General features: G+C 46.3%; 2 protein-coding genes across 4 annotated transcripts in view; one reads left to right on the forward strand and one right to left on the reverse strand.

Annotated features, from left to right (window-relative positions):
- Positions 1-13,133: 13,133 nt before the first annotated feature.
- On the forward strand, positions 13,134-58,220 carry NPTN (neuroplastin; the record flags this gene model as incomplete). 3 transcript variants are annotated; one of them, XM_079541068.1, is made up of 8 exons in its annotated part: positions 13,134-13,221; positions 32,131-32,478; positions 36,274-36,445; positions 40,506-40,600; positions 48,405-48,538; positions 49,612-49,885; positions 57,652-57,673; positions 58,160-58,220. In XM_079541068.1, 8 exons carry the CDS (start codon positions 13,134-13,136, stop codon positions 58,218-58,220), a joined length of 1,194 nt encoding a protein of 397 aa, XP_079397194.1. The 3 variants fall into 3 exon arrangements, with proteins under 3 accessions (XP_079397194.1, XP_079397195.1, XP_079397196.1); XM_079541069.1 differs by lacking the exon at positions 32,131-32,478; XM_079541070.1 differs by lacking the exons at positions 32,131-32,478; positions 57,652-57,673 and having other exon boundaries at positions 49,612-49,889.
- A 1,571-nt stretch (positions 58,221-59,791) lies between these two features.
- The window catches only part of REC114 (REC114 meiotic recombination protein), a gene marked incomplete at both ends in the record, with an annotated part of 16,857 nt that continues 5,983 nt past the window's right edge, over positions 59,792-70,665 (reverse strand). Inside the window, 4 exons of the mRNA XM_079541072.1 lie at positions 59,792-59,953; positions 61,174-61,242; positions 62,340-62,534; positions 66,265-66,348. Coding sequence (XP_079397198.1) covers positions 59,792-59,953; positions 61,174-61,242; positions 62,340-62,534; positions 66,265-66,348 — 510 coding nt within the window. The remainder of the gene's footprint in view (positions 59,954-61,173; positions 61,243-62,339; positions 62,535-66,264; positions 66,349-70,665) is intronic.

Consider the following 70,665-nt stretch of genomic DNA (forward strand, 5'->3'; position numbering starts at 1 on the left):
TCGGGGGCTGCCCCAAAACACGGGGAGGAAATCGCCATCCCGCCCGGCCCCATTCATTCCGCCTTCCCGGAACAAAGCCTGGGAGCCGCACGGGGAGGCACCAGGGCTGCGGGACGAGCCCGCGTCCGGCGAGGGAACCCCGTGCACCGCCACGTCCCCGCAACACCGGGCACCGCCGGGCCCCGCACTTACCGCGGGGAGGGCGCGGCTCGGCTCGGCTCGGCGCCGCTCGGCTCCGCTCGGTTCGATTCGACTCCGATCGGCTCCGCTCGGCTCGGCTCGGGAGCGCGGCCCGGGCTCTGATTGGCTACAGCCGCTTCCTGCCCGGGGTCCCCGCGGCGGAGGTGGGGCAGCGGCTGTGGGGAGTGGGCTGGAGTGGCGGCGTTTGGGGGTGCGCGCATAGGCAGGGCTGCGGTGTACAGAGCTGGGGAGCTGAAGGTCGTGGAGCTGCGAGGCTGGCGTGTGTGGAATTAGGGGCTAAAGTTACGTGGAGCTTTGGGACTGGAGTGCAGGGAGAGTATGGAGGCAGGGAGCTGTTGCGTAGGGATGCGCGTGGTGCCAGGAAATTGGGGCTGCGGGAATGGAGGTGGGGGACCGGGGTGCAGGGAGCACCGGGATTGGAGTGCACATAAATGCGGTGTTGGGGTGCAGAGGGAATTAGTGTGTGGACAGCTGTGGGATTGGGTGCACAGAGATGGGAAAGGGGGGTGCAGGGAGATCTGAGGTGCAAGGAAGGAGGGGAGGGGGGCACGGAGCTTGGGGAATGGGGATTCAGGGAGCCAGGGGACTGGGGTGTACAGAGCTGGGGAATTGAGGCACAGGATTGGGGTGCATGGAATTTGGAGACTGAGGTATATGGAGCTCTGGGACTGGGATGCAGAGAGGCCCAAGATTGGGGTGCACTGAGCCATGGGATTGGGGTGTTTGGAGCAGCTGCAGCATTGAGGTGTATGAAGATGGGGAACTGGGTTGTACAGAGCTTGGGGACTAGGATGCGTGCAGCCACATGTTCACTTGAATGAATACCGCAGTATTGGGATGCAGAGAGAATTTGGGTGCAGGGAATGATAGGGATGGGGTGCAGAGAGCCAGGAAATTGGGGTGCAGGGAGACGTGAGGTGATTCGAGCTAGGTGGTTGGGGGAATGGAAGTGGGAGACTGGGGTGCCTGGAGCCTGAGGGTTGGTGTGTACGGAGCTGGGGAATTGAGGTTTGTGGGGGTGCATGGAATTGAGGGATTGGGGTACATAGAGCTCTAGGACTGGAGTGCAAGGAGATTGTGTATGGAGTGTGAAACTGGTGCACAGAGCTATGGGGTTGGGGTGTATGGAGATGGGGAGTTGGGGTCAGCTACAGGATTGGTATGCAGGGAGAATTGGGGATTGGCATGTCCAGCAGTGGGGTGTGAGGAACTGGGGAGCAAGAATGCACGTGGGCAAGAGGATTGGGGTGCAGAGCTGGGAAGCTGGGATGCATGGAGCCAAGGATTTGGGCTAGCTCAAAGCAGGGTGCGTGGAGCTTTGATCAGTGCACTGTCCCAGCCCAGAGCCAGCAGCAGCCCCAGATGGTCCTCAGTAGAAGAAGCTGCTGAAGAGAAACGCCCAGATATTTGGGAGCCACGGGGGAGGGAGACCCATGGAAGGCAAGGCCTCAGGCAGTGCATCAGCAGCTCTTGCTGTGTTCCCAAGGCCCCTGTATTGTCCCCACAGCCTGGTGGCTTCTGTGCCTGCGTGGGAGGTTTCAGTCTCGTTCCAGGGAGAAAAGGAAGCTCCTCACCCTTTTGATTACAGAGCAAAGCTGGAACAAGCAAACCTGGAGAGCTCAAAGCTAAAAAGCAAATAAAAATAACTGGAAATGTGTTATATTTAAAGCAACTCTTTATTTTTCCCTTTGAGCAAGGAAAGTTGTTGCAGCAGTGGAACTGGCAATGTCTCGACCCAGACACCGTGGGTGATGGCAACAGGAACAATCAGGGATGAAGTAAATACACTTTCAAAGCTTGCAACTGAATCAGGAGGTCGATTTGCAGGATCTCTGTGCATGCTATGGGTCCCCGATCCAGCTTCAGCAATTTGGGGTCCACAGCAGCTCCAGCAGCACCACAAGAAAGCTCAGCAGCCTTAAGAGGCAGGTGGAGCACACGGGTTTTGGCACAGGCTCCCCCCAAAAAGGTGCAGACTCGCAGCGCAGCCTCCAAGCACCAGCAGTTTTTAGTGTTAAACATGAAAAAAGAAAAAGAAAGTAAGATGTCCTTTGAAACAAAAGTAGATTTTTGAACATCAAAACCAGCTTAAAAATTGAAATCTAAGCTGCTTGCAAACCTGTTCATAATTAACAATGAAAGGGCTTCCAGGGAGGAATTTAAATAGTGGATGCTCTCTGTCCCAAATGATTCTTTCGGGCTAATTTTCCTTCCTCACACCCTGAAATACCCAAGGTGTGTGCATGAGAAATGTGCATAATAATGAAGCTGACAAGAACAAAGACGTGGCAAGGCAAAGAAAAGGCTGCAATTTGCAAGTTTAATTTCACGCTCAGCCAGGATTTGATCAAGGAGAGGAGGGATGGGCTGAGGTTTGGGGGTACATCCATATTCATTACATGTATTTGTAATATACTGAGCACAAGGGGAACAGTGGATAATCCCATGTCTCCTATGTGCAGGATTCTATCCCCCAAAAGCTGACAGATTGTCCATTTTGGAGTGATTTTAACCCAAACATCAGCCATACCCACGTGGAGGTAAATTATATCCTGCAGATACAGCACTGCAGGGCCTTTGGACATATGGAAAATAGCTCTGGCTCCCCAAAGCTCCCATCTACGCAAGGAGCATCCTAACAGCAAAAGGCAAATGGTGGAGGACAGGAAGGGGGTTTGGAGGCTTTGAACCACAGCAGAGCACTGAGCTGGTCCAAGGAGACGCATGCCTTGGATACAAGTGATGTCTGACTTTTTACTGCATCAGAGAGAACCTCAGCCCTGCTCGCTTAGGAGGAGCGGAGCAGACAGGCTTTGGATGTGGCCGTCCTGGGGTTGGGGACAGTGAGTCACTCACCGCCGACTGAGCGCAGATGTTTGGGGTCTGAGCACGTGGTAGGAGGCTGCTTTAGACAGCTCAGCAGTTTTTGGGGTTTTTTTTTTGCAAAACACAGCGGTCATTCATAAGTGCAGAGCCCAGTGATGGACTCCAGATGCAGGCACGCACACGAGAAACACCCAGCGGGATGCTTGCAGCATGCAGAAGGAATATTTTCTTACAGGGGAAAGTCACAAGGCTTTTCTTTTCCTCGGCAACACCTCTGCAAAATCACTTTCCGCGTGGCTTTCAGTCAGTTCATGATTTGAAATAGTAATTTTTCTCTCTAAAGCCATTCCTTATTGATTTATTTTTTCTCTTGACTCTGAAAACCACAAACTGAGTTTATGCATGAGAGAGCAAGCAGAATGAAGACCTGCGTAGTGCCAAGGTGCAGTGCAGCACTGCAGGAGGGGGTCACCGTGTCCAGGTGGTGACACTTGGGTCAACCCCAAGTGCAGATCTTCGGAAGATGTCGTAGAATCCTTAGAATTGGAAGGGAACTTTAAAGGGCATCGTGCTGGTGAAGAACAAGAGGGTCTGCCCGGGCCACTAGGTATTGGACCTGCTTGCACACGAGGCACCATGCTGTTAGGATGCGGACGGACACACAGCAGTGGGATTGTGATGATCTGAAGGGAAATAAAGAGCTGGGAGGGAATAACCTCATCCTGTTGCTCACAGAGCAGCTGATTTGGGGAAGCGGAGCTGGTGCACCACATTTCCAGCCTCGCCCACACGTTTGGAACCCATCCTGCACTGCACAGAAGAGCTTTTCCAAGAAAAGCCCTTCCCAAAGCAGCTCCTCCATCTCAGCATCCTCCTCCTCCTCCTCTTCCTCCAAGGCAGCTGCCAGCAAGGAAAGAAGCATGGCAACTGCAGAAATCACCATGAAGCTCGGCTGGGGCTGCTGCTTTAGGCTTCTACATCCCAGCTGTCCCAAGTGCATCATGCACAAGATGCCGCATTCGCACCGCTACCACCTCGCAGTCCTCCCATCACCATCTGCTTGGAGCTGGGCCCCCTGGCAGCTGCCTGGTGGGAAGTCAAGAGGAGCCGTCGGCTTTTAAAGGGCTTTTGCAGAATGGGAGACACCTACTTGCTCCAAATATCCTTTGCCACCTGCTTAGGAACGGTCCTACAAGAAAGCAGGAGATCCCCACTCACAAAACCATAAAACCTGAGGATGAACCCAAATATCAGCCATTCCGCCATGCTTTCCCAGCAGCCTGATGGTCCATGGAGCTCCAGGGGAGGTCTGCAGCATGGAGCCCTTCATCCTCACCTGGGGACATGGGCACAAGCCCTTTCTGCCAAAACTAATCCAACCCAACCTAATTCAACCCTTCACGAGCTGCCCCGCCAAAAAGTGACAGGTAGCCTCAGGGCAGTTATTTGAGCTCATGCAACCACACTCCTCTAGCAGCTTTTTTTTTGATTATTTAACCTTTAGCCCATGGTCTATTTGCCCTGTGCTCAAATCGAGCCCACAGTAGGGCAGATGTCATCAGAAACCCAAGGCAACCATGACCTCTGCACCATCTGCTTTTTTCTGGAGACCGTTCCCATGAGGTTCCTACAAGGCCCCTTCTAACACATCATTTACTGGTTAGGGTTTGCTCTGCCCTGTTTTCTTGGGGTTTTCTTCTTTTTTTCTTTTCCCCAAAAGGAGTTCTGCTTTCTAAAAGCACATGGGAAGGAGGTTTCAGACTTTCCACTGAAACTGGCTTTTTCCTCCTCCCGTGCTTCCCTAAAACTGTAATTCAAACAACTTTAATTGCGCATTATTTTCTTTCTGAATTGCCCCCATGGATAATTTATCCTCTTTTAGTGTAGCTGTGGGGAGTACAATCTTATCTTTTAGCTCCAGCAATGCTGACAATTTCCTATCTTCTGATGCCTTCTGCTTTTCACTATGTTGGGGCTTTGTTATATAGTTGATTAAAGCAAAATTGCTTTTTGCTGCAATTTTACCGCAATCTAACCCAGAAATGCCCAAAGAATCATAGTCATCCTTCACAATGCTCATCTGTTAGCTGCTATAAAAGTCCTCCCTGCTCAGTCTGGAGTGCCTCTAATTCTGTACCAGCCATAATATTTGTCATCAATTAAATCTCCTCTATTGACACTCCTCTGAGCTTCTGTAGTTGAGATACTGAAGATATCCAGCCAAACCCACGGTCACTCGCTGCCATCCCCTATTGTTCATTTTCTCCTTTTAATACAAAAATCCTTCAGCAGAAATTGCTTTTCTTTTTGTATCTGCAACTAAAAGCTTTTGCCGGCTCTCTGCCACAGCTTCCTCAGTGCACCTTTCTGGAAGGCTTTCAGGCTGCTTGGCTATGAATCACAGCCCCATGATCCTATATATCACATGGAGATGTGCTGCCCCGTGCCCCATCTCTCCTTTTCCAGCTCCGAGGGAAAAACATCCAAGCATGGTGTGAAAATGCCCCTTTTCTCTGCCCTGAGGATGCTGTGGAGGTTTACCAGGTAATCCACACGTGCAAGGATGGGGACACTGAGCTCCCACCTATGTGGGAAGGAATCCATGGGAAGCAGCCCCTTGCAGCAGACAGTGGGTCCATTGAAAGGTGTATTTGGGGGATGTTTTAGCCATTAAGGCTAAAAGCCACCACATGTTTATCTGACCTCCTATATCACACAGGATTAGGAAAACAGGTTGAGCTGAGCTAATGCGGAGCTAATTGTGTCATTTACCATAAAGCAAAGGCAGGCTAACAGCTTTAATCTTGATTTAGCTGATAAAGGTTGACCAGCAGAGGATGGAATATAAGCATAATGGTTGATAAATATAATAAATTGCGGGGACATGTGCAGTGTCCATCATACAAGCAGTCTGTGCTGCCACGGGCTGTTGTTTGCAAGTACCATAATGAACTCCTGGCCAGCTCGTTCCCTCCTCTGGCCTTCAAATGATCCGAGGTTTATTGTCTTCATTTCATGTTAATGAGAGGCGTTTAGTCAAACGGATCAGTGTTTCTGCCTGGTTGGTTGGCCGTGTGCCACCGGGACCCCAGGCAGGCAGCACGAGGACTGCAGTCGATGCTGAGCCATGATAGCACGGTGCTCATCGATGTCAGGGTCATTGGGCTGCCTTCTGCTCCACCTCCCCAAAACCCAGCTTGAGCACCCGCGAGTGCTGCTTTAGGAGGCACCACACATTATGGGGAGCTGGTGAGAGCACTACAGCCCCGACGTGAAGGTGCATCGCAGAGACCCTCGATGCTGTGCCTTGGGGATGGGGTGAGAGTTCCCACTTCTTGAGGAACACAAAGCATCAGCATGTCAGCATATCAGCGTGCTGGAGGCACTGATGGTGCTGAACAAACTCCCCTGGGACACACACCTGCCAATGGCCCAAGATCCTAGTTAAGGCCAGCCCAGTGCCCTTGTTCTCTGCTTGAGCTGTAAGAGCTGGTGTTCAGTTTCAGCCCCAGATATGCTCATAACACACATGGGCTGTGTTGACCTGAATCCTGACTCAAATTGATTTTCTGGCTTGCTCTAAGGTCTGCTGTGCTTTTATGGACTTGAGCAGGGGTCACCAGGTGCATCTAACCCTGGTTACCCTCAGCGTGCCTGCTCCTGAACTGTGGGCTGATGTCTCAGCTTGATCACAAGCCAACCTCATTGCTGCAAGCACAGCTGGTGACTCAGACTCTTGGCTGCCTCTTGCTTTCCTTGCTCGGATACCTTAGGTCTGGTCCTTTTCCTGCCAGCCCCATCCCTGTCCCCTTGCTTCCCATCCCTGAGGAAGCAGTGCACTTACTGTTCCATAGTACAGCAGCCTTGCTTTCTGTGTGCATCCTAGGCATTTTGGCCTCGAGCTCTTGCTCCCTACGCCAGCAAAATGTAAAGGGAATAGCCTGAAAGACTGTGCACCCCAGGCCAGCACTGCGTGCACCAATCCTTGCGTGCAACCAAGAGAGCACCCAGAGCAAGCCCTGCGCTAATCCATGGGTGCCACCTGCCGTCTACATCTGACGACACCACCCACGAATTCACCTCTGCATCCTGCTGACCGCTCCAGATGTTCAGCTTTTTCCTTTGTGCCTTCTCGGAGGACTTCCTGCTATAACCCACAGCTTGTGGGGGTGAGCTGGGGACAGCCACACGTGTCCTGCCTGCGGCTGGATGGAGCTGCTCCAGATGAGAGCAGGAGGATAACGTTACCACTTCCCTGAGGATAACGAGGGCAGGGAATAGCTCTCATGTATCTGCAACTGGAAACCTGATCCGTTGGACCCGGTTTCCTAAAAAATCGGGTGGAGAAAGCATTACTGCATGGCTGAGCTGGATGAAATAATTGCAATTGAAATAAATAACTTCAGGGTTGGGTCAGGGAGAGGGGAAAAATCATTTTCATTCCTCTTTATCTTTTTCCTGCAGAAAATTAGAAGGCGGACTTCAGACTTCTGCCATGACACAGATGAAATCAAGTATGCCAGGATTTCTCCTTGGATTTTTTTTTTCTTGCTCACGTTGTGAATTGTTCAGTCTGGAATTACCTTTTCTGTCACAACATTTGTTTTGTTTGGAAGGACATTTCTCCTTACCAAAAAATAAAAAAATAAAAATCAGTTCAAACCCTTTAACCGTTTCTGAGGGGAACATTTGAACATGTAGGAGGATGGGAGGGTGGCTAGAAATAACCGAAGTGCCATTACCCAGTGGAGCTGAGATGTGGAAAGCCACCTTTCTGCAAAGTAACAAAGTGCATCTATATTATTTTCTCACTGCTCGCCTAAAGTCTTCCCTTTTCCCCAGAAAATAATTTTACAAGCTTTTCCTCTGTCTCTCATAGTTCAGAGCATCACTTCTTTAGTTCAATTTTTCTCTTTTTTTTTTTTTTTCCCCACCTCCTTTCCTGCTGCTTCTTGCTTCTCTGTCATTTTCTTACATTTCTTTGCACAAAATCACCTGGATTTCTTCTTTTTCTTTTTCTATTTTTTTTTCCCCCTACAGGCACTTCCTCCATTTGCTTGCCATAATTTTAGATTGGTGGCAGCAGGAGTTGCTGCATCCGGCAGCTCAGTCCTGCATCTCCATGTCCTCACGCCCAGCCAGCAATGATGCTGAGCCTGTGTTCCCAATACAGACACTTGCTCCTACTCCCACTCCAGAGTGTGTGTATGATGTTGCCAGCAATCCCAGACCCTCAGGCAGCAAGGACATCTGTAAGGACTGCCAGAGAACCTTCCTGGTGACTCAAAAAGGATGGGTGTCACCTCTGTCCTGATGGCTCTCCTGAACAGCCCAGGGAGGAGCTAGGGCTCTGTTATCTTATTAGCTTAACGGTATTTCCAACCTGCCTTTAGGGAGATGAGCCATTAGTCATATAGGCATGACCCGAGGGCCAGAGCTACTTTGGCTTCTGCAGGACAGGCAACAGCTCCCGAGGGCCAGCAGCTGAGTTTGGGTCTGGCCAGCCTTATGTACTGCACACACACGTGTTGCATTGTGTTTGCTCATTTATATCTGCACATACAATGCAAACACAGTGTGATCATGCACTTCATGCAGTCTTGCAAGGCGGAGGCATTGTGTGTGTGTGTCTACAAGCCGATTTGAGCCAGCTGAAGCATAGATCTGTGCTTTCACTGGCATGTCAAAGTCTTAACCAATGTTATTCAGCGTTTCTCAGCCCTGAGAACAGCTGCAGTAGCTGAGTTGTGCTGCTAGACGTCATTGAGCATTTCATGCTCTACCCTACATTTTCAACTTTCCAATAATAGATTCAAAGGAAGGTGACTGTGAGTGAGGCTTCCAGAGGCAGAGCTTTCTTCAAGTGCCAAAGTGTATCAATAAATACATCAAAATAACAGGATGTCTTAAACACTCCCAGTTGCAAGACGACAGCTCCAAGATGACACACGCGCACACACACAAAGACAAGGCTTCCTTGCTGTTCTGTAAAGCACAGGAACTGCTGATTTTTCTTCCTCTTTGCTTTGAATCTGATTTTTTCAGTCCTGCTTCTGCTGAAGTCTCAGAATAACCAGAATTGATATATGCTGGGTGAAAAGATGGGTCTTGAGAGAAAGGGGAAGTGCAAGGAGTTTGAGTTACTGTTTGGAAACGTTGATGAGCCTGAGCTCCCCTTGCCACTCACAAGGTCAGGAATCACTATGCCCACACAAGCAAGAAGGAAAAGAAATCAACAAAATCATCATCTATAAGCCCTTGCATTACCGATTCACAAATTGTAGGGGGTGGAAATGACTTCTAGAGATCATCGAGTCCAACCCCCCATTAAAGCAGCTTTCTTTCAGCAGGTTGCACAGGTAGGCATCCAGGCATGCCTTAAATGTCACAAAGAGACTCCACCACCTCTCTGAGCAGGCTGTTCCAGTGCTCTGTCACTCTGACAGTAAGTTCTTCCTTGTGTTAGTATGGAACTTTCTGTGTTTCAGTTTCTGCCCGTTGCCCCTTGTTCTATTGCTGCACGCCACCAAAAACGGTCCATCTCCATCAGCACTTTAGATATTTATGAACAACTGTGAGATCCTCCCTCAGTTTTCTCTTCTCCAGGTTGAACAGTCTCAGGTCTCTCAGCCTTTCCTCATACAGGAGATGCTCCAGATGTGGCCCTCTGCTGGACACTGCAGCAGCTCCCTGTGTTTTTGGAACTGGGGAGCCCAGAACTGGACACAGTACTCCAAATGAGGCCACACCATGGCAGAGCAGAGGAGAGGATCACCTCTCTCGACCTGCTGGCTGATCTTTTCTGGCACCCTTGGACACCACTGGCCTTTTGGCCACAAGGGCACCCTGTTGAATCACGATCAGCCTGTTGTCCACCAGGACACCCAGGTCCTTCTCCTCAAAGCTGCCTTCCAGCAGGTCAGCCCCTAATCCATACTGATGCATGCGGTTATTCCTCCCTGGACTCTATACTTGCTTTGGTTGAACCTCATCAGGTTCCTCCCTGCCCAACTCTCTAGTCTGTCCAGGACTTGTTGAATGGCAGCACTTCCTTCTGGCATGTCAACCACTCCTCTCAGCTTTGTATCATAAGCAAACTCGCTGACAGTGGACTCTATCCTCTTACCCAGGTCACTGATGAAGATGCTGAACAAGAAGGAATCTAGCACCAACCACTGCTACTTATGGGCCCGTTGTAACAACTCAGTCTGGTGGAATACTTCCCTTTGTAATAGAACCCTTACTATCAAGCTAGTTAACCCAGTGCTGGCAAACTCTATTTTTCTATACAACGCCATTATATGTTGTATGTGATTTGGTAAAAGAAGGAATACTTGTGCACAGAGAAAAAACAGTTTTTCATTCCATGCTAGTCATGCTGCATATCTGAGATACTGAGTATATACAGTCCATGTACATCGAGGATCTGCAGCAACCCTGGTTAAGTTTCCTAAGAGACTCCTGAAGGTAAGGGGTTGAACTGGGCAGCACTGTGATCTTGTCACCAGTCATGGCTATCTTCTGCTTTGGTTTCTTGCATTACATGCTCGCAGCACGTCTGTCTCTACCACAAAACCAGATGAGTTATACAATTGTAGGGAGAAGATGGAGGGAAGCAAGAGCGTGCTGAAGCCTCCTGCTAACTTCTGCCCAGGCCTCTGGCAGCATGACTCACTGTGAGCTGCCATGGTTACGAAACAAGTATTACTGTGCAGATACAAACCATGCTCAGAGGCAAGTACATTGCTGACTGATTCCAAACTTGGAAAACACTCGGGTGTAGGTAAGGCCTAATACCAAGTGGGTGTTTGCAAAAATGAGAGTTATAGCAAAATCCTCCGGAGCAGGAAAAACAGCATGCAGAAAGCAGAGGGAAGGAAAGCATCATGTGAAATTTTGCTTTCTGGTTCTTTTTGCTTATTCCTTCTGGTTTTCCAGTGCTACTGTCAGAATTGTTCCACAGGAAAACAAACGAGGGGAGAAAAGAGGATGTTTCTGTACCATGGCAAGAAAACAAATAGTAGTGTCATGGATGATTCAGCTGGCAAGGATAGTGAGTCACGGAAATGCAGCATGGAAGTGCTCAAGTGCAGGATACGCGGCACAGTGGAACATCTGATGTAGATTGAGTTTAGTGTCGTGGCACCTTTAGAGAGCTAGGGCCAGCCAGGACTGCCAACAGCCTCAATGTTTCTCTCCTGTGAGCTCAGCAGAATGTAAGCCCACCTGAAGTGCCGGAGCAGCGCTTTTGTCAGCTTCAACCAAGTTGCAGGGTTTCCATGAAAAAGGTGTGCCTGATCCTCCTTGAGTCACGCCAACAAGGAAAGCACTCTTATTCAATTTCCTGAGAATTAACCAAGCAAAGCACTCAGGGATGCAAAGTCAAGCAGCTGCACCCTTGTGAAACAAGCTGTATTAATAGGGTTTAACAGCAGGAAAGTTTTCCCTGGAAAGGGAAAACAGCTTCTGGTTGCATTAGCATCCTCCCAGAGGCCCTTCTCTGGCTAGAAGAAAAGGCTGGGCAATCTTTGGACAGCTATTCTGGGAGTCCTGAGCCTGCAGAGATCTCTGGAGTGGAAGAAGAGGACTCAGCAAAAAGCAGAAAATAAACTCTTGAGCGATTGCCTTTTTTTTCTCCCAGTGTGTTTCTGTGCCGTATTTTTCCTTTTTTCAGTTCCCTGCAAATCTCCCTACCTTGGATGCATGTTAAACCACTCAGCAGTGCACCCTGACTGTCAGAGCCAGCCCAGGAGGGACAGCAGACCAAAATCTGCTTTTATGTCAGCTAAATCAGGGTTACAGTCAGCTGGGGTCACCATCATGGTGCATAACTAGTGTATCTGACCCCAAATCTGTATTTTATAGATAGGGAAATAAAGAGAAAACCGAGGTGACCTGCTCACAGCTCACCAAACAAGCCTCGAGGTGGGACCATGCCAACTATTTTTAGGAACAGCTGGCAGGTTCAGTGAACCAGGAGTGAATTTTTGAGCTCTCTCTGCAGTTGATTTCACTGCTAACCTGAGGCAAATGCTTTCACTTTTTGTGGCTTCAGCTTCCAGTCTGTGCAATCAGAGGGGCAGGGCACCTAATTTGGAAAAAAAAAAAACAACAAAAACCAACAACAAAATAAGACAAAATAAATCCCCACAGTGTTATTTTACTTTCTCAAATAATTATCAACAAGTGGGCTTCTGTGCTGGTGGGTCCCAACTACATGCAGGCTCTTGCTCCAGACCTCTGCATTATCCACAAGAGGGAATTTCCCAGCGTGTTCACCTGTTTATTACCTACTGCAGCATTTCACACTTTTATAAAATGCACAGTGCTTTTGCTGAGCAAATTCCACACAGAAATCCAATGTTGGGTGAGGGGAAAGGTGGGGGAAGACCTGTTGGTAAGCGATAGTTGTGTTTAAACTTATACCATAAGGGAAAAATTATTCGTTGGGTCTTCCATGGGTTTGGGTATCTATGCATGCCTAGAAGCAGAGTGCTTTGGGATGGACTTTGGGATCCACCAATGCAAGACAGAGCATCAAACTCAGTATTTGATATGATATATATATCTTTGCTAATGAGGTCTGTGGAAAAAGCCAGCTCACGGCAACAGTGAAATGAAAGCAAGCAGAGATGCTGCTCCTGGCCTGCCTTCCTGTGGATCTGCTACTTCAAGATTGTAGAGAATGAAGGATAAAACTGAGGTTTTAGGTTACAGCTGAAAGGCAAAACTGATTTCAAGAGCGTCACCTCAGCCCCAGCCCTGTGCTTGCTGGGACACGCGGAAAGAGACTGAAACTCTGCACGGACGCAGGACCTGAGCATCCTCCTCCCCGCCAGTACAACCAGACCCATCTCGAAGCGAGCGCAAGATGGCGCCTGAGGGGGAAACGCAAATCCCGCGCTGCGCACACCACGTGACCCCTCCCTCTCCGCCCAGACCGGGGCCGCCCCTCCCAACTCTCGCGAGAGCCGCCCGTGGCGTCGCGGGAGCCGGCGCTGCGCTGCGGTAGGAGGTCGGCGGAGAAGGACGGAGCCGGAGCCGCTTCGCCGCCCTCCTTCCTCCCTTCCCTCCCTCCCGCCTCGCTCCCCTCCGCAGCCGGGAGGATGCCGCGCTCCGGCCCTCTCCCCGCCGCTTTCTCCCTGCTGCTGCTGACGGCCGCGCTGCTGCCGGCGCCCTCCGTCGCGCAGAACGGTGAGGGCGGCGTGAGGGGAGCTGAGGGGGGGTGGGGGGGCGCGTTGCCACGGGGCCGCCGGTTGCTATGGGGGCGGCTACGGCGGGGGACGAGGGTCATGTGGGGCGGGGGGGCGCCGAGGCCGTTCGCGAGGGGCGGGGAGGGGCTGCAGTCCCGCTGTGTGGTGGGGGGGGGGGGTGGAAGCCCCGGCCTCCCCCCCCCCGCTGCGCTGCCCGGTGCTGAGGTGCTCCGCGCCCGGCAGCGCGACCGTCTCCTCCCGCCCACTGAACCTGCATCTGCCGGGTTGCTTTCGGTGATTTATAATGCAATAAAGTCGTAGTTCCTTAGCAACTAAGGAGGTGCTGTGATAGGAGCGTAAAAGAGGGAAGGGAAAAAAAAAAAAAAAGGGGGGGGGAAAAAAAACCCACCCTTCTCTGCGCTTTATAGGAGAGTGTGAGCTAAATGTGGCGCGGCGTGCCTCCTCCCCGGGGAGTTCGCAGCCAAGTGCGTGGCGGTCGGGGGCTCGAGGAGCTCCGTGCATCTCCTGGTGAGCCGGGACACCTTGTGGCACTGCGAGATGAGAGGTGGCTCTGAAGGAGGGATGGGGTGTGCGGGGTTCCTTGTGTGGTGTTATGGCAAGGGCAGGAGCTCAGCTGCAAGGCTTGTGTGCGTTTGGGAGGTGTTACCTGCAGAGAAACCACACCTCGCGTGTACACCTATTCACACTGATTTGTGGCCGCTTTGGCCTCTCCTCTCTCCCTATCCTCTCTGCTGTGCACTTATACCATCCTAGCCTTTTTTCTTGAGATAGGTTTTGCATTGCAGCATGAGGTCGCCTTTGACCGTTTGCTGTAGGAAAGAAGCACTGAGGCCTTCAGCCTGTTTAACAACGATAGGAGACGCAGGTGTAAGAAACAACAGCCCAAACATCCCAGGGTGGATTTATTTCCTCACTATGTGTGCGTTTTGCAGTCTGAAACCAAAGTGACTGCTAACCAAGCACCCATGCTGTTGCATGGAGGAAACCTGTGGGCTTTCTGCATTGTGAGGGCCTTTCCTAAGGAGCACCAGAGGCCGGGCAAATCCTGCTGGTCAGTGGCCAGTTGGACTGCTGTGGCTACAAAGTCTGGTTCTTCTGCATTGATGCAGTCTGTGCTATTGCAGCATGGTTTCAGCAGGTTAATCTGCCCACATCATGTTTCCCGTGGTATTTGGGTGAAGTGAGGTGACGTGTGAGTTAAATAGGTCGTGTGCTTGAAGCTGCTCATGTGTTGAGTTAGCAAGCAAGGTGTCAAATGCTGGCAGCTGGTCTAAGGATGCTAACTAGCTGCTTGATAGGCAGTGCAGGCGCTTGCATTTTAACAGTAGTTGTGTGTCTAAGGTCAACAGTTGAATACATTTTGGGGGCAGATGGCAGGCCTTAGCCTTTCTCTGCTTCACTCTTGGCTTCCGCTGCTGACGTGAAGCTAACCTAGCAGTAGCAGTTTTTGGCATGAGATAAGGTTACAGACCCCAGGAGTTTTCTGGGAGCTCATTAATTTTTATGTGGTTAACTAGGGTTATGCCAGCAATAAATGATAGGGGATACTCTGAGCGTGTGTGCTGAGCTAGGAATTTACATGAGAAGTGAAAATCTTATTGGGAAGGACTGGAGCACTCCAAAGGCAGAGATCCTTCTGAAAAAGGTGCATTGCTACAATTGAATTTCTGCTCCCCATTTGAATGCTGTCATAGCAGAGAAGCAAGTTTCAAGCTTGCACGTCAGGCCCAGCCACAGAAGAGCTGATTTTTCTGCAACTACTGGCCAGTGGGATGCTTACTGAATCACTTCCACTTTTGCTGTGGCGTGAAGAATAGGTACAGCTGTTTTCTGGGTTGTATGTACTCCTGGTAAGCTGTTTGGAAAACAGTTTAACTTGAAAAGGCATGTGGAAATCTGTCAATGGCAACTACCTAAACATTGCCGGGGTGTGCTTTGAAGGTGTGGGGAGCAGAAACCCCAGATGTATGCCCAGGAATCCTATTATGTGTTACTGATATGTAGCCACTGCTGTAGTGAAAAGGTGACATGCCAGGGGTCGTTCTGCATACAGCAACACTGAGCTACGTACCTGTTGAAGCTGCAGGTCATGGGCTGCCCAGTGCTTGTTGGAAGCAGCCTTTTTTCTTCTGACAAGAGATTGCTGCTGAATTTTTCTAGAATTAATGTAATCCAGTATAGTTTTAATTAGCACCACGTATAGATTTAAGCTGACTAAAACAGGAAATTGGTTTTTGGCATCTACAAGGATTATATTTCAAGCTCTTACATAAACACCTAGGGATCACAGGGAAAGTTGTGTGTCAAAAATGTAACTTTTCCCAAGGGTTCTTCAGAGGCTCTTGTCAATTTCTTGATGTCTGTGTCCAGCAGGTGAGTTAGGTGAAGTGGCAGAAAGGAGGCTTAGAAGAGAGGCGAGGAAGCCTGAAGAGGAACAGCTGGAAAAAATCAGTCTGTCAGGAAGCTCTGTGTAAACCTGTAGTTTGCAACTGGTGTTGGTTGGAAAGTCACCACTTCAGAGCAGTGTTCTCCTTGTGGAAAGGAGCTTGGCTCTTTGGTGATGAACTCCATGCCTTCCTTGGTGGCTTGTCTTCAACCTTGGCAGCTGCTTCCTTCAAAACCAAGGCTTGAAGATGCTGGTACTTGGTAAGGTTTAAAGGAGCATGGCTGCGTCTCTGCTGACGGCTGAAGTAGATACTTGAGCTGCTCCTGTTAAATTTGCAGTCTTTAGCACAGCACTGCACGATCTGAATCACTTTTTCCAGTTCTTCCCTTTTCAGAGCTCTGGTCTGGCAGCGTGCACTTAAAAGCAGGCTCTCTCGCGTCTTGTCTGAAGGACAGAATTCCTAAAATCTCGCATTTTTAAAAATGGTGAATGCTGTTTCTGGCTGCAGCTCTTCAGCCATTTTGCACTGATTGCCTTCTGGTATTCTGATGTGATTTTAGCGGTCCCCAGATAAAACTAAGGAATGGTTTCGTACAGCATTTATGGAGCGTGAGTGTGGGCTGAGCATCGAGGAAGATGTTCAAAGTTCTGTTCTCCCCACCATTTCTATTCTCCTTCCTCCTACAACTCCCGCATAGGAAACTTAAATACAAGCAAGATGACTAACGTGTATACGCTTGAAAATGGCATTAAACCCTTACAGATATCTGCTAACAGGTAACGAGGCGTCAACTGCTCGTACTGGCGCTTCAAACAACAGCGTTAATTAGGTCAAGAAGCAATCCAAGTGGAAGTGCTGCTAAGTGCTGAAGTACACTGCGAGCATTGAGTGTCCCGGCAGCAGAGTCCTGCAGGAAGGCTGCTTGTTATGCTCGTGAATGAGGTGCGTTCTCTCCTTCACAATGAGCTGTTTCTTTTGCTGCAAGCACTCCTTTAGAGGAGGCGATTGTAAAACTTGCATTGTAAAGGACAATGCTGGCCTGTGATTCATCGTTCGGTTGTAAAACCAGTGTGGAAACTGCTCAGCTTCAAGCCGTGGAGGTGCTGCGGCTCCTATTGAGGAACCTTTTGAGGTGAAAGCTGGGTAAATGGATTCTGCTTATTTTTAACGGGAAAGGTCTCTTAGCTGTGAACCTAACCCAGCTCTCTTGCCTCTTCTGGCGTTTTATTCCTTACATCCATACAGTTTCGAGTGTTTCCTTTCCATCAGCACTTACTTTCTGTGCTTTTCTAGGTCGGTTGTCACGGTCGTTTTGTGTAAGTTGTATTTCCTTACTGTTCCCGGTGCTTTTCAGTCACGTTTTCAGGAATGTGATGAGTAGAACTGGCCGCAGTTCCACTTGGGCCCGGCCCAAAGCTCAGTGGAGTGGAAGGAAGGCTCGGTGCATCTTGCAGATGGCATTCCCATTTGCATCACAGGACAAATGCGTTTTTTACAGTATGTTTTTGACTCATGTCCAGTGGGATCCTTAACAGTGGTCACATCTCACGTGGCAGGACTGCTGCTTTGTGTTCCTTGACTGCCTACACCAAGCAGTTCTTTGGTGTTCCTGCTAAATGGCATCTTCTGATGGCTGCTCCCACTTGTTGTGATCCTGTTGGATCCAATGGAGCACCCACCCCTACCTCAGCTTGCTTTGCTTTTGTCAACTGAAACAATAACGCTCTAGGCAATCAGCTATCTTATTTCATTCTGTTTTTCACCTACTTACTTGCATACATGAAAAAACACCTGGTACACGAAGCTGTGTTAATGAAGTTTTATTTCTTGGTAGGAGTCTCTTGTCTGGGGGCAGTCATAATTGCCCTATTGAAATTAGGAACACGGTGGCTGTTTTCTCCTCTGTTTACAGCTGTGCTTTACTGACTTTGCAGTAGATCAGATTGTCATGGGTAAGTGGCCTCAAACCATGGCAGTAAGGTTTGTTCATCAGATAGGTTTCTCCCATTGTCTTCTTGGGCACTGAACTGGGATTGACTGTCTGCAGTTCCAGTCTGGTGGAGGAGGATTGTCAAAATTCTGTATCAAAAAATAATGTCCAGTTGTTCACATTCAGATAATTGAACCATTTTTTACGTGCCTTTCACAAAATCTTACTACTGAATGCTTTCACTTCCTCTGCCATTGTGTGCTGCATTGTTTCTTTTGTCATTACGGGAGATTCAGTCTAATTAAATCTAAAAATAATTTCAGCCTGGATTGAAGGTCTTGGGAGTATTCATCCACTAGCAAGATAACTACAGTAGACTTTTAAAAATTCATGTTCTCTTGACAAGCTTGAAGCTTTTTTGGGTCATCTGTGTGGTTGAAGTCACCACTTCAGTGTTGACGCAAACTCATTTGAGCAGAAAGACAACTTTGGAAGCTGGGAAGGATTCATCAGGCGGTGTCAGAAGGTGTAGATATCTGCTAGAATTAAGGATTAGAAGATTTTGGAGAGTGGAGCTTTTTTTCACTATTCCTGTTCAGAACGCAGTGGAGAACAGCACTGAGATGTGACATCTCAGATTTTGGCTGCAGCAGGGTGTGTGTGTGTGGGGAGGAAGCGTGAGCAGTGGGCTCTGAGCTGGGTTGAATCACAGAATGGCCTGGGTTGCAAAGGAGCACAGTGCTCATCCAGTTCCAACCCCCTGCTGTGTGCAGGTCACCAGCCAGCAGCCAAGGCTGCCCAGAGCCACATCCAGCCTGGCCTTGAATGCCTGCAGGGATGGGGCATCCACAGCCTCCTTGGGCAGCCTGTTCCAGTGCCTCACCACCCTCTGTGTGCTGGGTAAGTAGGACCCCCAGTTACACTGTTGGAGGCTGTAGGGCAGGACAGCTTTTTATCCCAAGGGGTTTGGATGGAGAGAGGTAAAAAACAAACAAACAATCTCTAAGATCCTAGATTTCTGCTTTGCAGCCATGTTCAAAAGAAGAATGAAGAAGCATCCTATCTATCCTCCCCTCTTTGGAGGAACTTTGGGATTTCAGTATAACGAGTGCAGTGTCAGACCTGTCTCAGGAACGTGTGTTTGTGTAAACTGTTGGTATTCCGTGTCAGATCACAGTGTTTTTATATACAAAAAAAAAAAAAAGTTGGGGGGAGGTGTGAAAGAGGAACAACAGATCTACAAACTTTGCACACGAGGAGGAGCAGAGTCCAAGACGCTAACTGGCTAAATGAATTTGCATTGTGAAACCTTTTTATAGAGGCTAATTAGGTTGTGATGTCCTGTTCTGCTATGAATGAGGAAAAAACAAACCCAAGCCTTGGAATGCTGTAATTCCTATGGGCTTGTTTAATAGTACATGTTGTAAAATGATGCATTAATGAATCTATTAAGCCTTGGTGCAGCTAAGTAGCGTCGTTATTTACTACTTGCCACATTATGTCAATTATGTTAGTTTGGTGTAGATGTGGGGATCACAGAGGCTCTCCCTGGAGCTCGTTTGTTTGCTTGGAAGCCTCAAATAGATGCATTTAGTAAGAAAGGAGGATAGAGCGAGTGCTGTGGATGAGAAAAGGGAAGATGTGAAAAGACGCCATCAGTCCAACAGTTGAAGCAGTTGAAAAAACAAGTGCCATATTGATGGGCTGCTCCTGGATTTTATTTTTGGTCCTTTTGGCCTGGTTTGTGCCAAAAGAGCTTGGTGGGGATGAGCTAAAATAAGCTACTTTAGCAGGTTCGACTTGCAAGTATGCAGGTATTTAGTTCCCTTCGTATTGATTCAGAGCTCCTCCTAAGGAACAGGTCTGCATGCAGTTACCAGTTGCAGTCAAGCTCTACTGTTAATGCTGTTGGAGTCACACGTGTGTTTGCAGTATTAAGAAACTATTGTGTTGCTGTGAGGGGTATTTAATGATTGGCATAAGTGGAGATGATGGAAATGCAGAACATAAGGAAGATCTGAAATGAGTCTTGCAGGCCAGAACCTGAAAGAGCGATGAAGATTGCTTTGGAGGTGGTCGTGTAAATCAGGGCAGCTTGGTTTGGGGGGAAAAGATACCTTGATAAAGGATCTGAAATTGTGACAGATGTTACGAGAATTTGGCGTGGGTGTTTTTTGGTAATGCTTGGGACTGTGCTCCAGTTGAGAGAGGCAGAGTAACTGCTGTGTGGGTTACTTGGGTCTGTAGGTTTCGTTTGCTGTTGGAGCAGGCAGTGATCAGGGTTAGCGATCAGGGTTAGTGGGGGGAAGGCAGGCTGAGAACAGAGGGTAAGGAGCTCGGGAAGGCTGTGTTTGTCAGAGTGCTGCTGATCTGGTCTTCCATATGGCTTTGAGCAAGGACAGCACGCTTCCTGTCCTTGTGCTTTGTTAGTTTCTGCTCCGGGCATTCTAACCTGGGTGTTCAAATAGTTTACCTAAAGCTGCTTTCCACATAATATTATTTCATCTTCTCTCCTTTGCTTTACGCAGCCACAATTGCAAGCAGCCAACTTGCTCTCTGGCATTTTATATCATGTTACTTTATATTTCCGTTCTTGTGCAAATGCGGCAGCATATTAATTCATATTGCAGCATCTGTTTTAAGCCAGAAAGTCACCAAATAAGCAATTTATTCCATGCATGCTCAGTTACCCTGAGTGTCTTGAGTCTGTCGCTGAGCACTGTCAGTGTTGGCTCTGTTAAGCAGCCCCACACCTGTGATAGATGGCCTCAGTGACTCTGGAAACTAGAAATGTCATAACTTGGAGATCACGTCCTGTTCAGCCTCGGCCAATGGTAGAATCAGTTCTGATTCAGTTCCCCTTTGTCCTGTGGCTGCCAGGCTCCATGAACCGTGGGCTCAACTGGTAGCTGCTGCTGGGGCTTTCCAGCTGGCTGGATGAGGGGTGCCCAGGGAAGTGTTCCCTGAGCCCTGCAGCTGCTGGACCTCAGGTCTTGTGCTGCACATTAATGTGTTTTCAGAAGTCTCTGTGGGCAGGTTCCTCTTTGTCCCTTTTTATTGCCTTTTTGCTGTATTTAGGGTTCATTTGATGACTGGTTCCCATCATACAAGGTTTTACAATGCTTTAGATTACCTTCACCTTTGGATTCCCCCTCGATCTAAGTGCTGTCACCTGTGGCTGTTGCACTTGAGCTGTACTCAGTTTGTGCCTGTTCCTTTATGCAGAGGGCTGTGGATGATACTTGAATACCTTGACTGTAACTGTTCTGTACTGAGAGCTTCACTGCTTGTTGTCAAACATGACAGGAGTATAAATGTTCTCTCATTTCCTTCAAGAAGCGTTCTTCATTTCCTTCTGTTGTGTTCAGATTGGTTACAATGCAGCTCAGTTTTTCTGCATCCTTGACAGCGATGACAATGAGAAGCAATGCAGCATTTTCTTCTTGAAGTGAACAGGACAGCTCCCATCTCTTAAGGATGCTGAGCCTGATGTCAGACCGAGACACAGCATTGATTTGCTTCCACACGGAATTCATTTCATTTTCAACTGGCAGTTTTTCAGCACTTTGCTGTAAGTTCTGTAGTGCTCAAGAGCAACTTCTGGTCTCCCTGAGGAGTACAAGATAGGTTTGGGCAAAGCTGTGGGCTTTGGTCTGGGATTCGTGGAGCTCCTATTTTTAGCCATAGCAGGATCTGTGTAGTGACCTCGATCTGGAGCCGTATGGAGTTAAGAAGGGAGGCATTTTGGGATTCTAGAAAGGGAGCTTGTGAGAATGGAGCAGGAAAGTGATGTAGGGGCAGCTTTTAAACTGCTAGAAATAGTGATCAGGGCAGGAACAGTAGAAGGGAGTGAATGAATGAAGCGATGCTTAGATCTTGTATCTTCAGTCTCAGTAGATACAGAAGATTGTGGGGCTTTCCAACATACAGTGAGTAAATATCTGAATTCTAACTGTTTCTCAGTGACCCACATTCAGATTTTTCAGCAAAGCATTGTCTCCTTTTTTCTTTATGCCTTTTCTAGGCAGCAAATCAACTGCAGGAATGATTTATCCTGTTCTTTCTACAGCACCTAACAGGTGCTAACCTGGAGCTGGCTGTGTGGGCACTGAGGTGAGCATGCCTTGCCTGCTGATGCTATTCACTCACTGTCCTCAGTGTGACAAAAAAAAAGTGGATTTATTGTTCCCAGTGGGTTTCCTAAGTGTTACACTGTCGTCCTCCTTTGTGAATTGAGAGCTCTTGCCTTTCAGAGATGGAAAATTACTAAACAAAGCTTTTTTTTTTTTTTCTTTGAGAAATGCAAACTTGCTCTCAAATAGCCATGAAAATATCACCTGGTTTAGGAAGTCCCTGAGCAGAGTAAGTGTCAGGAAATGATTCTTTGCCCTGCTGTGACATTCTTCCCACGTCCATTGCAGGGAAGGGCCTGATCCAGAATAAATGCTTTGGTCTGATCTCCAATAAGGTATTTTAAAAGACACCTTTGTAAAACAACTGCAGAGCCAAATGAGGGTTTTTTGGTTGAAGAACATGTGAAAGGCTCCTTGATGCAGCCATCATGTTAGGTGCAACAGCTCTTCAAGAGCGCCATGATGAAGAATGAAGAGAACTAACTTTTTGCTGGAAGTCAGGCAGATTATTGCAACAGGAACTCAACAAAATGCTTTAGGTCATCGCGTTCTCAAACACTGCACAATCTCTAAAATGAAGCTAAATGTTCTTGGAAGAGACTCTCAGCTGTGAGTTTAGACTCCCTGGTGTATTCACGAGGCTGCATGTGAGTTCTTTGGGCTGCTCAGGCACATGAGGCCTTGACTGCTGTGGGGTACTTTTGTTTTGCAGTGAAATGCTTAATCCTTGCCCTCCCTTCTGGTTTTCACCCCCATCATGTTATCTCTAATATATCCACAATGTGCAGAGTCCAAACAGAAATGTTTTTCTTCCTCATGCTGAGCAAAGGATCACATTTATGTCATTACTTTATGTCAGCTCCCTTTTGTTTTACCTGCTTGGAGAGTCCGGATGCGCTCCTTCTCTAATTGAGTTGCTGTTTCTGCTGCAGAAGAAATAGGAGTCTTTGGGCAAGAGGACTCCAGGCTGCATTTAAAGTTGTAAGGCTGACTCTAGTAAACCCAGAAGCTCCAAAATGGTCCCTCTTATCCATGCTGGATGTTTTTAGGGTATAGTTGTCCTCCTGTGTGTCGCTTATGTGAGTCATGGGAACAGGTTGACCATCAGCTGCACAGTGTGGGTAACGGTCAGTTAAGCTCGCATCAATCTCGTTTTAAGTGAATTTGATTTTCTAAATAGTGGTGTTTGATGCTGTGGAGGAGCTGCCCTCGGAAGTTTATTTCTGTCCGAATAATCTGAGCAGTGTCAGTAGGCCACGCGAGATCAAAGCCCTGGTCCAAAGAAGGATCTGATTTATGACGTGCCCTGATGCGGCTGCATGCGCTGGCACTGAGCAGTGGGGAGAGCAAAGCTGTTTGTACTGGCATGTCCTACATACAGGTTGGTAGGGCTCTCTGTTAGCAAAGACTTGGTGAGTAGAGGCACGTTGGAGTCACAGGTTTGTCAAAACGGGGAGAAGCTGAACTGTACTGGAGAAATTGCACTGGGGGGAGGAAAGATAGCCACAAATGCAACTTGAAGATCAGTAAGTTTAGCAAATTGTGGCATCTTCTTAATGTATCTCCTTCCCTGTAACTGGAAGAGCACTGTGTTCTGGGAAACGGGCTGACAGGTGGGTCGTAACCTGGTGTGTGAGCTGAAGTTAGCAGTTCATAGACAGAAGTTCTCTGCAGCTATAAAAGTGTGAACTGCAGGAGGAAACATCCCTTCTCTGCCTCCCACTCCTGGAGCATTTCGCATACTGCTATCAGGCAAATCTTGCTCTGTGGAAAGTTAAACTCTGCCTTGCATGTTAAAATGCATTGTTCCATCTGCTAATGTGTGGTTTCTGGTTTTTTTTTCCTGTTTATTTCTGTTCTTTCTGAATGAGTTGGTTGCAGCCCCACCTCGGGTTGTGTGACCTGTTACATAATCCAACAGTTCTGCAGAGGTCGGTGTGTTAAAACATCCCACTTTCCTTTATCACAGATGAGACAGAGCAGCTCGTCCCGTAGAAAGAGGCAAAACCAGGTTTGCTATGCAGAGCGTGCTTCCCTTGCACAGGGACAAACGTGATCAGTCTCCTTTCAAACACAGTTGTTGGATCAGGAAAGGTCAAAGCAAAACTGGGAAGTGCTTCTAACCTTTGGCTTGCTAAAGGAGTGATTCGAGGGTTTAAAATAACTCAGCTGAACACGAGATTTATTTTTTTGTGATCTGTACCCAGCATCTTACGGTGATTCCAGCATCTTTGGGATGCAGATTCAGTCCTCTTAAATATTTTTGGGATCTCCAGGAAGCAGGCTTCAGTTGCTGTGTTAGGTGTGAATGCTGGACAGATTTAAACTGCTGTCTTCTCTGAGAAGCAGAGCTGTTGGTAACTTTTGTATGTTGTGAAGCTGAGTTTCTTCCCAATTACTTCTAGAGAATGGGATCCTGGTTGTTAACGCACGTTATTTCTTGGCAGTATGGAGGAATGATGTCTTTGTGTTTTAGAGAAGCTCTTGTACGTTCCTTAGCTACAACGAAAGTATTTGTGTAGTGACCTAAAAAGGAGTTAAAACTATTAAATCTTGGCTTGTTGTTTTTTTTTCCCCCTGCATGGATGATTGTAAGCCTTTTGTCCCTAACTTGAGTCGGGAAGAAGCAGGAATGGAAAGAACTGGAGAATAATGCCTTCCCCTTCAGAGGACAATGCAGGCTTAATCTTTGGAAAAACCTGCAGAAGCTGGGCTGGAAATCCTTTGTGGAAGGAAGTCTGTTGCAGTAAATGCTGCTTGGAGTGTTGAAACCAGCTTCCTGACAACGTGCACCTCTGAACAAACAGGAATCGCTCGGCTGCAGCATGGAAGCTGCCCAGAGTCTCTTGCAGCAATTCTTCAGTTGGAGCCCTGGGGAGCACTTAGCAGCCCGTGTTGTGCTCAGGAGCCCAGTAATGACAAACCTCCTTGGGACTTTAAAGCGCTGTCAGGTTACGAGGGGTTTTCATTCTGAATTGGGGTGTGTGTGTCCTGGAGGCATGGCTTTGTCATCCGCTGCTGTTGAATTGATGCTATATAAGGTGTTGGGCTGAGGGAGCTGCTCAATGAAGATAACCAGAGTTGCTTTTCTTATGCAGCGTTTCAAGCTCGTGCTTAACTAAATGCAGTTCTGTCTAGGATTTGTCCGTTGTCTTTGTGTAACATGAGGTGGATGTGAGCTACTTCAAAGACTTCCAAGAGCAGTCCTTTACCGTTTGCTTTGAAATACAAACAAATGTGCTTTCTGTGGCATGGAACAAATGGATGAACTTGCTGTTCTGGATCTCATTCTGCAGGCAAGTTTGGCTTCATCGTGTCTCTGAGTTGTTTGTTTGAGAGCATTGATTCTAACGTTATAAGGATCTGAGGACTTTCATAAGGCTTTTATATCGTGTCTGCAGTGGTGTTGGCAATAGTAAACTCATCCAACCAGGACATCCAAAGCAGAGAGAATGGCTTTAATAAATGAACTCACAGGACAGAGACACTTGGAGCTTTCTAGATGTTTGTTCAGTTCCTCTAAGCAATGGGGCTTAAAACAAAAAGCAGGCTTTGGTAAGGAAGAGCCCATAAACTGAAAGTGAAGCTTGCACTCAGCAGAAGAGTTATGGTGGGATCTTGAGAATGCTCTATAGGGACATAGATGTGTAGAAATAGCATCTCCTCACTCAGTCACTCCCTCTTTGTCATCTGAATAGGTGGTACGTGCAATGCACTGCATTAGTAGTCAGCATTCCTGAGCCCTTTGCAGGAACATCAGTGTGTGTAACGTGCTGTAATCAAGTCTTCAATTAAAATCCGTTACCAAGGTTTGTTTCCTGTACAAAATGGAGTGTGATTCAGTCTGTGTTGCACTTGGTGCCTCCGACTGTGCTGTTCTGCAGAGGAACTTTGTTCTCCCCAGCTGAAGAAGTAGGAAAAACCGCAGGCAGACCACTACACTTGTAAGTGTGACTGCAGCTAACAGGCTGACACCCATACAGCCAAAATGAGGCAGCAGGTATTGTTTGTTGTTCTGATTACTCTTCCCTTGCTGTGTATTCCAGACTTGGAACCATTTTCTTTTCTCCTGCCTTGTGTTATCAGATGTACAGGCATGGGATTGTTGCATTGTAAACACGGACCACAACTCATACAGTGATGTCTGAACGTGAGAGATGCCTGGAAAGGGTTGAAACTGGGATTGTACTTGAGGTGCAAACAGCTTTCTGAAATCAGAGCTGCGCAGATGTAGTTCCTACTACATGCTGGTGCTGTTTCTGCCTACAGGTTGTTTTTTCATTAAATTGTGAATGCTGGTGAGATCACCTTTTGGAAAAGAAGTGACCGTAAGATGGAAGCTGCTGCTGAAAGTGTGAAGTTAAGCACTGCTCATTAATTCTGAGGGAGGCCTTGAATGGAGGCGTGTACTGTGTGGCTGTGGAAGGGATGAATGGGCAGCTTGCAGTCCTCGCCCTGATCCGAGTGGCTTCTTCTTTTGGAAGAGGCAGTTGGAGCAGAGGACCTTCAGAAATCCTTTCCAGTCTGAGCTCTGATTTATGACCCAGGAGCCGGTCGTTTCTTTGTGCAGAGGAGTTTCTGTTGGCTATGCAGGATGTGTTCCCAGGACGGCCTCGCAGCAGAGGAGGCTCTGAACCATTTACTTAAAGGCTCCCTGAATTTTTACTTCAGCAAACGAATGGAATTAGTTGGGCCATAAATCTTTTTTGCACGTCAGACTCAGCAAGGCTTCCTAATGCACTGGGGAATGTTGGTCTGAATCCAGACAACGTTAATCCTCCTGTCTGTGGACTTGGAGAAAGTAATCCTCAGGTTTCCTGCTCTGTGCAGTGAATCTAATGCTCCATCAAGGGCTCATGCATTTTGCATGATGCTCTCTGGGTAATGTTTTCCCCCATAGCAAGTTGTAGCCTGCATTCACCTGTGTGAAGCTGCAAGATGAGATTGCAGGAATTCAGGTTCTTGAGCAGTGAGAGCACTGTGAAAATTAAACCCCCTGCTTATCGGTGATATGAAACCAAACCTGCTTCTGGTGGGCAATATGATTAAAGGCTGTGTTCTCTGGTGATAAATGAGTGGGGAAGCCATGAAACCCGCTAGATGGTGAGTGAAATCAGGTGGTATGCTGTACTGCTCTTTGTGGAATGGATAATTCTCACCCTTCTTCTCTATCCAGAGCATGGCTGTCACTCTTATCTACAGATTTAACTTAATTTCCAATACGTTCCTTTTAGTAAAGGTCAGTATTGGGAAGGCACTACATATTAATTAGGCTGGGTTTTTTTCTGCCCACATGAAGTACCAGTGCAGTGCGTTGTCAGAGGGATTGTGGTCTTTTTCTTTTCCACTTGGAAAAATTTATCACATAATTAACACCTTTTCAGTGAAGAAGAAAAACGTGTTAATGAGGCGCAGTCCCTGTTAAATAGCAGAAGGTTGTTGCTTAGGCTTCCAGGTGATGGACGCGGTGGGAAGATGGGAAGAAGAGCTGGAGAACTTCTGATGTAGCTCTTTGATATCCTGATACAAGTCAGAGGTGAGATTTATCGGGTAATAAAGTTGAAAACAGGCTGAAGTGGGGGAAAAGAAAGCGGCCCTAGAGTGTGTGTGATTCAGTGTGGTAATGGAGTCATTTCCTTCTCCCTTCCTGAAAGCAGGAGGAGCTCCAGCTGCACTTGGAATCCTGGAATGGTACAAATGCGGCATTTCGGAAGCGTGTTGAGGCATTCCCATCGGGTTGAATTGTGTTTTTTCCCTCATAAATCCTCATAAATGCACCTTGCTTTTTTTTTATATCACTTCAGGATTGAAGATCCAGTGATTTATCTGCTGTGGTGGTTATAAAGCTTGGCATGGCTTCACCTCTGCAGAGCCCAGGGTATTTGGGAATGCAAGAAAAAGTTGTTTGTGGGGGAAGAGAAACATGTATTGGCATCTGTAATTGCTAATAGCAGTCAGGAAAAGGGTATCACGAGAGCTTTTTAAAAAAAGACCTTATTGGAAGCTTCAACCCTAAGGCCTACTTCTGGTGCTAAAAACCCAGCAATAAACCTCAGCATAAAGATGATGATGGTGTTTGCTGGTGCCATCTGTATCTCATCTGCAGTGTTTTAGGGCAACAACAGCAAAGCTCTTCAGCAAATCTGTTTGGTCTTTTGTTGTCCCGTTTAGGAAAGACATTCTGAAACCATTTGTTTGTGAAAATGAATAGCTGTATATTAATAAGGAACCTTTTATGGGTGTTCAGAGACCAAAGGGAATAGAATAAATGGCTGTATCAGCTCTTTTCATTCTATACAGATGGAATTGCAGGCAAAGTTCTCAAGTAGGACACAGGAACAGGATCTCCAGAGCTGTGCAAGTGGTGGAATAGGGGCATTTGGCAGCCTGCTGGGACAACTGTGAGGCAGCAGGCTGTGTACAGGATGGCTTTGGTTGTACATAATGACCATCTGCAGAGCATTCAGTCCCAAAGCTGCGCTGTGGGTTCACGCTGGAATCAGGTGTGCTTTTTGTGCTTACCCTCCAAATGCTTTTCTCATTTTGGAGCTGGGTTTGAACTGTTTTCTTTCTTCCAGTAACTGGAATTACAAATAACACAAGAATACCTGCATTTCATGTGGTCCTGGCTGCTTCTGTCGTGCTGGGACAGGCCTAGTGTTACCTCTGCTGACATTCATCTGCATCTTCTTAAAGACAGAACCTAGTTTTATTTTTAGCATCGTTTTCTAGGACTAGCTGTTAATTTGGGTTAATATTCTCCCTCTGCTTCTCCCGTGCCACTGGCATCGATTCTTTAGCGACCTGGTGCATCTGGTGTGGGGTTTCAGTACTGAAAGGGTGTTTGCATGGTGGCAGGCATTTTGCAGCTAAGGATGACTGTCAGGTACCACCTTCGTGCTGTTTTTTGACTGTGGGTGTATTCTGTACTGATTGTCAGCCTGCTAAGGATCCTCTTTTTGTATGTGCTCATTTAAACAAGTGAGGGATTTAAGCTCTTTGGTCACAGCCATGGTGGTTCAGAGCTATTCAGAAATTGTCTTTTGGGTGTTTTTGCCTTGGTCTCCTGCCAAGGCAGGGTACAAGCTGCTGCAACAGGCTTCAGAAGCTGGTCAGAATGACAGTTCAGTGTTTTTCCTGCCTCTGCAAGCGCTCCCATCGTGGCTGTATGCAGAATTCAGCTCTGTGGTCACAGCCAACGTCAGCAAGCAGATGAGCTTTATTGCATCTCCCACACGCCTTCTTAGGTGGATGCTGCTGGCTCTTCTCTGGGTTCTGTCACTAAGGGCAGTGTGTTCAGGGCTGCTGCCATTTAAGTTGGAAGGGGTATTGCTGGTATGCAGAGCTGCAAGTCATTTATGTTCCAAAGCTGGGATGTAGCTTGGCTTGGCCTCGCTCACTTCTGTCCAACAGGTGGCTCAGATATTGGCTAGTGAAGAATTAATCTGAACAGGTTTCTTTTGTTGATGGAGCCTCATCAGTGGAAACAGGAATGGTAAAGCTAAGCTTCTGCACTTAAATCGTCAGCCTGCTCATCCACTCTCCCCTCCTGAACTCCAGGCAGTGTTGAACTTTTCCGTCCTTCTGGCTCTGAGAGTCTGCTTTGTGTTTCTGTTGCTGCACATGGAAACTTCTGCCTGCCCTTTGTTCATTCTGTTAGGCAGATAACCATAAATTATTAACAAAAGGTTTTGGTTGGAAACAGAATAGCGTGCTTTGCTCCATCCTCCGGACTGTGATAAGTCATTTTACCTCGGGATATCTGGTAAAAACCTTGTGAAGAGTATTTAACACTGGGTTATTCTTTGTTCTTTTCTGCACAGCAACAATTAGAGTTCAGAAATAGCACAAAACACCTTTTTCTTTGAATGAGGGAAGGTCACAGTAACAGGAAAACTTACAGGTTGCTATAAGGATAAATATGGCTGTCACTGATACTACTGAAAGTTCATAACAATATTTTCTTCTAAGCATTTGAAGGCACTCACACCTACTGCAGTGGTCAGTAAGGATCCACGTAAGACTTGGGCTGTTCTGCTCCTTCTTTGGCATCTTAAGGCGCGATAGATCCATTGCCTCCTTCCCCAGAGCCCTGACCTTGGCAAGCAGCTGGATGTTAACCTCTCTTCTGCTCTGTTCTTCTGTCTGGGGCTGACGTTTGCATGCTGAAGGTAGAAATTCTTCTTGCCGTGGGTGCTTCCCTGCAGTGTACAGGTTTAACTCATACAAACACGGGCAGTTGCTCAGCTGTCAGTGGGTTCTGGTGTGATCTTGACATGCTTGTGTTCTGCAGTCTTCCTTCTGACGCTCCTATTTCTAGAGCTGTGCAGAACGTGACAGTAACAAAGCAGTGAGTGCTGTGCAGAGGAGAAGACCAAGTAAGGAAACTGTTGGGCACGGAAAGCCTCTTATGTAAGCAATGAAATCTGTACAGTGTCATTTTGTGTTTGGTTTTGAACAATTGCAGAAATCGCAGATGCCAAAAAGCAGCAGTCCTTCAGTTTCCAGGCGCCCGTTGTGTCGCAGCAAACATCAGTGTAACGTTTAGCTCTTGTTCAACCCTTTCTCTTAACGTGTCTGCTGGGTACTGGCAGGTCTCAGCACTTTCTGCTGCTTCTGGCTGGGTGTTTCCATCAGAAATGCCCTCTGGCAGGTGTGCAGTAGCTGGAAGCGTTGCCTTGCCTCAATTTACTGATGCTGTTTGATGCACTGCCTTGGCTGTTTCGCAGCTACTGAGCGTGTGTGCGTTAACTGTAGACTCTTACCTGCAAGTTCTTGATGGCACTGCCAGTCCTTTGTAATCTCAGGTTTTTTTAACCTGCACGTGAGGGTTTTTCTGCCACCTTCCTTCCCGTTTCTTCTGCTTGGAATTTTGATTCTAACCTGGAATCTCTTCAGAGCGCACTGTTGTGATGGGATGGGGGAGGTTAGGGAGATGTTTGTACTGACAGCAGCATTTCTGAGCTCCTGGTAGTGTTGCGTTGAAATTCATCATAATCTCAGACATTGATTTTCAAGAGGATTTGGAACTGATGGAAACCCAGGGTTTAGAACTTAAACCCCGAGAATATTTACTGAAGAGTCCTTTGGATGCAGTCATCCTGTTTAATCTTTTTTCTTCTTAGGCTTTTTGCACAAGTTACAATATTTTAACAGTGTAGCTAATGCAGCATCAAACTAAAGGGCAAAGCTTTTAGCAGCTTGTTCTGTCTGCCTTACTGCGGGAGCACTAAGCCCTGGAGAGAAGGTGGGCTGTGGCCTGCTGTCGCTTTCACCCTTTGCATCCAGCAAAGCACGTTCAGACAGCTCTTGCTGCTTGATTTCTGCCTCTTTGGAAATGCCAGGTTTCCTCACTCAGGGGATCCTTGAAATGGGGACAGGTCCAGCAGAGCAGGACCATAACCCAGCCTGCTTTGTTAGCTGAAGCAGAGATGTGAGAGCAGTGTGATCCTCATCAGCCCCGAGGAGCAGCACGGTGTTCTTAGCATGGTTTGTAACTGCTGGTAATTACAGCACCTCTCTTGCGACACCTTTTCCTTTCCCTCCAGCAATGGATTATTTGCAGTGGTATTTCTGGGAGCACGGAGCTCACCTGTCTGTAGTGCTGGAGTGCCAGGCTATGAAAATCCTCGTCAGAAGGGTTTGTAATTGGAATGATTTCTGGTACTAATTGACTTCTTTGCAGCGTTTGTTCTTGTAGCTGCGTGAAGTGCTTCCTAAGGCACGTGCTTCAGGAACGTTACTGCTGAACTAACAGTCCTCATCCTGAAAATAACCCGTGGTGTTGAGGGGAGGGCTGGGTCGGTCTCTATTTGTGTGGCACTCTGCCTGCGGCTGGGAGCCCTGCTGCCCGGGGAGCTCAGCCATCTGATGGGTTGTGCTGCATAATCTGTCTGGCCAGCTGCATTGTAATCTTTTAGTTTTAGGGGGAGGCAGGCGTGTGGGGGAAGAGACTGGCTTTAAGGCAGCCCAGTTTTCGATAGATACCTTTGAAAATAGGATTGAAGGACAGTTTAGTGTGTCTGCGCTCCTGACGTTGCTTGGAAGCTGGTAAGTATTGAAGGATTTCACGCCGTAATAAGGATGTTTTGCCCTGCTTGTGAACGTCAGCACAGCATCCTGTCTCAAAAGGCAAACACTGCATGGTCTCTGGAAGTGAGCAGCACCAAAGGTGCTTCCTAACTAACAGGGCGACCTTTCTGCCCGTGCACATGTACTGAAATCCCTCTCACCTCTGTGAGCGCTGTGCTCTTCATGCGTTAACCTTCAGCTGCCAGTGCTCGGTGTTGTGCTTTTTCTCTAAAAGTCACGTTAACAGCTGTCACTGTAGATTGCCACTGTCTGATCTGACTGTTTTCTGTACCTCGTTGCTTTGTTCTTTATAAGATCTTTTGTTTTCTGCTGCTCTGTCACTGCGTTTCTGCTGCCCCTCCCTCTAGCTGGGTTTGTCAAGTCGCCCATGTCAGAAACTAAGCTCACGGGGGACGCCTTTGAACTGTACTGTGATGTGGTTGGGAATCCCACTCCAGAGATCCAGTGGTGGTATGCTGAAGTCAACCGGGCTGAGTCTTTCAAACAGCTGTGGGATGGCGCTCGGAAGCGCCGTGTCACCATTAACACCGCCTACGGGGCGAACGGGGTGAGCGTGCTGAGAATAACCCGCCTCACCCTGGAAGACTCTGGGACTTACGAGTGCAGGGCCAGCAACGACCCCAGGAGGAATGACTTGAGGCAAAACCCCTCCATAACGTGGATTCGAGCCCAGGCTACTATAAGCGTCCTTCAGAGTGAGTTCGGCACCCCACAGTAGTGGTACTGTAGTATCTAGAGCAGTCTAGTGTCCTCACCTCCCCGGTGTCCCCCGCTGGCCCCCTGCTGCCTTGTCCTGGTGTCTCGAGCCCAGCACTTCTCCTCTGCCTGTAGTGCTGCCACCTGTCTGTCTTCTCCTTAGGATCAAAGGGCGTGGGACGATCTGGGGATGTTTCTCATAGCTTGTGTGTGAAAGCGAGCCTGATGCTGAGTTTGCGCTCCTTCCCTGCCCCCGTTAGTCCTGTAGTAGGTTTCCAGCCACCCTGATGCTAGCTTCTCTGTGAGTGCCTTTATATTTGATTTCTATGTTCTTCCCAGGTCTAACTATTGCATTTTCTTTTTAAATTTCTCCTGTTCTCTTGGAATTTCCTCTGAATGCCTTCCTCACGTGATTTTGGTTGCTTCTGTCGAGATCCTTCCCTTTTTGTTGCGTGTGACTTCTAAATGTTTAGATTTTTCCATGAAGTCGTGGTGTTTCTTTTCCTTCCTAAACAGCAGCATGTTTCCTGATGAGTTCTCTGATGCAGCAGCACTGAACTTATGCAGCTATTCGTAGTGCAGCCTATGAAAGGGGGAAAAAACCCTCCTCCAGTGTAGAAGTAATAACCTTTGCTAAACAGCTGTCATCTGGGAATGTAACCTTTAGCAGAGGAAAGCTTGCAAAAGCAGAGAATGTAGTAGACACAGAATCACTCCAAGTCCTTTCAGCCTTTGGCCAGTGCAAGATTAGAGTGGAAATTTATATCTTGAGAACTGGTATAGAAGAACTGCCTTTGATTTTGTGTAGGGTGATAGGTGATAATTCTTGTTTTCTAACGAGATAAAGCAAATGTATAATGAGTCAAAGGCAGAGCAACTTAAATCTGCATCGCGGGCCTGGATCAGAGACCCTCCTGGGAAGTGGAAACGACATCCATGCACATGGAAAAATGGGCAGCCAACCCAACGGGTGTACTTGGAAAATGGAAGTGGCGTTGGGCTGTCGAGCTGAAACGCACCCAGCTGTCAGTGCCAGTGGTTGCTCCCTCTGTCGTCCTTTTGAGGAGCAGGTCCTGAAGGACTCAGGTCTATGGACTGCTTGATTGCCTCCAGTAGCAAGAGCTGAGTACGTTTAGGAAATGATACTGCCTTAAGACAAAGCTCGAAACAGTTTGTCTTGCAGGAAGTACCATCTCCTGGAATGCCCCCTGCACTGAAACCCTTGGTTCCCTTGCATGTGGCCAGTCCTGCTGCCAGCTCTCCTCTCGCTGTCGTCCAGTCGGCTCTAGCAACTTGCAGAGGGAGCAGATCCTTTTCATGTGACACGTCAGCGATGGTGGCCACGTCACTTGGGAGTGAATTGCTGGGAAGATGTCTCCATGTGGAAAGTGGGTTTTTCCTCTCAGGCCACTGAAACTGACCTGCTCTGGGGACTGAAGGCTAACCTCTCATCTTCCTCCCCAGTTCGTGCCATCTCCTTGCATCTGGTGCTGCTAATTCTGGAGTGTGTATGGTGACTGCATTGCTAAGTGCCTTGTGACTGGGATAATTATTCCAATTCTGTGTTTTATTCACGCTTACGTGTGGGGGAAAAAGTATTGAAGTGAATCTTTTAATGCTTTTGCTCTGTGCCATTTATGTTAAGAGATGTGACCTGTTGTTTGGGAGGCAGAACGCCTTGACATCCAACTCCTGCGTGTCCCTGCTGGAAACAGATAAGGGGAGAAGCTGACTTCCACGCAGATGGGGAACATGGTAACTGACACTGCCCAAAATGCCTCAGCAGCTGCACTCTGTGAACACAGCCTGCTCTGGAACAGGAATTCTGGCTAAACAGTGCTGGCATTTCCAGCTGATGGAGTCTGGTTTGCTGTTGGCCCTGCTTGACATCAGCACCGTAGCAAAAGAATGTCAGCTGGATCAGAGGAGCAGAGAAGTCAAGTGCAGCTTAGTTTTGAAAGTTAGCACTCAAGAGCTAGATCTGGCTTCAATCTCATCACCAGTTTGGATGATGAATTTCACTTGCGGGTTGTTTTACAACCAGGTCTTACGTAAAACAAGCAGCGCAAATGATAGATGTGTGAAAATCTTGCATCTTGTTCTTTCAGTTTGTCATCCTTGTCTGGTTGTCACTGTCCCAGTAATATTCCATGTGCAGTTTGTCTTACAGAACTAAGTGAAGTTAGAACTGCCCGAGTGCTTTCCTTTATTACTTCATTTATTAAACTAAAATAATATCAGTGCAGGTAAAAGATGCAGATGCATTCGATTTGAGTCACCTTTCACGTTGCAGGAAATTGTGAGTTACCTGTGAGAAGTGTCAGGGGGAAAAAAAAACAAACACAGCTACAGTAGCTGCAGATTGCCCACAGATAAATGGGAGTTGTGATTGAAATAGCTGGGGAAAGAAGATCTGTGGCCACCCACTGAACCGAGGAGGAAAGGATGTGCGGGGCTTCAAATGGCTCTGTGGGGTTTTCAGGAGGTGGGCACTTTTTATGCCTGCCTCTAAGGGCAATAATCAAAGCGTTGTGTTGGATCAGTGGATGGTTAATGCAATGAAAAACACTGTTTTTTGACAGCACTGTTATTTTCCCCTCATCGTTCCATTAAATAACTCGTTTTCCAAGGACTTGGCAGATGAGTATCCAGAAGGCTGCATGGCTGTGACTAAATTTGTATCCCAAGTATCTTCTGGCAAGGCAAAGGAAAAAAATAATAATAAAAAAAAGAATTAAAAATCCTTTGCTGACATGCAGAAATCACTGAGATGTTTGTTAGTGACCAGCTTCTTCACCTTGCAGTTTGCTGGCCCAGCTGCAGAGCACGAGGCTCTGCCTCATCACAAGTGAAGGTATTTTCAGGTATTTTCTGAAAATAAAGCTAAAGCTCCGTCATTCTCTGTTGTATTTTTTATTTAAGTGATTGCCTGTAACTGTGAGCCCTGCTCCCTGCTGCAGCCAGCAAAGGATGCCACGTGTGTGGTTCGTTGTGAGATGACACTCACTTTATTCATCATGAATGTTGGTGGTTCAGGTTGCCTTAAAAACCTGACTGCAGTTTTTAACACAGTGTGTATTCCTATATTTTACTCTTAAGCATTGAGGCCTACTTGGAGCTGTTTTTCTTCAGTCGTGTGTCCCATTCAGTGGGTGTGTGCTCCCATCCCACCTACAGGAGAAGCTGCTCTGCATCTCTTCAGCTTGATGAAATTAACTTTGCTCGCTTGCTCTGCGTGGCTCTGTAGTAGCAGGGCAGTGCTCAGGTGTGGCTTGGAAGGACGGCAGGGTGCAGGCAGGGTAGATTCCTTAGGTGGCCATCAGTGTTTCTCATTAGTGAGGTATTAGTCAGAAGATGTGCCCTGGAGGGCTGTTATCTGGAGAAAATGGTCCTGTTTTAAATCTCAGCACAAGCAGAGAGGCCGAGGAATAGCCAGATTGAAGATGCTTCCCAAGGAATGCCTGATTTCTTATCTGTGTGCTGTTGGGATGTATATTCACCTGGTTTATGTTCAGCAGCGTGTAAAAGTGATTGAGTTGCACTGAAATCTGCAGCAATGTTACCAACTAAAACGAATGTCTTTTTCTTTTCCCATATAGGGGAGCTGATCCGTAAGGTGTTGCCTTTGCTCTGGTGGTCGGATGTCTTGTGACTTTCTTGGTGTCTCCCAAATTAGTGCAGTGCCGATCCTTGTGTAGTCTCTTTTCCTTTCCCTTTCCCCCTTTGAATTTTAGACTAGTGTGGCTCATCTCCCCGTGATGATTTCTTGCTACTTAATGCATGGTTTTTTTCAGAGCCGAGGATCAATGCCAGCGAGGACGTAACCATCCAGGTGTACGGTCAGGCTGCCATCACGTTACAGTGCAACCTCACCACCAGCCCCAGCCCCCTCTCTGCCAGCTACTGGGTGAAGAATGGAGAAGAGATTCCTGGCACTAGGAAAACCTCAAACACTACAGAGTACAAGTAAGTCTCCATGGGGAAAATCTCGTGTTATGTTGGAGAATGTCAACATTGGTGGAGCTGCAGCTTTGGAGTTGCTGCTGGGATGCTGGGACTCCTGGGTGCCTGTCTGTGTCCCAGTGGTCTTAAAACCTGTGTTAAGGGCTTGACAAGAAGTCTGTTTGTGAATAGTGTTGGAATAACACAGCTGTCCTGTGTGGGTCACGTCAACATAGCATCAAGAAGCACACAGTAGACTTTATTATTATAGGCTCATTGCACTCTCAACTCCTCTGCTTCTTTTCTGGGTTATCTTTTAACACACGGACATAGGTGCAAACACCAAGTCTAGCTTTCCTTCCCTCCCAGTATGTTGTGCTCTTATCTCTGTCCTCCTTATATCTACATGAAGATAAATTTTCAGCTGTGCACTCCTGCACAGGAATATATCACCGCAGCAGTCAGCTGGTTTAGTCATTTTCTGACCTTGGAATGTGAGGAACTGTTCTGAGTGTTGTCAGAGCTGTACTTTGAGATGATACCAAATCCTGACTAAACTAGCAGAGCTCTATCACATGCTTCATGTCAGTGTATCTGTATTTTCAGCATTAATGTGTTCCACGTGTGTGTGTGCGCTCCAGATTTATCTCTACTTCCCATCTAAGGGTGTGGAGGAGAACAGCATGTATACGGCCTGCTCTTCCATTCCTCTGTAGCAGAAATCCTTCCAGGGTTTCTGCATTCCTGCAGTAGTGCTTCCTGGCCGTGGAGTTGATGAGGGCACACAGAACACATTCAGCCATGCCACCAGAGATCTGTTCTGTTATGTGAATTCCTTGCTTTTTTCCCCTCCCAAGCTTTCATTTCCTTCTCTTGGAGCTAGAATGGGCCTCAAGCACAACCTTCTGTTCAGTGCTAAGCTAAATTGGGAAGCACTTAGGGAACATCTTAACCACCTGTGGTATTTCTCTTTAGAGAAACAAGACCAGTTTTGAGCCTGCTATTTAGCTGTTATAAGCACCAGCAAGAGGAGCAGGGTGAGGCTGTTACAGCGCATCTGCTGTGCCGTGCCCTGTCTGCCTGTGCACCCTCCTGGCTTCTCTTATCTTTGCCACATTTCTCACAGTATGGCACAGAATTAGGAAATATCAAAGGCTCTCAGTGCCTTGGCAAAGAGAAAATTCACCACGAAGTTATGGAAGTTGCACTTGATTTTGAGCAAGCTGTGTTCATGCTGCTCCTTTTTACTTTGCAACCCACCTGCGTTATTTCTTCAGTTCTTGCAGTTCAATACCCTACTTCTGTAAATAGATGCTGTTGGATGCATCACCACGTGCTCAGCGTGACGTTCAGTGCTGCATCTCAGATGGAAAGGCTTTGCTTTATCTAGAGTTTAACGTGATGAGCAGCCTTGTACAAAAGCACCAGCTGGAGTGATGAAAAAGGCACGTTGCATCAGGATTATGGAAACTCACAGGTTGCCAGAAACTACCTGTCAAGGTTAACTTCTCTAAAAGCTGTCCCAAGCTGGGGGTTGTTTGTTTTTTCCTTCTGAATTTCTATGTCAAGTAGAATTATTTGGAGTTTTCGATTCCTGAAGGAGCAGTGAGGTGAGCAGAGTGGAGGAAGCCTCCCTGTTCTCAGTGGGGAGGAGTGTGGTAGAGCAACCAGGGGCAGCTTGAGAATTTGGTCAATTAATGTTCAAAATGTAAGCTTGAATTCCTGCTCTCTTATAGTTTGCTTTACTGCATGCTGTGTTTTGAGGCTTTCTGGAGCATTTCTGAACTGCATCTGATGTGTTCATGAACTTCTAGTTTGCTTTCTTTGTTTTTCAGATCCAGAAATACCAAATTATGTAAGTGGATTAATGGAAACAATGTCAAAATAGTAACAGTTCAGAGATTATTTGGCTTGAGCATTTACTCCATAATTAATTGCTCACATCAGATTTCATTTCCTTTTCAAAACAGGTTTTGGTTCTTGGTGTTTCAGTCACTAATACGTGTTGGTTTGCTGTATAGTTTTATACATATATATATATATTTATAGTTAATACTTGAAGTTCAGTGCTGTTTGTGAAGCAGAAAGTCTCATAATCTGTTGGTTTATCTACCCACCTGAAAAATCCTGCTGCACAGAGCAGCAGAAAGCACATCTTCCCTGATTCTTCATTCAGAATTGATGAAGCTGCTCTTGTTGGCTGGCAGCTGTAGCAGGAAAGCCCGGTTTAAGCGTAGCTTTTAATAAACAATTTTGATGAAAAAAATGAGTCAGAATCAATTGTAGAGCGTCCTTTTAAACAGTGGGAAGCATCTGGACGTGGTTCTGGTCATCCTGTGCTTTAATTCTAGGAAATGCCCTTTATCTGTGTTTGTAGTTAGGAGGAGTGAAGCGGTGACTTCTTTCTTCATCGGTTAATTCAGGGTTGGGTTACAGATTGCAGGGCTAAACTGAATAAAATGTCTGCTTACTGTCTGCTGAAACGTTTGTGGCTGTGAGAAGCTGGGCTCTTCCTGGAGCCGCAGGGCAGGGGAAGCTGTTGGCTAAACGCACTCCTTTCAGGCTCTGGTCTGCCTTGAACAGTTTGCAGCTGTATCAGTTTGCACTTGTAGCAATGCCATAAATCAATAGAGCTGTTCTGGAGGCTGAAGTTTCACTCTTTTGGTGGAGTCTACGTAGAACAACAACAAACTGATGTTTCTCATCACTTCTTAAAAACTGACTAAAAAACGGTGATCAGAGTGCACTTCCTTAAGCGTTAGAGCCTCACAGAACTGAGGCCTTGAGCTTCAGGACAGCTTCATTCTGGAAGTCTGCAGGTAGGTTTGTCCCATGGCAGCTGGCTGAGGACTTGGCCACCCTTAGCCAGCAGTGTCAGCGTGTGCTGCTGTTCAGAGCCAGTGCTTTTCCAGCCCAGCTGCCAGCTAAATTGCAGTGATGGCTTTGATGTTCATTCCTTATCATCGAGGTAATCTTTCTTAACTCTGGAAAGTGGGTGTTACCTTTATCTGAAAGGCATAAAGTTTATAACTAACTTTGCATTTCCACTGATGACTCTGAGTGCTGTAAAAGCAGTGGAGATTGAGTGAAAGCACAGTGTCAGCCTGGGCAGCTTTTTCCATGTGACTAAGCAGTTTCCATGTGTAATTAAACTCTTTTGCTGCAGTGTTCTTCTCCAGGATTTCTGTTCATCTGTGTCCTGTTCACTCAATGTTTTTTTTTTTTTTTAAAGCCTTTTGGATCACTGGGGAGAACCCCAGCAATATTTTGTTTATTCATTATGGAGATGTAGGCTGTGTCACTTCATAGTGTGCTTCCATACTCCAGGATGTCTGCTGTCAATACTTGAACATACACGTAGAGCTTAGCAGTAATTCATTTCCACAAGCTTTTCAAAGGCCAGCAAAAGGTGGTGAACTGGAAGTTAGCATCATTTCAGGAGTAAATTTTACTTCCTCATTTGTTGCAGATACAGTTTTCTTATGGTTGGCCTACATCAGTTTTTACCTCTGCTTGCTGTTATTGCTCAGACCTTTCCTGATTTTCTAAATGGCACTGGGTTGTTCTTTAGCACCTTGCTTCATGAGCTGACCAGCTTTTGCAGATCTTTCCACACCTGCTTTGGCTCAGGGAAAGCTGTTAATGGAGCAGTGTCATATCTGCTATTAAAAAACGATGACATGATGTGAGATGACAGCATGTGCTTTGATTGTGTTCTAGTTTATCAATTTCCAGTTGGATGTGCAACAGTTCTTTTCAGTGCAGGTAGAGAAATGTGACTTATCTGCCTATTTTCCATGCAGGCTGTAGTGAGTAATGATCAGAGTCCTTTGCTTTCAAACTGAATGCAGTTTCTCCAGCTCAGTTGGTGCTGCCTTTCCAGGCTACAGCTCACCCTTTTTCAGGGCAAAAGACAGTGATTTTGAACAGACACATCTCTACAACACACAAAATAAGTTGAATGTAACAGCTGTAATTTGTTAAAAGGTTAAACTGTGTGTGGGGGGGAGCATTCCTGTCCTGTTGGTGTTTGGTTGCTGACATGGTACCTAACACAGCTCATGTGTTCTCTCCCTGTCTGCAGGATTTTGAAGCCCAGAGCAGAAGAGTCAGGGGAATACTTGTGCGTGTTTGTGTTTGCAAACTCTCCTGTAGCCAACGCCACTATAGAAGTGAGAGGTACTTTTTTTGTTGTTGTTGTTTTCTTTTGTCTCCTCTCCTTAAAAGAGAAATGCTTTCACCGCCCCTGGCACTCCGTGTCTGTACAAGAGGACTTGCTTCGTCCTTCCTTGCAAAAACAAGCCTGTATGCAATCTTTGGTTATAATTTCAGAGGAAGTCTTGCAGAAAATCCAGAGGTAAGATCTCAGCAATACAGGAATATGAACGTTGCTCTCGTGGAGGGCACTGAGATACCTTCCAGTTCTTGCTTCTGTGCTCCTTTGGCAGTTCTGGCTATGAGGAAGGAGCGTGCCCGCCCAGCAGCACGAGGAGATGCCTTTCCCCAAGCACAGACAGCTAGCTGTGACTTCCTTCCTGTTCCTAACGGTGAATGAGGCCTCCTGAGTGAATCCAGTGTGCTTTGAATTTATCTCTTCCAGAATGGAGAAAAAGTGAGAACCAGCGTCTCACAGGTGGCAGCTTGGATCTGGTGTATTGCAGGTTTTTGTCTGGAGACTGTTTCAACTGCTGGGGAAGCCTGGGTGCCAGTTTGGAAAAGGTGCCCTGTGCCAGATTGGGGTTTTCATGGTTGTTTTTTTTGTCTTCTATATGCTGGTACTTTTCTGAAATCTTCAGGGCCCTAAAATTGTGGCTAGAACGTAGAGCAAAAGAATCAGATGTGGTCTTTGCACCAACAAAAGAACAATGTCTGAGATGTTAAACAACAAGAAAGGGGATAGAGTGAAGATGATGATGTTCTGTACAGCATTAAATTGCTGTTCAGGTTGTTCATCAAATAACTGGGAATTGCTGGACAGCACTGTGGCTGTGGTCACTGCAGTGCAGTGGCCGTGGTCCTCTGGTGAGATGGAATTGATGTATTAAGGCAGCACTGTTAGCCAAAGACAGATGGGATCAATCAAAAACTTGATTGAAAGTTCTTGCACCCAGGCTGTGTGTGCCTGGGGTTACACTAATGCTTGTTTCATCACTGCTGTAAATTTGTTTGGAGTTTAAATCAGCGTTACTTACCGTCTTCCTTCCGTCTCCAGCTCAGACACAGAGCTTCCTCTGTGCTGTTGGAACAGCTGTGGTGGGAAACCTCTTCCCTGGGAGATTCTGGTGCCTCGTTGAGTAGTGCATGGGCAGGTTCCCCAGTGCAGTGTAAGGAAGCGGGGCTAATTCAGCAGTCTGTGCACAATGACCGTGCACAGTAATGTTATGAATCTCTTGGGAGATGAAGCCCCCTGAACTGCACACACAGTTTCCTCGGGAAGATAAATATTGCTGGATAAATAAGCAATCCAATTGATGTTGCACCAAGAAAAGCTTGCTGACTTCCTACCTTGATTTTAAAATGCTTTTTAATGATCTCGCATATAATAATCTTTCAAGCTATAGCCAGCATGATGCAATAGCTCTGCCAGGAAGAAGAAAATCTAGAATGCACATTCTTGTGAAAGTGCTGCAAGTTTCTGTTGGCCTAAGAAGGGCTGGGCACGTGACAGTTGTTTTTTGCATTCTGCTCTTGCACTGTCACTGCTGAATCTTTCAATATCTTAATTAAGATCTTGGTTCTTTCTGCCTTCCTTAGGCTGCTTTCAAGAGTGACAAACTGCTTCCAGAGTCAGGAAGCACAGCTTTGGTGATGGATTGAATAAGACCCGTTCCAGCTTTGTATAATCTGTCAAAAGACCTTTTGGAAACCTTTGGCTTAAGGCTTCTCTGCTGTCCGGTGGCAGAGAGGTTTATGCAGGGACAGGGGATTGAAGATTCTAGAAAGAAAAGCCAATATATCTGATTGAACTACTGGCAGTAAGGGCAGGAGGAGAATGATAATTAATCCTCCTAACCACTTTTCACAGGTAATTTACGTTTAAATACAACCGAGTAATCATCATTTAATGAGCACCACCCTGGAGGCACCTCACCTGCAGCTTGTTCAGCAGTGAACCTCAGGGCCTTGGCAGTGCTCTTCTGCAGCTCCTCCTTGCAGCACCTGGAGTGTTCCTCCCTGGCAGAAGTGTGGAGGCTGTCTGAGTGGGCAATGCCTTCCCAAGGTTTCTAAGCAAATTGGAAACTGGAACGAGTGTATATTGATAAACTGGAAGTGTCTTTGTTGTCTAACTTGTGTTACATGGAGGCTTGGTGTAGCTGTATGCTGGGATTGCCTTTAAAGCACAGGTTAAAGTGAGCTTTGTAATCTTCCTGCAGTCCTAGCAGTGCAGGTGAATTTATTATGCTTAGAGAGTATGCTTCTAAGTTACTGCACCTGGAAGAGCCATACAGCTAAAGTTACCTGGGATCAGAAATATTCTCTTGGTTACAGAAGTCTGAATAATAGCCATCACAGTTGCAAAGGCTTTTCTCCCATTCTGCAGAGGAGGTGTTCCTTATTCTTGCAGGTGGGTTTAAATATTTTGTGCGTTCTGCTCAAGCAGCTCTAATTCTCAAATCAAACTGATGTTTGTTCTACTTGATGCATGGAGGTGCTAACTGGTTGTTCCCTGAGGCACGTGTGATGTGTCAGTGATGCACAAATCTGGTTGGGCTGTGCAGTTGCTGTAATTTAATGCTCATCTGCGTGTGGCCCTTGGAAGCGTTTGTGGACAAGCAGTTATAGACAAATTTGTTCACTTAATTGCTGCTTGTAATTGTATTGAAGTTCTGATGTGCTGATGCACATAGAAAAGATGGCCCTGAATACAAGAGTGCCTGTGGACCAGAATAGTGACTTTCTGACAACTTGAGAACAACTCTAGCAAATGCCTCGCAGCAGATGTAGCCCAGGGTGCGCCAGTGCCATTTGCCTTTTATGTAATGTTGCCTGTTTTCTTCCTCCATCTTTACAAGTGCTGTGTAGGAAGAGGAGAGCACAGGAACACGAGCACTGCTGTCTGGATGTAGGCTTTTTAGTTGCTCCCTTTCTACGCAGCAGAAGTACCTGCAGTGCTCATGTAGTGGTGTGTCTCCCTCTCCAGGAGGGAGAGGAGGTTCTTTCATTATCTGCATAGCCGGCGTGAGATTAAGAAACAACGGTTCAAACGTTGGTCCGACCAGTTTATTACAAATCTTAATCAGGGAAAGGGGGAAGGGGAGGACGGACGCTATTATGAATGGGGGTAGTGGGGAAGGGAAGGAGGGCGATAGAAAAGATAGAAAAGAAGAAGCAAGGAGTCTTTATAGGAAGCAAGAGGGACACAGTCAGCACCACGGATCCAGCGAGGTTCGCAGTTCAGTCTTTGATCTTCAGTAGTGGTGGGTCTTCAGGCAGAGTCGTTCTATTGACCACGACGACCATGGTGATGATGGCCCCTTTTCAGTGGTTTCAAAGTGGTTGAGTCAGCTGTCTTTGGAGAGTGACAGCTCAAATCCAAAGTGGTTGAGTCAGCTCTCCTTGCGGTGGCAGCTTCTCGCCCTGGGACCTCAGCAGGAAATTCCTTTGTTCTTATCTTTCTGGCCTTGCCAGCAGATAAAAGGAAGCAGGGAGGCACCAACTTACATCTTGCCTTCAGGATACAATGGTATCATCCCCCAGCCTCCCATACCAAGCTGGAGTGGTTTAGTCACAGGCCAGATCTTCCGCCAGTGAACACTCCTGAGCGCTCTCTTCCGCTCTCTACAGAGCAAGCAGCTCTGGGGGAAGGGGCTTTCAAATGTTCCCAAAGTGAAATCGATTGTCACACAGTTAGCACCCATCACTTGCCTCCTTGACAAGTCACTCAGAGTCTTATCACAAGAAAAACCTCAGGAAGCAAGCTTGGAGCCAAAAAAAACGAAGAAGGATTCTCACATGGTGTTGTAATACAGGAGCTCTGCACGCTGCAAGATTGAAAGCAAGCAATGCAACTCTTAGGTGAATTCTCTGCAATCTCACTGTGTTATCAAGAACCTTGGAGAAGGAGGTGGAAACAAGTTTGTCTTGTCTTCTGATGCTCTGCAAGCTGCCATGTCCAGTACAGCAAAGTAGCAGCGAGAACCAGATGGTGAAGAGCTTGCTTCCAGTCCCCTCTGGCTGCCCAGAAGCTGTGCAAGCACCAGAAAAGATGTTGATGCATTCTGACTGGTGGATGGCATCTGCCTTCCCATCCTTTCTTTTTGTGCACCTGGAGAGACAGAGCTCTGTTGCTTTTTTTTCTTTGTAGGCCTTTCTACCATCGTGATGTCGTTCTTCTGGCCTCCTTCCTTCATCCCTTCTCTCTTCTGCACCCTCATCTTCCGTTGTCCCCAGTTAGTCAGGAGCTCAGAGCAGTTGTGAGAACATGAAACGTAGCAGTTTGTCCCAGTGCTTACGGTACCCCTAACTGCAGCTCAGCCGAGGCTCTGGCTTCACACCGACGCCCGCATCCAGAGTGTGAGCTGCCTGCTTGTGCTGTGGCTCCAGCCCAGGCTGCACGTTGGAAAACCGCTGGATGTTTCAGCAGCCTTGGAAGCTCTTGGTTTCCTGACACCTGACTGTCTTAGGAAATCCCTGCAGCCGTTTCGCAACACTACTAGAAGGGAATGAAGAAATGGGGCATTCTGTCAGCACGGCTGCATCTTAAAACAGTCCTTAACAGGAAAAGGAAAGTGTGTGTCACATTCTCCTGTACTGCAGTACTTCTGGTGTCCTTGCTCTCAGCCCAGATTACGACAGTAGATGTAGGTTTGAATTGTAATGCAGAACAAGAAAACTTCCAGACACTTTTTACTGGGTCACCCATAAGATGTAATAGTTTTTATGTGCAAGAATATGTCTAGGTGCTTTTGTCCTTGCTTTGGTTTTGGCTTTTAGTGGAAGACTTTGAAAGGGCTCTGTTATCTGGGACGTGGTTTTGCAGCTGTTAGGCATGTTAGTCCTCCCTTCTGTTTTAGTAATGCTAGCCGTTAATATTTGGAAATCAAGGATTTCTGAAATCTGAAATCCTTGTATATATGAAGAGGTTTGCATTGCATGTCTTGAAGGGGGAAAAAAAAACCAACAAAAAACAAGCAATACTTTCAGGTCTGTACTAAAGTACACCCCTTCTGAAAGTGCTGGTGAGTGCACTTGGGGCCTGTTGTGTAGCTGAAGTTTGCAGGCATGAGAAGTTCTTTGTGTTGATACTAAAACTGTCAAAAAGTGCTTATAAGGAGATTACCTGTGTTTAAAAATGACTGAGTCTGCAAATAAACATAGGGTTAGCCATTTTAAACACCTTTCAGACTTCCTTTAGCTTAACCTAGCCCTCCCTGTTTCTGTGCTCTCATATGCTGTTTCAAACAGCTCCTTAGATTTCCAGTACTGTTTTTTTCCCCAGTCTTGCAATGAAAGAATTCAAATCCTGGTTTTCCTTTTGTAGGACATTGGCTTGGTTCAGTGATGTGGGACCTGACACAGCACGCTGTGCCCACGTGTGCCTTTTGCTGAATGCTGTTGCATAAAAGCTAAAGTGACATCTAAATCTTGTGCTTCATTCTGCACTTTGTGTTGCTGGCATTGGAGCAGGATGGTAAAAACCTCGACTAGAAAAGCTTCGTAAGAAAAGGTTGCTCTGCTGCTAAATCTGTGATTGAGGTCAGCTGCAGCAATATCTTAAATGCAGTTTGTACAGCAGAAGGCAATTAGCCAAACATTTTGATAGAGTAAGTACTGGAAATGTCTCAGCCATAGCTTGAAAGCGACTAGCATCAGATCCCTGAAATATTAATATTCCGTGTAATGCTCCCTTCAGACTGTACAAAAATAGTCCCTGCTGGAGCAGAGCTGGAAATGGCTGCGGTATGACTGTGCCCAGCATGGAAAAGGCACAGTGTGCTCTTGTCACCGATGCTGTCGTTGGGGTGACCTGGCAAAGATGTCCTCCTCTTCAATAGAATTCTCTCCTGGCTACAGGAGGACGCTGGGTCACCCTGCAGCAAAAGTTACCGTGTCCTAGAAAGGTCTCCCTTGCTCTCATAGAAAAAGTGGGCCGGCTGCACCTTGTCCTCTGCACAGCTCTGCTAACGGCCTCTTCAGCTGGGAGGCAGCAGCAAAAACCGGAGTGCTGTCAAGTGGAGGCTGCGTGGGGCTTTCAGCTGGTGACCCCTCTTTCTTTTCCTTGTGCAAGGAATTTGGCAACCCTTCAGTGCTAAGTCAGGGCTGTTGCTTTGTCTCTTATGCTCCACTTCTGCCAGCCTTCCGTTTTCTCCATCACCCTCAGCCAAGCCAAAGCCATAGGGAAGCCACTGAGCTTACCTAAGCAGTGTGTTGGAAGGGCAGTGCAGCTGCTTACTGATGCTGGATGTACTGAAGATGTAATGCAGCACACTTAACCCTAAAGCCGATTGATTTTCTGCCTTGAGATATTTGATGTGAAAACTGGTTAGCATCCCCTTGTAACCAGACAGCATCTGTCTGTCACATGTATTGGAAATTGTTAGCAAAGACCATGTGGATCCTTGCAGGCCTTGATGATGTACTTCTTTTGCTGTTGTATCATCCTGCAGGATGATCCTGTTCATCAGAACAACTTTCTGATGAAGTTATCTGATAAATTCATTCTCAGTTAACTTTCAGGAAGGTCAAACTCCTGTACTTTGTCTTTAAGCACATCAAGTCTGGAAGCCTTTCGTTCAAATGTAGAAACAATGTGTGGTTTGCAGGAAGATGGCACTACTCTTAAGTACTGAGCATGTGGCTTGTCAAACGTTTTCCCAGAGAGCTGTGGTGTTCTTTGGGGAAGGGCGCATCTGGCTGCTGCTGCCCGGATCACAAGAGATGTTGCTCGTTTTTGCTTTGCAGCAGATCAGAACTGAGACGTTTCACTCTTCTGACTCGCAGTTGCAGCTGAGCTGTCAAGAAGCTGTGATCCCTCCCTAGCCCTACCTGCAGGGTTTGCCAGTGGTAAAGGCAACTTTGCCTGAGAGCCCCTTGGGATAAACTCTGGTGCCCGGGGCCTTTTCCTGGGGCTCTGAGCTTGGACTTTGACTAGATTAACAGATCACACAGCAGGCCACGTGTGGCATAATTAGCAAGCTAGAAAGCGAATGGGCTTTAAAGGTGGTCACAGCGGCACCAAAGCCATCTGCTTAAGCAGAGGTTCAGGTCGGGCACTCGATTGATCCAGCATAATCCCTCGTGAGGCATTAGGCTGCAGTGGGCTGCATGGGACCTGCTGCAGGGAGCAGAGGGCTGTTATTTATAGGCCAGGCTGTTCAGAGTTCCCTCTGCTGATGTTAGGGCTGTGGCTTGCTGGTTATAACACTGTAGCCCCCTGTCTACACACACAGCGTATGTACAGTAGAGATTTGCACGTGTGCTGGATCAAAGTGTTCTCTTGGGGAGATTTTGACTCGCTGCATGACGCATACCCAGCTGCAGCATCACTGTGAGGCACAACAAGCACGTTACACGTCATGGCATGTTTGTGGCCCACGTCTCCAGCTGCGAGTGGCCTGATTCAGCTCTCAGAGCTTTGCGTTAAGAAGGAATCGGTGCGGAGGTCTGACACAACGGGCAGGTTGTAACCAGAATCCCCTACAGCTCTGTTTCAAAGCTGATGATCCCCATAGACCCAGGGGAGATGAGGGTGCTCCTCCTGTTCCTGCGCTGGGGAGTGGTGCAGCCGTCTCAGTTTTGTGGAGGTTTGGCACACGGCTGAGTTTTGGCATTGAGACTTCTGCCTGAAGGATGTTCCTGCAAGTGTTCACTCGAGGTGCTGGTTGGGTAGATGGTGGGAATCGGCTTTCCTTCTGTAAGGTGGGCTCGGTGCGGGAAAGGCAGCAGCTCCCAGGGAGCTCTTGCTCTCTGTTCAGAGCAGCTTCAAGTAATTACCCTCTCAGGAAACACCCTGTGAACGCAGAGGTTTTGTTTTCTTCTGTAGCTATCCCTGACATCACCGGCCACAAGCGGAGCGAGAACAAAAACGAGGGGCAGGAGGCACTCATGTACTGCAAGTCCGTGGGCTTCCCGCATCCCGAGTGGGTATGGCGCAAGAAGGTCAACGGAGTGTTTGAGGTAAGAGGCTGGGGGTCTTGGCATGCCTAGGCAGTGTGTTCTGTCCTTCCGAGGCCCCCCGATAAGGAACGAAACAACCACCTTGCATTTGCTACGTTCTTTTTCAGTCTTACTGTTGGGCTAGCAAGACTTCATACAAGGTTTTGGCAGTTAGCCCTGTTCAGTGGTCGTGTTCCTCCAGTGTGGTGGGTGGACTGGTGAGCTAGGATTCTGACCAGCAATTGGAATAAGAGAAGAGAAGCTGGAGTCCTTCAGCCTGCCTGTTTTTGTCAGTTTGTTAGTGCAGTGGGCGCTGCTGGAGAGCTAGTCGATTGCTCAGTAGATTGAAAAAAAAAAATACTAAGCAGGTAGTAACGTGAATTCATTGTTCAGTGTTAAGTGGGAGCTTAATTTTCATGGGGCAGTGCAGTACGGGCGACCTCTGCTGTGAGTCACCAGAGACCTGGGTGCTCTGAAGGCTTCTTCACAGGCATTCTTTCTGATGAAGTTATCTGACAAACTCATTCACAGTTGACTTTCAGGATCAGGAAGGTCACACGTCTGTACTTTGTCTTTAAGCCTATCAAGTCTGGAAGCCTTTTGTTCAAATGTAGAAACAATGTGAGGCCTTGAATTTCCTGTTCTCTGAATGTTCCTGAAGTTTGGTGTTTTTAACTGCCCTGTCCCCAAATCTGTGAGAACTACGTGTGAAAACAACACAAATGCAAGACTTTAAGTCCACCATATCTTAAATAATGAGAAAATCTTATGCAATGTAGAATAATCTTAACCTGTGCTGCATTTGTGATCACCGCTGGCGTTCCCTGGATGCTGCTGTCGAAGCAGGATCAAATACAGCATGTCAGTCAAGCTGATGTGGTTTTGTGTGTGTTTGAAGCATAATTCATTTTAGGGAGAGATACAGAATGGACACTGGTAGCAGGTTCTGCTGAAGTATCAGCTTCTTTGCCAGAATCCATCACGTTTCTTCTGGTTTCCATGATGCAGAAATGCAAAGCCTTGGCATCAGAACTCACTAAAGCTCTCTCTCTCTCTCTCTCTCTCTCCTCTTCCCACCTCTCTTCTTTTATCAGGACATCAACAACTCTTCTGGAAGATTCTTTATTTCAAATAAAGACAACTACACCGAGCTCAGCATCACGAACCTACAGATCAACGAGGATCCCGGCGAGTACCAGTGCAACGCAACCAACCAGATCGGCTCCGCGTCCGTCACAACCATCCTGCGTGTCCGCAGCCACTTGGCTCCTCTCTGGCCCTTCCTGGGGATCCTGGCAGAAATTTTTATCCTCGTTTTCATCATAGTTATTTATGAGAAAAGGAAGCGGCCAGACGAAGTCCCAGACGGTAAGTGTGCTCAAAGCCGCTTGTAAGAGGAGGAAAAAAGCAAAGCAAACTTACGGAAGCAGAAGCAGAACAGAGTGGGTCTTTGTGGCAGGAAGGATCATCAGCACAGTTCTTTCAGCTCTGAGCTCTTTGCCTTCATCTGTTCACTCTCCAAATATTAAACCCAGTAAGTGGAGAGGGTCCCACAGACCTTGGACTGTGGGATGGGAGGGGAATTACAACAGTATTTGTGAAGTGTTTTGTTGCACGAGGTGGCTCTGGTGCCCCTGTCTCTTTCTCGCCGTAGTGGCCATGAAATCCTTCATGTCAGTCCCACAGAGCGTGGGGAAGCGTGGAAATGCTCTGATCCCTGGTGATGCCTGGGTCAGACACTGGGCAGGTTTCGGGAGGAAACGTGACGCTGCAAGGGATTGGGACCACAGATGTTTAAAAAAAAGAGTCATATTTGCAAGGGGGTGGGTGGGGAGGTGGGAGGTAGGGCTCTTATTTTAGTGTGTAACTGAATTAGTAATGTATTTAAGGAATGCTCTGGAAACTAACTAATATCCACTGAGTTGTATTTTCTTAAGATTAGCTTCTTAGGTTCGGTAACAGTGATTAGCTGCAACTTCTTTGTGTACCAAACAGCCTGTTTTATCTTTTGAGCTTCTTCTGCATATCTTCCTTGGGGAAAAAGGGGCGGTTTGAAGCTAAAATGAGTATTTGAAAGAACCTCTTTGACAAAAATGCTTTCAAGTGACACCTAGTTGCTTACTACAGTGTTTATCAAGAAAACTTACCGAGGAATCCTTGCGAGAAACAGCTGGTAATGCCATCTTGCTTGCTGTAGGAGCATGACGTGTCCAAATGAAGGAGCAGGTGCTGCAGTGGGGAACACGCTGAGTCAGTGCGGGGAAGCACTGAGTCATTGGGCTTTTCCTGGGTTGGACAAGCCCTGCAGCACCACAGATAGCTTCCAAAGGCAGCTGTGCTGTAGCTTGTGCAGCAGTGACTCGCTGTTGGGTTGCACAAGGGCTCAGGAGCAGCACAGCAAGACGTTTGCCTTTTGGGATGGAAACATAGCTGCTGAAACATCGATCTGCTTGTCGAGCTTGGGAAAAACGACGGCGCTGTTCCCAAGTTGTGTTTTAGCGAACGGAGGAAGAAATCTTACAAGTAATAAATGGTTATGCTTCGGCTGAGGCTTGGATCACTTCCATAGCTGATAAAAAAAAAAAATGTTCTTGAATAGTGCATACCTAGAGGAAAGTAGCTTTTATCTTAACGACCTTGGTGGCATCTACTGACTTCTTACAGAGCATGCATTGAGACTGTTCCCAGGTGTGTAGCCAGCAGCATCTAAACCGTGTAGTGCATGTACCTCTGCTTCTAACAGCTTTGTGGTTGCTGAGGGGGTTTCTATGGCCAGCAGTCTGTCCTCAAAGCGGCTCTCAACCAGCCCAGAAAACTTGATGTGTATTTCAGAGAAGCACTTAAATGTCCTCTTGTGCTCCTCTTGCTCTGCCATTTTGGCCTGACTTTTGTGTCAGGATGGCCGGAGAGAATCCTGCCTCAGTTTTTGGTGGCTGTGTTTCTCAAACTGACACTTGGAGAATGTCATGGTTTTGGTTTCACTAGGACTGAAACAGAGCATCAGTGATTGTAAATTAATATGGAAATCCTTACTGTAAGCGGCATGAATTGGCCTTAATCCAGTAGAAATTGGCTTTGACTGGACCAGATTGCAACGCAATGAGGTGTTAGGGCAATTAAGCCTCACAAAGAGGTGAAGCATGCACTGGGGTTCATTATGGGCTCGGTTCTGTGGCTGAAGTTTTCCTGGCTGGTCTGGCTGCTCTCCGGACACCTGAAGAATTCCAGGCTCATCATCTCTGATGGAGGTGTCCCAGATGATGGGCCAGGTAACTGAGGTCACTGACTTTGCTCGCTCAGTTGGCTGTTATTTGAAAGGCAGCTCAGCTGGAGTCCTGGAGAGCAGTGATGCTCTGGGGTGCCCATCTGTTTTCTCTGCCCACTTTCTTGGAGGGCAAAATTCAGTGCTGAATATCACAGTCTACGTGTTCAGTTTGCTTGGATGGAGAGAGAAAATCGGCATAAAATCTCAACTAAAAAGCTATCTTAAGTCCTGTATTTGGTTGGACACTCTTGCACTTCGGTGCGTTTGAAGCATTCTGTGATGCTGTGGTGGGAAACACCCTAGAAGCCAGGGCATTTTGTGACTGCCTGCGTGAGAAATCATTGATAGTCAGCTGATTTCCACACTTGAGGAATAACCAAAGTAAAACACTCACGTCACTTACTTTAAATACATTGTTATGAAATGCCAAAGTTAATGCTTGAATGCAGTGGTGCTGTCTGGAATTGGAACTCGGTGTTTCCAAACCAGTATGCCTGCCTGTGCATGCTGCAGTGAGCAGTGGCAGTACTGCCAAGGAGCAACTGATGGGCTGCCTGACAGAGTATGAATTAGATGCTCGTCTGAACATCACATTACGTACCACGAATATAATTTGGCAGCTGCTGTGGTCTCTTTTCCTTTCTCTCAGATTCCTAATGTTAATTTTCCCTAGAATTGGAATGTCTCCTGGGTCCAGCTGGGCTTTTCACTGAGAATCCTTGAGTTTGGCCCCTCTCTTCCTTCTGTTGTGGTGACTTATAAATGGCATTCTAAGAGTGTCTCAAGAAGTTACAGTTTTTGAGAAAAGCAGTGATGACAAGCAGCACATTGCTCTGAATAAGGGAAAACGAGAGCAAATCTGGATGATGTGCCCAAGAGACTTTGGGTAACTGATGCTGAGCAGAAGTGCCTAGTTCTTGGTTGGGGGGTGTGGCTGCTTGGAGAATGACCTTCTCTCTGTCCCAGAAGGTGCCTGAGGTGCTTTCCAGAGCTCTTGGGAACTCTACCTGCCCAGCCCAAATAGAATCAGTGGAATTAATTCCCTCATCACTGTGTTCCGCAGACTTGAAAGTTACCTGTTGCCACGCACCATCACCACCTCCCTCGGGTGGGTAACGGTGCTGGGCACCTGCTGACACCTGGGGCACTTCTCAGCTTACAGCTCAGCTGCAGGGTGAGGCCGCTCAGGTTTCAGAGCCAGGCAGGAGCTGTGGCCTCCATCATAAGCACTGCCATGCCTCAGGAGCAAGGACAGTCCTTTAACTTTGGCATTTCCTGACTTCAGTTTTTGCATGAACCTTGCTTTTTGTGTTTGGTTTAATTGCTTTTCGTGCCACAGCACAGGGCTGCTCAATAGCTCCTTTGCTGACATTTCCTCCTTCACATAATTCAGATGTCTGTTTCTTCGGATGCTGCTGCATAGCAGGAAAAAAGTCCTGCACCGTGACATCTGTGTGGTGCAGAGGTGGCAGCAGCGGGTGCCCAGCACAGCTCTGTGCTCACGTGCCTGCAGACCGGGGGCTTTCCTGTCTTCGTGGGCGGAGGGGTGGCTGCAGTCAGCATCTGGCATTCAAATTATGTGCTGCAAGGAGGAACGGGTGGGAGATTGTGCTTGAATTTCTGCCTCACTTCAGAATGAGGGTTTTGACCTGCGGACCACGTGCCGTTTTTGGAGAGCAGCTAGGTTTGGTACCGTTGGGGCGGGTGGGTGACATGCAGCTTCCAGGGGCTTTTGGTGCTGAGAGCTGCATGACCGTGGCATGCTGAGGCCAGAGGTGCTGGCGTTCACTGCATGCACGTGGGGACCGTTCGAGCAGGGGACTGCTGATGCATTTTGCTCAGCCTGCAAGTTGCTTGGACTTCCTTTGACAACCAAAGGGAGTAAATAGCTTTTTCTTCCTCTGTGGTATAGCGTAAGCTGCTTATTTTTGATAGACGTAGTGATGTGTGACCTCGCTGTAGTGCATCAAATTTGCCTAAAGAAAGTGCTTTTTCTTGTTGTGGTTGGACAAATTAGCCTATAATTAGCCTATAATTAGCAAAGACGCTGTTTTAAAGGGTGTGTTCTGGGGTAAGTAGAAAGTAAAAACTCCTTGGCTACATTCCCCTGCAGGAATGTAAACAGTTTTTACTTGCAAATCCATACTCTGCATACTCCTTAGTCCAAAGCCATAAGGCACCTGGGTTACAATACATGCTTTTCCATTCCTCCCTTTACATTTGCCAGCTTGATGCAAAGATTTTCCATAAATACATTTCTGCTCTGGCTGTGCAGAAGTTCCATTCACATCCCCATATTCTTTCTAATACTCATTTTTTTTTTTTCTTGACTTTCCCTGTTCCTGCTATTACTGTAAGTAATTGAAAGAACAAAATGTTTCAACTGACACAGTTTACCTTGTAACAAGTTAATTTTTGTTTTTGCCTGTTTTCCGCACCTTTCTCTCCCACGCGTAAAGTTCACCAAGGGAGAAAATGATCAGGCACACGGTGAGGCTGTAGCTATAAACCATACCTAAAGGCAAGCACTGTTGTATCGTAGCTGTAATCAGAGGCCAGGGCTTCCACAGGCCTTGGTACTGATTTGTTAGGCGCCGCTTAGGAGCAGAATTCCTCGAGGTTGATGTAAGTAACCTTGGCCAGAGGGTCGTCTTTGCCTTCTGCTTCATTCCATCTCACAGTAACTGCTGTACCTTTATTGGCTTGTTCTGTGGAACAAGATGGGTGCCTCTGTGTGCCACGTCCCTCCCTCCAACACTCCTGTAGTTAATGAAGCAAAAGAGAAGCTTGTTAATCCAAACCTGACGTGCAGGGCTTTCTTTTAATTTGGACAAGCCCATTTAAATTCTAACAAATGTCCTCCTTAAAAACTTGTCAAATTATGGCCCAGTTTCCTCTTCCCAGAAAACAAAATCTTCAGCTGGTTTAAATATGAAACTTCCCTAGCAACCTCTGTAGTAGCTCTGGCAAATTGCTTAGCAAGCTGTAGATGTCGTACAGAGCTGGCCCTCTTTACCCGTGCTCAAGCAGGAATTGACCATGGCTCTTTGCTTCAGTAATGCTGCAGCTCATGTTTGGCAACGTGGGTCCTGGTCTTGTGCTAGAGTGAGAAGTCTTGCAGAGGGCAGCCCTGCACAATCTATGGCCCATTCTCAGCCTGGGGTCTGTTCCAGGCAGTTGGTACGAGAGGGGGCTACAGCTAATCTGTCTGTAGATCATCGTAGAGCTGTAACGTCCAGAAATCTTGCCTGGAAGGCTTGGTTACACTCCGTACACGATGCGCTAAAGATAGTAGCAATTCTTCCAGTTCAGAAATCTGCTATTTCAGGGCAACGCTAAGCAGATAATCGCTATACCTACCTTAAGCTTTATTATGTAAACAGTGATCTGTCGGACTCTGCAGATCCCCTCCCCAACTAAAAAGCCAATTCCTGATGAATGAAGGGGGCTTCGTTTGGTCAGCTGTGAAATCACCTGGCAGCATTTCAGGAGCCCTGCAGCTGCAGGATGGAATGAAGCAGCACACTGGAGGCGTGTTTCCATGGCCAAGCGTTTCAAATGCTACTGGGTTAGAGACGTCGGGTTCTAGGGCAGCTCTTCTGGCATAAAGGTTTTGAGTTATATTGATATTTGTCGGTTACTATGACTTCTTTTTTTTTTTTTTTTTTTTCCCCCTTCAATTGCATCATACCCTTAAAAAATGGTGGTAAGTGAGAGATCTGCATGCTTTGGAGTTTGTTTAATCTCCGCTTCAGTCTATACAGTGCACAAGTCATAATGTTAACACTTTCTTACAACTTCATTCACATTCACAACTAATTTGGATTTCAGTTTGCTGTTCTTAATCTATTTTATTTAACCTGATTTTGTATTTATTCTTCCTGTCGTTCTGTTGCCCCCTGATTTCGCTCAGGTTTCGATCTCTGTCTGTACTGTACTAGGGTTGCTTTCTCAGCAGTGATACGGATGACCGGGGTAGTAACTAACGCATAAATAAGTCTTCCTCGGTCACGTGTAGGAGATAGAAGGGAATGGGGCACGTGGTGGCCTTATCCATAACCATAAGTATCCTGATAGACGTTCTGTTGGGTCTTTGTCAGGGAAACGCTTTGCTGGCAGCCTTTATAGGTGTGAATTATTATTTTTTGAACACGCCATCTGAAATACATGTCTAAATATCCTCAGCAAGAAGATCAAATGGTTATTTCATAGCGAGAGAAGACTGGTATCCTAACACTGCAGCTTGCTATCACTGAAGTTCAGTGAGACAAACTCTCAAAGATGTCGCTTAGGCTTGTAGAAAGCTGAGCTGAGGGTGCGAAGGCCGGCAGGCAGCGGTAGCGCTCCAGCGTGGGCTGGGGACGAAGGGCTCGCTGTCTGTGCCAGGCTCCCCGCACCGGCTTGAGATCTTTTGTGAACCAAAAGATGTTGGTGGAAGGAGCCTCTAGATTCACTCTGCTGTGCTTTGTGTCCCAGTACCTGATGTGTCTCTGTATATCTCCACTGTATATACAACAGCACATTGATGTCTGGTTGTCTTTACTGGTCCTAGTTCTCTCTGTATCTTGTCCGATAGTGTACTGTTGCTGGTAATGGACCTCTGTGGACACTGGTGTGTCGCTAGTATGTTCTTTTTGGCTGTAAAGCTCTTGGTTTGTGGTTAGTTCCTTATTTTTGTTGAAATATTTTTTCGTTCTGGTCACTGTCCGTGCTAGCAGTGGCTTTGCCTATCCGTTGCCTTGAAGGTACAGGTGGAGTAATGTCCCACTCGACAGACATTACTCCTGGCGTGTGCTCATGCGGATGCCCACACTGTTCAGACTGTAACTTCCATAACTGCTTCATGTGCACCAAGCCCCTTGTGGAATCCTGCTGAGAGTTTCTAAAGGCTTCAGTGAAAAATCCCCCCAGCAGGAGGTGACTGTGGGATTCTAAAACAGCAGGTGGTGAATTGGTGCCCCAAAACATAGTTCTACAGAGCGTTACCCTGACTTTCTGGATTTACTTTGTACTGCTGTTTAAATGCACTTCTGTCTTCTGTACTGCAGACTGGGGAAAAAATAAGGTCTCTTTTAATTTGAAAAATATTTAATTGGCCATGAAAGAGCTAATGCCTAACACTGGCAGACGTTTGTTTGTCCAGTTCTTAAAAGAGAGTGTTTTCCTTTGGCCTCTGACCAGGAGGCTCGGGCAGAACAAGGCTGTCAGTTTCCTCTAGCTGAAGCCTGTGTCTGGAGGTGTCACAGCACTGGGGTTTGTCCTGGTGGTGAGAGCTGCGCTCCTCAGGCTGCTATCCGAGGGCTGCATTTGGATCCTTAAATCGAGTTCCGAACCTTCAATCTCCTCCTAACCTGGTCTGCTCCAATTAGATGAGAAAAGTGGGAAAAGGCTGTGTCATCCATGGTGGAAGATGAGCATGTGGCATATATACCCTGTTGTGTATATGCTGATAATGAGCCGCCTGCAGTTGAAAGATGGCTTAAAAAATGAATCCCAGAAAACAAACAGCAGGATTTTACAACTGAAATGTTGGTTTGTCTTCTCATCTATTTTTATAAGATTGAACCACTGGAACTTGGGGACAAGATGAGTCTGACCATGTTGCAACAATCTGTCCGCTACAGTTGCAGTTCTTCATGACCAGCATTCAAAGTGTTAACTAAAACCATTGAAGCGACATACCAGCCATTAAAACTCGAATCCTGAAAATAACTCCATGAATCTTTGCACTACCGAGCGGAATGGCCTTTAATGCTGTAGATAGATTGGTTTGCTGTTTGCAGTTCAGCTGGCGTGCCGTACAGACACTGACTCTCTCTTCTTTCCCTCCTTTGTCTTCCCGTGGATTGCACCTGAACTCTTGCTGCAGATGATGAACCAGCTGGGCCAATGTAAGTGTGCTTTAAGGGGAAAAGCATCGCTGGGGTTATTCTGCAGGTTGTGGCAGTTTGCAGTGTTTTAAGAGATGTTCTGTGTGATGCTGGAGCTCTAATATGGATCAGTGTGCTCTGTATGGTATTGCTGAGTAAAAGCAACGTGATAAAATACGAAAAGCATTATTTGAAGCCTCTGTGTTGATCTCTGGCCTGCGTTTTGTGCAAGGGATGAAAAGCTGCCAGGGAAAGAGGCACAAAAAAGCCAGCTAAATTGGGCTTGGATCGCTGGTGCTTGGGAATGGTGGCTGCTGGGTTTGTTGTCAGGTAGCAGCACAGTAAAGGGATCTACAGTCTGCCAGATCTTTACTCAGTAAAGCAAATATCATTGAAGGAGTTGGGGTGAAGGAAGGAGGAAATGCTGTTTAACTGAATATGTACAAACTTTCCTACGTTTTGGTTGGTGTTGGTCAATCTTTATTCTTTTGTGCTTTCTTTCCCCAGGAAAACCAATTCTACAAACAATCATAAAGATAAAAACTTACGCCAGAGAAACACAAATTAAAAATGCTTATCATGTAAGTATGACTTGCACACATCTCAGAAACGCGCAGACTAAAAGTCCTCCTTTTTCTGTCCTGGTTTGGATGTGTAAACTTATTCCATGTGCTAAAGTTACCGCTGCTCAGAGGATGGCATGTGCCTTCCTGGCACGCTTCAGAGCACGGGGGGGTATCGAGGATTTTTCTCATGAGACACGTAGGCAGTTTAATGATTCCTAGCTCCCTAGCTCTACGTAATCGCTACCATCACTCATAAAAAGAACTCCCCTAAGGAAGCTAACCTTGGTCGGAAAGCCTCTATCTCCATTAAGACCGCGTTGGATGTTAAGCGCTTTGTTGACGTACTGTTGTGGCATGCGATGTTGGAAATGCTGTCAGGCATTGACTAGCACCTTTTCTCATTTCTTTTTTAGAGCTTTAAGTTTCTGAGAGACTGATGGCAATATGACCTGCTAAATTTAAGGGTTGGAACTCTTGGTTCTAGAACTCCAGTTCTGTCTGATTTTCCCTTTTTTTTTTTTTTTTTTTTTTTTTTTCTTCCTTTTCAAGTGAGCAACAATATGACTGTCTAAAGCATGCCTTATTTAGCCTCTCCTGCAAGGATGACCTAGTCAGATAAACTTTAATACTGCTTCAGTGTAGAAGGTGTAAACTATTTTGGGCTTGATGTGCTGTGAATGTTGCTTTTTTTTTTCTCCTTACTATATTTAAACATTAGAAGTAGTAAGTCGGATCACGCATGCGCCATTTTTTACTTACCGTAGCTGTTAAATTGGCAAAGCTCAAAAACGCACTGCTGCCATCTAGTGATACTTTTTGTAAAGTACGGCGAGACTTACAAATATATACAGTATATATTTATATTTGGGGGGAGGAGAAAAACCAAAATCCAGTAATCGTGTTTCATTTTGAAGCTGCTGATGTTCATTCCTTACTGTATGTCTGGTAGATGAGAGGGTGATGCTGTTCTGGTGCGTAGGGAAGGAATTCTAAGTTGAAATATATCTTAAGGGCTTAACCTATAGAGACTTGGGTGTCCTGCGGTCAGACGCCGGAGCAGTTCAGCAAGGTGGTGGTGAAATGCAGTTGAAACAAAAACAGAACTTCAGTTTATAAATATATATATATGATTGCTTTTTAAGTGATTTTTTTTTTTTTTTTTTTTGTTAACTCATGTAAATTCTCAAATCCTTTTGCACTGATGTGTTCAACATATTCTTGTACATTCAATTCAGGCAAACTTTTATAATTTTTTTTTGTTTAAATGAAACGTTACAGCATGGTGATATTCTATGCAACTAGTTATCTTTAGTTTGACACTGTAATTTCTCATGATTTAAAGATTGTAGAAATAGACCTAACAGGGTTCTCATGATGTGCGTAACTGTAGATGCATGAACTTGTGTTCTGTGTATTTGTTGAAGTGCAATGATGTATAAAAAAAAAAAAAGTGGATTCACCTGTTTTTAAAAATAAAACACTGACAAAAATGTGTGAGACTTCCAAATATTTAATGGCATTGGAGCTGTGTACCTCGGAGCGGGCGTTCCAGCGGTGACGCGTCACACGTGGCTCAGCCTTCCGTCAGTCTTTTCAGTTCCTTCTCCACGTCCTCCACAAACGCTGGGAAGTGTTGGTCCATCAGGCATAAGCGGATGAAGGGTCCCAGCTCTTGCGCATTCCACGCTGAATGCCGGTACAGCAGGGGCAGCTCAGACTTCTGGTTCAGCACAGACTGCAAAGGAACGACAGCGCTGTTGCACTGATCTCGTACACACAAGGTAGCGCCACGTGGGTTTTGTAATGATGCAGCTACGTCAAGTTTTTCCTTCGGCATTTAATAAAGATGCATCTGCCTTGTTATTACACCGTTTGAATGCTTTCAGTCCTGTATGGCTCATGTACGGAACGCCTCTCTCCTATCGAACTTCAATTCCAGCAGAGCTGCCTGTGCAGGAGTTACCTCAGAAATGTCAGTTTCCTGGATAACGTGATGCAGCGACTGCGTTCTGTGCGAGAGAACAGGATCCTGTGCAAAGGGCGTGCACTGCTGTGAGGCACGCAGAGGGGCAGCTGGAGGCGAAGGTGAGTGGTCACCGTGTTATGGAGGGATCTGCCTTCGGGTTGACGTGCTTCAGATGCCCAGTGTGGCCTCTTAGGAAGCTCTGACACAGCAGTGGGGCTGAAGCATGCCACCTCCTTCGGGCAGCTCAGGAGTGCTGTTAACTCCTCCAGCTCCTACTGCTTGAACATGGAACAGTGCGAGGGCAGGCAGTCTATGCATACTGACACGTGGAGTACAGCTGTATCTGTGTGCACTGGAAAAGACCCTCCTATTCTTAGTAATGGCAGTGGTTCACACAGAAGTCTTGCTGTTATCCTGGTGTTGTTTTTAAAAATGTTTTTAAAAAAAACAGTGCTGGAGAGAATACCTGAGACCAGAGCTCCCTGCTACCTTCTGGGGGTGGTAGGAATGAAGAAATGCAGCTCCAGAGTGTTGCGGAGCAGCAGCAGGATGGGTTATGTCTCCAAAGCTGAACTGGGGGAAGAAACCCTGAACAAGCTTGGTAATTTGTGGGAAATCCCAGCTCACAGCACAGCTGCAGTAAGCTGAATAAAAGAGTGTGAGGGCAAGTAGTAGATGATGTGTAAAACCGTATCAGAGCCTTGGTGAAAGGGAATTTGCCAGTAACTCAAGGGAGAGAAGGATTACAGCATGTGGCAAATGAAAGCCTCACTAGCAGAAAGCTGTGCTCAGAAGCAGGGATGATGCACCCACCTTACACAGGGACTGAAGAATGGCAGTTTTCAGTTTTGTTGCTATAGATAGTAGCCCTGATAGCATCCTGATGTGTAATGAAGACTCTGAGCAGATGTTTACAGCATGAGACAGCTTTCTCTGCACCTGAGTTTCACGTACATGATCTAAATGATATATTTTTTTCTCCTTTTTACCTGTGCCAGCTGCATTGTAGATCTTCTTTCTCCAAAGTTTGTGCAGGAATCTGGCAGAGGCTCATCTGGCTAGAAAACATCAAATGCAGAAAACTGCTTGTTACCAAGAAGGGTGTGAGCATGTGCAGGAAGGGAAGTGGTTCCATTTGGAGATATAAAAGGAAGAGTGTGCTCAGCTACCTTGAGCAGTAAAAAGGCATTTCTTCTATGGAACCTGAAAGCGCATCTGTTAAATTCTTTAAAAATGAAAGACAAGGAGTAATGGGCCTGCAGTTAAACTGTCACAGCTAAACCAAGGTAGCTTAAACTACTTGCTGGAAGTAACTTCAAAGAAATAGCATGAATGCTCCCCAGGAGCATGCTCTTTAACTTCCCATGGGTTACATTGCTGAAAAGATGGTTCAGGGTGGCAGTTCAGTTTTGGAGTGAGGTTTTCAGTCACTTCTGAGTGATGCTGTTAGATGACCGCTGGTGTTCAACTCTGTTCTGCCATTAAATATTTCATTTAGCTTCTGTTATTTCACTCATTTCCTGATGAGTTAAAATCCAAAGCACAGACAAATCAGCAATATGTTCAACACCTCCAATTTTCTCTATCAAATATTGTTTTCACTGTCCAGCAATATAGGACTAATCAAAAATGGTGTAGCTGAAAACTTTGTTGTTCCCATTGCTGTTCTTGATATATTATCACACACCCGAGAGGTTTTCTGGCTAAGTTTGCTACAGCAGTGCTTTTCAGAGCTGGTGAATGAGATCCTCTGAAACCCAGGAGTGTATATTTAAGAATAAGTCATCCCCAGCAGCACTATCTGCCTCCTTCAGTCACCTTAATTCTTTGCCGTGGGGAGGGCAAACGTTCTTTTCCTACCCTGAAATCACTTCTAAGTGTGTCAGGGTAGCTAAAATGGATACGATGACCATATTTACAGTTAATAAAACTGCAGAGAAGGAGTGGGTAAACACAAAAAGGGGAACTTAAGTCATGGTTACTTAAATTTCTCATAAGCAGTACAATTCAGCTGAGAAGCTGCAAGGTGGTTCCCAACTTGAGGAGCTAGAAGCAATTTTTAAGCGTTGTTCTGTTAACCCTTTTCAGGCAGGTTAAGAAAGCAGGAATATGATAGCCAGCTTCTGCCGCTGCCTCCCAGAACGGCTCTACTTACTGCACGTAGCACTGATGTACTTTGTTCAGTATCCTCCACTTGGCTGCGACTGTAACAGAGGTTCTGGCTTAGTTCATCAGCTTCGTGAACCGGCACAAACTCTGCGAGTTTCTGAACGCAGCTGCAGCAGTGTTCCAGCATCTGCTCTTCTGAATCTCCACCAAACTGAACTCGAAACATGCGGCATTCGTTCTGCTGAAAAATCAGGGAGAAATTAATTTGACTGCTCAGCCATCCACTCAACATGTTTTGATTTAATTAAGCCTCTATTAGATATAGTTAGATAGAAGCTGATTAATTCTTGGAGCGCTGCTCCATCTTAAAGACAAAAACAAGTTTTCCCTGCTGTATTTTTATTATCTCAGCAGCTGAATGAGAATATAATCCCCAGTCTGAAGTCCAGCAAAAATAAATAAGAGAAAAGGGCAAGCAAACAGGGTCACCTGTCACCTAATTAAAGGTCTGTCCAAGTGAATGTGCATTGCCACTGTTTGTACTGTGACTGCAGCGAGATTGAAGTTCTTATTGTTGCTGGAAATAATATCCTGTAAGGGTGCACCAGCACTGACCAGTTACTGGTGACAGAAAATGACATGACTCTAAAGCAAGCGCATCTGGTATAAGCAAAGAGTTCTGGGAACAGTATTGTTTAGGTTTATGTCTCTGTCTACCTCAGACCCAGCCTTACCCACCCAGCAAGCCCCTGCACAGCTAAATGAACAAATTCAGTGTAGCTTTCCAGCTGAGTGCTGTTCTTTGAACCAAGTTAATGCAGATAAGGAGTGAGAGACACTGAAATGCTTCAGCAGAAGCACTGCGCAAATGGAAGGTTCCTCTGTAACCTCACTCTGAAATCAGCCCTTGTAAACTCTTGTGCTGAGGAGCAGCCTTAGCCTGCTGCTGTGGCAGTGATGCTGACAGACATTCAAGAGTGGCTCGGTGCAGCTGTCCTTCACACAAGATGGCAGACGTACACAGATGCAGTCTTCCTGTTTAGTAAAGTGGAGAATTGCATCAAGCAGTACAAACAAAGCAGCTGAGCAACACTGATCCCCAGTGTAAGCTGTCATGCTGAACAGTAGTATTTTTTTAAATACATGCACAGCCTGTCAGGCACAGTAACAGTGCGAATCACTTTCAGCTGATGTAAGGCTGATAGATACTGAATGCTCTTGTTTGCTGGTTGTATTTCTAGGACCTAGTTTGATCTTGAAATTGCAAATATAAAACACAGCTAAGGTAGCAGGAAAAGGGTGGGCTTTCTCTGGACTTAAGACAGCTTATGTGAGCCTTCAGCTTTCCTCAGATTTCAAGTTACATTTCATTAATGAAGGAGTCATCTGAGTCAAGAAAACGTAACTGAGAACTGAGCTGTGGATATATGCCAGGAAGGTCAGTTCTCATTAACGTGAGAAAATGGCAGCTTGCATCTTAATTTGAATTATTTTTGGAGACTTTAAAACAAGGCCTTTGTCAGTTGCCTCTACAGCCCCCTGGTTATAAGCAGAAGACTCTGAACTTTACGTTTTTTTTTCCTTCATTTCCATGCATGCTGCATCTGATGGGTACGATTTCATAACGTAAGTATGTATGTGAATATGTGTGTGTTCCACAGAACGAGGTTCCCAGCAGTACGTCTGAGCTTCAGTGCTGATCCATGACAGGTAATTTCTTTGCATACCTTGAAGGTCTGTATGTTAAATTTCTCAGAGTAGAGCTTAGAAGCGCAGTTGGCCAGGTAAGAGCCCTACTAGAAAAGTGTTTGGTAAGAAGCACGCGGGTTTCACTGAGAACACAGCATCAATGACTTTGAAAAGCCAATGTGTTAACGTTCAGTTTCTTCTGGAGTGCATAAAATCCCAGCAATTACCCTCTGCAGGTTTTTTTTGGAGATGGAATACTCTGCAACTGCAAAGCTGTAACGTGCAGCAAAGAAAGCATGTACAGAAAATAATGGAAAGCGCTAAAATGAATTCGCACTGAAATAGAGGAGCACAAGATGAGACAGAAATAATAATGCAATATTTAGCGGCACATGCCCCACAGTTGTTTTGTGCCCTCAAATAGAGGAGGTGGTGTTCAAAAACAGTTTGCTTTCACTGTTTCAGTGCCTTCTGCTTCCTCTTGTACATTTTTTGTCCTTATTTAGGTCTTCCAGGGCTGAGACAATCCTCTGCACGGTGTGGCAGCCCTCCTGTATTTGTTTTTTTTAACATGTTTTTGAACAATAGCACAGAACCTATGTGCACTGAAAACCCATTTATGGGTTTGTTTCAGCTCTAATTTAGGATACAAACGTGAGAAACTGCATGACAGGACCACTGCAATACCATTAAGTCCACTTTAAGTCATGAGAATTTATGGTAAGTGAACATTCAGACGCAGCGCATTCATTTAAGACAGCGTTAATATTCCTCGTTTCCTGAAAGCTTTCCCTTGGAGCTTTGTTAAAGCCTCACAATCACAGCGTTGTTGGCTTTGTTTCTTGTGAGATGCAGCGGAGTCCCTTAATGCTGGCTGAGGAGGTGATTCTGTTAGCTGTGAAGGAAATTGGTCATCGTTCTGATTCACCAGAGCTAATTACTCTGCCACAGCTCAACAGTCTTCTGTGATGCTCTACATTTCATAACAATAATCCGACAAAAATCAGACAGCAAAGGTGTTTTGGGTACAGGCAAACATAACCCATGAATTTAAAACAGCTGAAGATACCTATTTTTGCATTTCCTAGTGCCACCGCTTGTCTGGGCTCATTCTGAAACAGGGAGAGTCCCTGTATTTGCACAGTGTTGTCATTCCTCACACCTGCATTTAGCTTGAAGTTAGCAAGGCATCCTTCTCTGCAAAACAATACTGTTTGGTTTGTAATTTCCTATGACAAAGAACAGCTGTGCATCTGTCAGAGAAGATACCAGGTAAAAGATCCAAAGAGAAGAGGACTTTCTACAGTTCTCACCTATCCTGGATATTGCTGTGTGCAATTACAATAACCTACTGCACGCCTCCTGCAAGAGTTCCTGTCGGGAAAAGCCAGAACAACTTAGAGCACTTGGGATGTTTTCATGCCTTAATCTGTGAGTGGTTCCTAGAGTTCATGGTGGTCTCTAGCAGCCACTGAATGTGTGGTTCTTTCCAAAACTTCCTTTCCTAACCTAAAGGTGAATTCCCTCATCAAGTAAAGAGAGTTAAATTGGAAGCAGCTGTTTAGGCTGAAACAACAAAGAGCAGAACGTATCGGGAGAAAGAATGAGGTATTCTCACTATGAGACAGGTTTGGTTTCTGAAAGAGCTCCTGGAAAGGCTCTACAACCAGGAAAACAGATTTATACACAAGTAATGACGTGACACTTGTTATCAACTTCAAGTCTGACCAATCCCTTTTCATGAAGGAGACAGAGTAATGCAGGTCCCTTCCAATCGCTTCCACACCAGCTGTGTGAGTGACCAGACTGGCACTACTATCTGTAGCCAGAAGAAGGCTCAATCACTTGTTTGGGTATATTCATGTGCCACAGAGACACGTGGCTGACAGGCAGCAGGATTCTGTATGTGCAAAGATTGCTTTTATCTTTTTAACTGTTAGCAGCACAGCTTTCCCACCATCAGCTGCTTCAGGCTTTGATGTTCAGGCTGGCAAATGGAATCCCAAAGAAATATTGGCCTAGCTGTCTTAGCAGCTAACTCTGAGGAGGCTGAAAGCCTCAAGGAGCAGCAGATACAAAAGACACAAACTCGATTCAATCCAGGTTTGTTTCATACCTAAAGTAAAACAACAAATAAGAGCAAAGAAAAAAATACCAGCACCCTTAATTTATATACACAATTTATGTGACCTTAAAGTTTCTGGTTTAATTTATCCAGTATTAAAAAACATCAGCCAGCCAGAACTGATAGCAATTAGAAATACTGCATTGTAACTCCTTACCTTTGACTGAGCATGGAGCAGCAGGCAGTCTGCTCGTCTTGCTATCCTCAGCCACTTCTGGGAGTCAATTAATGAGAAGCCCTCCTGAAACAAAGCAGAGCACAAACTACTTGCACAGCAAACTTACAGTACTCCAAACTACACGCTCAAATGATGTGATATAATTTAAACCCTAACGAAGATGACTGTTGTCTCAGTACAGGCATTTTTGTATCCACCAAACAACTGCCAATAAGTAATTTTTACCACGCTGAATTAAATTGGAATTGGTAGCTCCAGTAACAACTGTCAGAGCACATTCTAATTTCCATATATATTTAGTATGTGTGTTATGAAAGTGACCTTGAGATGCACAATAAGCCAGCCAGAGCAGAACTTCCACCTCTCCTCCCAAAGCCTGTGAAGTTGCTGGAGAAGGCAGCAGAGGGCAGGCAATCCCGACTAATGGGACCTCGTGCATTTCACCGAGGGCCAGGCAGGCATTTCTCCAGTTGGAATCCAGGTAAACAAGCAGCAGCCTGGATAACTTGGTATTTATATACCCCAGTTCTGACCATCTCTTCAAATGTGACGGACTGCTCAGCAGCACAAGGAACTTTTTTCCCCCCTTTCGGGCTGCTGAGTGTGTTTCATACTCAGAGGAATATCCGTACCTTCTCAGAACACGCGGGTCCATTCAGAGCTGCGCACTCTGGTTAAGCAGCCGGGCTGAGTCCTGGGCAACCAAACCACCCAGGAAATAATGTGAGTTGGAGCAGGACTGCTTCCTACCCACAGCCAGGGCTGCTGGAGAAGCAGTTCTGGCACCAGCCTTTCACTAGGCCATTTTCTTCAACTCGTGGCCCCTCCTGCTTACTCCATCCATTTCAGCCGCTTACCGCTCGAGCTGCACACGATCTGTTTGTTTACACGTGGCTGTTCTCACAGTAAGCCTATTTTTATAGCATTCTTCCTTTCTCTGTAAGACGTAGGTAGAACAAATCTCCTTAAAATAATCACCATTTTCACAGAGATCATAAAAGGCAGCTAATGTTTAACTTTCCTACCAGTTACACTGATGTTTCCCAGGTTGTCTTTTGTTTATATACCTGTTTCTGAGGTAAAGCAAGCCGGAGAAATAAATAGCAGTTAGCATTATTTTTGTGCACCTAATTATTCAACTCCAAACCCCAAATTTAATTAACCGAAATTGAATTTTCTTCAAGTTTAATTAACTAAATGAAGAACAAAACAGAAAGAGCTTCCTTTCCTCTTGTACATCTGGATGACTGTATATTGCAAAGCAGAACAAAACCTAAAAATAGTGAAAGCAAATAGGAAAATTTGGTGCGTGACTTGAGCAGTACAACAGAGCTGGTTTGGTGCAAAAGGAGAGGGGATGTTTTGGAGAAACTCAGTTTCACAGAACTACTCAGATTGGACTCCACCATTAAATCCCTCACATCGGTAACTGGATCAGCTTTAAATCTGCTCTCGCCATGTGCACAGAGAAACGAACAGTACCAGCAGCTCTGTGATGCCATCCCCGTGCTGCTGTGCACACACAGATCCAAGCAGCTGTGGTCACGTTTCCCTCAGGCAGGCCACACCAATACCTGCTTTGCATTCAGAGCAGAGCACGGCTGAGCAGCACTGGGCGCGAGCAAAGACAGATGGCAGTAGGAGATTAATTGGGAACCGAGACAGAAAGGCGACGTAAAATTGGGCAGGAACAAAAGACCTCAGTTTGCAGTCTGAAGATGCAAGTGGCAGTAATTTCCTAAGTTTGATGATTAGTTTTCAATCGTGCACATCCTCCTTAATGCCATTCTCCAGGGTCACGCTTTGTACGAACACTGCATTCAAGGGAAACAATTTCATACATCTGTGACAAAAGTCCTTCCGAGGGAGGACCCTGAGAAAAAATAAATGACAGCAGAAAACAAAGCAAGACGCTTCCCATGTATTTTAGGAACAGGACAAGACGTGACCACATCACCCAAGAGGCAGAGAAGCCAATAATGCTATTCCAGATTGACAGCCACATAGTTCTGTCATTAGTTGGGAACGACTTTTGTTCTGGTTTTACATTCCAGCATTCAAAAAGTGGCTGGATAATGAGGCCCTTGTTCTGTGGTGCAAGGTATTGCTTATTGTTACAAATCTTCCATTATTCTGTCATCTAGAAAGTGCTAAGCAACATATGAACGCAGCTAACACAGAAAACTGCTTATTCTTTATTTTTTTCATTAATGACTATGAAATAAATCTTGAATTCCATCCTAAGGCCAGTAGGTGTGAAAATTAATCTCTGAAAGTAATTCAATTCAAACCCTCATTATTATGTTAAGACGAACACATGCAGAAGGAGAATCACAGAATCTGAAGATGCCTTCCTTCCTTCCTTCTGTATCTGTCTCAGCAATCGAAATACTGCCACAGCATCTCTGGGGAGCTCCATGCATAGCAGAAGCCATGTGCTTCGCAGGCTGTGTGTAACACAGGTCTTAGTTGGTGTAAGCATCAGCTGGCTCAGCCACATCTTCAGAATATAGAACAGGAATTGGAAAGGAGAAAAGGCCAAAAAGTCACGGCAGACAGACTGCAAGCTAAGGAGGAATAAAAGGATGTTAAGCTCTGTTATCTCTCTGCATGCAATTTCTTCATCCCCAGTCCCTTAGAAGCCTGATTTTAAATGCTGGTGTTAAGCTCTGATTCTGGAGAGCTGATCAGAGGGTTTTCTTTACAGAGCAGGAAAGCCAAAGCAAATACCAACTGCAGGACACACCTGAGACAGCCGTGCACGGGGCACTCGGTGACAACTGTCCTTTGCCAAGGCGCTGGGTGCAGGAGCTCCCACTGCCAGGCATTCGCTTTCTATAGAGCTCCCACAGACACACACCTACTGTAGCCCCCCGAAGGAGCAAACAACAAAACTTAAACCCCTGATTCAGGACAAGTCTGGATATGTTTTTAAGTTAGAACTTGAAAAAATATGGTTTTTTTAAGCTACAATTTTAAACAATGACAGCTGACCCAGAGAGGTGAACAGTTTGCTCACGAGATGAGCTGGCTGAGGCTCCTGAAGGCATCCCATCAGTAAGTCAAATCAAGAAATTTCTTCTTTAAGCCCTGATACAAAATATAAACTTTGTTAAATCAGTACTTTATCTTAAACTCTAATTATTTCATCACTATGTATCGCTGCTGTAGTTCAGTTTAGTAGAATGAAGGGCAAAAGAATAGTACAGATCAGAACCCCTTACAACTAATTATTGCTGCTAGTCATCACTGTACAACAGGAATGTGTCAATACAGCAGATGTAAATGGAGAAACTAATGTACAGAGACATTCAGCTTATCCAAACTGAACATGTCAACAGGACACATTGAAACAAACTAAAATTTAAGTTTGGGATTCAGTTTCAGGCGCTCCAAAGAGAAAACATCCAAAGAACATCAGAATGGCTGCTGAACACTTGCCTAATTCATGAGGTTAGAATCTACTGCACCCTAGGAACTGCTCAGTTACTGGAAGTCAGGAGCAGACCAGGAGGGCTCTAAGGATGCTTGACTTACAGTTCCAAAGATCAGGTCGCAAATCAATTACTCTGATTCATTTTATCCTATTAAATAAGCCCTCGTCACAGTTTCAATTTGTTTAACTTGTAGGGTACTAAGGATTCTAGCACTGGAATTAATTGCATCCAATAAAACACTGAAGTAAAACGTTCATGATGTGTGATTTGAAGGAAGGACAGGAAATAAAGTATACAACTGTGCAGCGTACAGCGAACACGATGTGTCCTCAGAGCACGGCCAGAAACTGCTGGAGAGGCTGTGGAGGTATTCCTGTTAAAATTCCATTACCTACAGGGTGCAGGAATGAGATTTTCCTACCCTAAGATACGCCATCTGTTAGGCAACACTGCAGAAACAGGTCCTGTAAGCATGTTGTGCAATTTAATTCCAAATGAAACACCGAAAATCACGAACAAGACCCCCTTTAATACACATTAGATGTGATGGATTTGTATCTTCCAGGCTGTGAAGTTCCATTTACCTTCCTCTTCATCCCATCTGGTTGCTCACAGGTAGTCATTTCTGGATGTGTCATTACAGAATGTTTAAAACGGCCTTGAAAGCATTCCCATTCCTTGGGAGTTTACTCATACAAGTAAATAATTTGGTTTCTTTGGGCAACTGCTGGAAACGCTGGACTTGCACACAATCCCTTCTTCCAGCAGCACGGACTTGCTTTCATCAGCAGTTCTGGAGCGTTTTCAGGTACTGAAATCATGTCAAAACAACAGCACCTCACCACGCAGCAGTGCTCAGCACCAGGTGCGCACTCCTCTGCCTGCTCTGAAAGTGCTCAGCCTCAGTGCCCACACTGCAGGGCTCTCGCTGGCAAGAACACAG

Source organism: Tetrao urogallus (genome assembly GCF_951394365.1).
Source record: "Tetrao urogallus genome assembly, chromosome: 11".
Taxonomy (NCBI): Eukaryota; Metazoa; Chordata; class Aves; order Galliformes; family Phasianidae; genus Tetrao; species Tetrao urogallus.